A 72,089-nucleotide genomic window follows, 5' to 3' on the forward strand; every position below is an offset into this window, starting at 1 on the left:
TAGGTCAATGATGAGTTCAGGCAGGGAGGCATTCTTGGTAGGATTACTAATAACAGTGTTTTTTTAATGCATACTCTGATGGCTGTGTGTACACACTTAATTCTCCCAGCAACTGTACAGGGTGGTCAACACTAGTGCCCTCATTGCACGGCCCGGGAAAGTAAGGCTCAGAGAGGCTCAGGGAATTGCTCAACATCACACAGCTAGCAAATGGCAAGGACTCAAATCTACGGAGTGGGTCTGTAGCCCTGGGCCGCGACCATTCCTCCTGGAGTACAGCGCAGGCAAGCCAGGGTCCACCACCACGGTGAAGGCGGAGCTGCCGGCGCCTGCCGGGTCTCCGGCCCTGCCCAGGCGGCACGCCTCCGCCGCGCACGCGCTCTCGGGCTCCGGGTCGGGGCGCGCGGCGGGCGCGAGGACGGCGGCGGGGAGCGTGCGCGCGGTGACGTGCCGGGCGCCATGTTGGAGGGCTGGTGGTAGCGGCTCGGGGAGGTGCTCGCTCTCTCGGTCTCGCTCTCTCGCTCGCTTCCCCCGGCTCCCTTCGGTGCCCCCCCCGGTCGCCTGCGTGCCGGAGTGTGTGCGAGGGAGGGGGAGGGCGTCGGGGGGGTGGGGGGAGGCGTTCCGGTCCCCGGGAGACCCGCGGAGGGAGGCGGAGGCTGCGAGGGACTCCGGGAAGCCATGGACGTCGAGAGGCTGCAGGAGGCGCTGAAAGGTGGGGGTAGCTTGCCCCCTCTCCCCTCCTCCTCACCCTCCGTTGCCCCCTCTCCTCTCTTTCTGGGCAGGGGGCTCCGAGGGGCCGGGCCGGGCTGGAGCGGGGGGGGGGGGCGCTTCCCCGGCTCCCATCCCCCTCCCACCTCCCCAGGGGCGGGGAGCCCTGTGGGCAGCTCCCTCCCGCCCCGCTCTGGGCTTTGTGTCGGCCGCCGGCGTCTGGGCTGGGGGAGGGGAGCCGGGGAAGCTCTGGTAGTGGCCCCAGTCTCTCGCCCACCCCTCCGGGGAGAGGTCGTGGGCCATCAGCACACTTACGGGTAGGCTCCGTTTTCCGTCAGGCCCCCGCACGCCAGGCTTCGGGGTGAGAGAAAAAGTAGGTTTGGGGGGGCGGGGGCGGGGGCGAAGACGGCGGCAGAGCAACTTTAAAGTGTCTCAGGAAGTCTTACAGAGCTTCTGAAGTCATTCCTCCACGCGCCCTAATTCTCAGGTGGTCGCTTTCCACGCAACAGGCTTGAGAACGGTGGTTCTCAAACTTAGAATAGCGTGTGATTTCAGCGTTTTCACAATTGTTCATTGACATCCAAAATCATTTGGAAACGGCTACGTGAGGTAGCTGCAGCTTCCTAAGACGCACGTTTATGAACTTTACCTAGATAAACAATTTATGGGGGTTGGGGCCTGGGATTTGTATTTTAACTGGTGTCTCAGATAAAGCTGATGTTGGTGTTCCCCCGGACCACACTTTGAGAAACACTGCATGGATGCTTTGTGGAGAAGTTGAGTGCCCCCTTTAGGAGGATTCTTGTTACAACGTGAAGAAACCAATGTTGGAAGTAGAACTTTTGAGTCGGAGGTGGATATTTGGTTGAGAGGCTGATTTCTTTTTTTTTTAAACTGCTTCTTAATATTTGAGGAAGGACTGGGAGAAAAGTTTGTTTTTACAGTGCACTGGAAATGGTTGATGGACTTTGAAAATACTGATAATTTTTCTTTCTTCCTTTATTTAGATTTTGAGAAGAGGGGAAAAAAGGAAGTTTGTCCTGTCCTGGATCAGTTTCTTTGTCATGTAGCCAAGACTGGAGAGACCATGTGAGTTGAAAACATGTATTCGTTGTTAGGATCCATTCAGAATTGCGTAGGAGAGGGAAGAAAGTGTATTTCAGAAGAATTCAGTAATCTTTGTACAGCTGTACAAGCTCCTTTTATTTAAAGTATTTACTAAGCGCGTATGTTTTATTTCCCTTAACGCATACCCTGTAATGAGTTTTAAAATTCTGTTAAAATTTTCTTTATATCTATGCTTTTGTAGATTTAGAATTTACTAGTCTGAAGAGCTAGAGAAAAGAATGCCTATCCTGTCACGACCCTTTTTGGCCCTAACAAACAGGCTTATTTCCAGAACTTTGTGGCTTTGATTCTGTTTTTTTGTTGGTGGTGGTGGTGGTATTTTCTCATATTGTCCTGTATCCAACCTTTTGTTGTCATATTTATACATGTGGGTGTTTGAAGTGTCACTTCTGTTTATTCTTTTGAGGACTTAGGGTGATTATCTGACAAATTCCAGATGCTGCAGTTTTGACTGTCCTGTAAACTTTCTAGGATAGCTAACTTGTTACATATGCTCAGCATTTTATTAGGCTTGTTTCCAAATGTTTTGAATCTGAAACTTATACTGTGAAGTTAGGACTGTTTTCATAACTACGATTCTAGTTCATTGTGTGTGTAGGTTGTGTTGCAGGAGTGTTTTTGCCATCACTAAGTTAATTTGTAGAAAGCAGTGCAGATTTGGTGGCTTCCTTGTACTCTTTTTTTTTGTAGGGGGTGGAAAGTAGGAAGGAGAAAGGTTTCTTTGGGCGCAGCGTTACTAAATGAGCTTTCTTTTGGCTCCCCTGGGTCTTGTCTATTTTTGAAATTCTTTTTGAGGCCTACTATGAGTGTAAGCTTCAGCAAGTGATGTATACTTTCTTGGGCTTTATTGGCAGATGTTCATTTCTTACAAGATTCGCTTGTGGTTGTAATATATGTAGCCTTCTAATAACTAGCCTAATTTTAGAAAGGAAAAAAGATCCTCTGATATAGTAGTCATGTAGATAAGCTGAGTCTCCATAGTGCTTTATTAAAATTACCACTCAACTTAAGAATGTGTCTGTGAAGTGGTCAATCTTATATTTTTATTCCACTTAAAAAGTGGAACCCTTTAGGAAAAAAAATTATACTTGCCTCTGAATTATTGTCTCTCTTAGAACATCTTGATTTTAAAAATTGATGCAACATAACGTATTTATGTAGATAAGCTTAAAAATGACTAGTTGCCAGCTTTCAAAAATAAATTAATCCCTAACTCAGAAATTCTTAGGTTGCCTCTATTTCTTTCAAATAGTTAGTTGGTCCAGACTTATCCCCCCTACAATATCAAGAGGAGAAGCTTTTAGTTTCAGAGTTTTGATACACAAGATTATATCAAACTATTTGGAGATAAATACTTAAAAACCTCTTCTCCTTATCAGGTCTGTACAAACTGTCTTTTGATAAGCTACATTGGCTGTAAATAGTTGAAAACTTCTGAAAGGAAACTTAATATCCTGTCAGACTGGATCACCATGTGGCTAGGGAATTTTATTTTATTTATTTATTTATTTATTTATTTTTAAAGATTTTTTTATTTATTTGAGAGAGAGAGAATGAGATAGAGAGAGCATGAGAGCGGGGAGGGTCCGAGGGAGAAGCAGACTCACTGCTGAGCAGGGAGCCTGATGCAGATCCCGGGACTCCAGGATCATGACCTGAGCCACCCAGGCGGCTGTAGCTAGGGAATTTTAACCTGATTTTTGTGGACGATTATTTTGTGTTGATAGAGGACTTAAACAAGGTCCACCCCCTTACTCGCCCCCCCGTTTTTTCTTTTTTTTTTAACATTTACTAATATTTTGTATTAAAATGGTGGTGGTAGATACAGAGTTTGGAAAGTATTTTTAAATTTATCATTAAAGCAGCTGGTGTTTACACATTTAGCTTTAATCTTTTTTTTTTTAATCAACAGCATGCCTCTTCATTCTGAAATTTGCAAGTTTCTGTCATCCATTTTATGATTAAACTGAGCTTTGTCTAACTTAAAAGATTTTAACAAGAAAAATGTAAAGAACAGCAGATCAGATCTCTTTGGTGTTTTAGGATGGATAGGTTGCTAGAGATAAGAATTCCATAGTTTTTATTTTCATTGGTACATTATAGCAAGAAATCATTAACAGAAGAGATATGTGGACTTTATGGATAAAAATCAGTGACAGCCTAAGCTATTTATTTTTCATTAAAAAAGCCCAGTTTGACACTTGTGTTTTTAGCTCTAGAGAGATTTTAAAATTATAGTGTAGGTTTTTACTGAGCAGGAGGTTGTAGGAAAATTTAAAGAGTACTAGAGCAGTTTTCCTGTTTGGTCTTTTAAAAAATTACCTTTACACATCTAATGTAGGAAGTTGGGAAAGATGCCAAAACGTGGCATACTAAACTGTAATGAAGGCAGAGATTATCTATCTAAAACAATCCCCAAATTTGTTGGTTTTGGCTACTTCAAAAAATTAATTTTATGTTGAAAAGGTTACTTTGTCCTAAAATGGGACATTTCCTTAAAGGACACTTTACCGAAGGTAACAGTTTGTAACTTAATGCCAAGTATATATTATGTGCTGAATAAACAGAAGGGTATGTGGTGGGTTTCAGTTGTAGATTTAAACATTTGATAAGTTTTAGTTGCAATTACTCTTTTTGATGGTCATATTGTCCAGTGTTTGGCCTGTGGGAGCCTCCTTCGTTTGATTCCAGAGTCCTTTTGACTTGACTCTTGGTAGTCTTTAATAGCATCCATAGTCTGGTATTAGAATATGGCCTAAGCTCATTCCTGCCCAGACCTAGAATCAGACATTTCTCAAGCCGTGTCTTTTAGTGGGAAGTGGTGTTTATAGACTACAACCTGGAGACTAGAGATGCTTATTATAACTAAGTTGGTCATGGTTTCTAGCCTCTTCAGTGGACAGAACTAATAAAATACTAAGTGATTCATACTGATGCTTCCATTTCAAAATCAGGACTACAGTGTTTTACCTCTTCTACCCCAGCAATTCTGGTTCTTAAGGACACGGGAAAAGTCAAATAATAATACCAACATCACCAGTGTAATTACTAAGAACATCAAAATTGTTCATACACTCTCCCAATTTGTAACCCCCATTTAAGAAAAGTAGTTGTGTCTACGTCATCTGAGCATATAGCTATTACATAAGTTTCTTTTAACCATCATTTATTCTTTCTTTTATAGTAGCTCTGTATCAAATGCTCACCGCCAGTCCTTAGGTCAATATCGCTAGTCAGTCGGTTGTCTGAACTTCATTTTCTAGTAGAAGCTCTGAGCTTCGGCAGAGCTCATGGGAACACTTACTGAGTTTTATATATTATTATATATATATATTTATATATTGTTAACAGTGTCCTTTATTCTTGGAGGTCATTTTGGAAATAAAATCTTTGGTTCTCAGTTTTTGTCCTCGAGTAGCTTAACTATGTTAATTCCATTGTTTCCCCCAACTCAAGAGTTCCTGTCAAAAATCAGACGATAATCTAATTTTCTTTATTTAAAAGCTGTGTACTCTTTTTGCCTAGATTCCCAAGGAATTTTTTTCAGTTAAGTGCAGTAATTTTTCTGGACTTTGTTTCAGTGTTGGGCATTTTGGGTCAGTATACTCAGGTACGTGGTGTACTCTTTTAACATGTATGAAAATTTTGAAAAAGATAAGTTTTTCATGCCTTTTTTTAATTTCAGGAAATAAAATTTTTTCCTTTGGTTTTCTTTTTCAGAGATTCCTTGTATTCCTGTGTCAATCATCTTTGCATGTCTTCAGTATTTGTTATTTTGTCCTGAATTCTTTTTCCTTATTCTTGTTTTGTTAAAAAACATCTTTCTTTGTTGAGGTATAGTAAACTTCATTTATTGAAAATACATAGTTTGCTAAATTTTGGCATCTGTACTCAAACTTCGACCACACTCAAGATTGTGAACATATCCATTCGTTATTCCCAGAAGTTTCCTCATGCTCTTTTGTAATCTTCCTTCCCTGGGTGTGCTCCTCTCCCCTCAGGCAACTAAAGATCTACTCTTCGTCACTTTAGTTTGCTTGTTCTAGAATTTTATATAAATGGAATCATAGAGTTTGTATTCTTTGGCTTCTTTTATTCAACATAATTGAGGTCCATGTTCGGATATCAGCAGTTCATTCCTTTTTATTTGTGAGTAGTAGTCATTATATGGATATCCTACAGGTTTTTTGTACATTCACTGTTGATGGACACTTGGATTATTTTCAGTTTTTTCTGTCATCAAGAAGTGGCTATGAACATTTGTGTACAAATCTTTGTGTGGACATATGCATTCTTTTTTCTTGGATAAAAACCTAGGAGTGGAATGGCTGGATCATATGGTAGGTGTATGTTTAACTTGAGAAACTGCCAAACTGTTTTCTAGAGTCATTGCACCAGTTTGCATTCCCACCAGTATTAATGGGAGTTGAGTTAAGGTTCTTCATGTCCTTTTCAACATTTAGTATGGTTCTTTTTTGCTGTAGTCATTCTGTTAGGCACATATTGCAAAGTGGTTTTAATTTGTATTTCCCTAATGACTAATCATGTTGAGTATGTTTCCATGTGTTTATTTGCTATTCCTGTATCATCTTTGGTAAACTGGTTCTTCAAGTCTTTGTCCATTTAAAAATTGAGTTGTTTTCTTACTGGGTGTTTTTTTTTTAGATTTTTTATTTATTTATTTATTTATTTGACAGAGAGAGACACAGTGAGAGAGGGGACACAAGCAGGAGGAGTGGGAGAGGGAGAAGCAGGCTTTCCACCGAGCAGGGAACCCCATGTGGGGCTCGATCCCAGGATCCTGGGATCATGACCTGAGCTGAAGGCAGACGCTTAACCGACTGAGCCACCCAGGCGCCCCTTAATAGTTTTTGAGAGTTCTTTATATGTTACAGATGCAAGACCTTTATCTGACATAGGATTTATAAGTACTTGCTACAACTTCGTGGCTTTTCTTTTTATTCTCTTGATAGTGTCTTCAAGGTGAAATTTTAAATTGTTTTGATTTTAAAAAATTTTTTCCTTTGAAGAACTCTTAACTGTGATATTTGTTATGTTCTTTCATTCTCATGTACTAGTCTATTTCCTGAAGTAATTTTTTAAATTTCTAATCATTTGCCGAATTCTATTCTAAAACTCATTTTCTGACATGTATCATTTTTCTCAATGTCTTTAGCTCATTTTGAAGTAGTATCATACAGTTTTGATCTGTTTTTGGACAAGTCTTTCTAGGTTCCTTTCATTGTCTGTAGAGATGTTTGTTCTCCTTATTCTCTTTTTTTCTTATATTTACTTTGTACTGGGTTTGACCTTCATATTTTTCTCTTGTACATTTTACATGAAATTAGTTTTCCTGACCTTTGAGGAGGAAATATGGTTCAGAGTAGCTTTCCTAACTTCACAGAGCTTTCTCATTGTTTTGTAAAGTGTTTAAGAACATGGAGTTTGCTTTCTGAAATTTCCAGGTTCTCTTTTCCATTCCTACTCTTATTTGGACCCTGTCTTTCCTTCATCTTTATTGTCCTCTTCTCCACATACTGGGTCAGCTCTGGATGGGAGCCCTGGTGGGTTACCTTCAGGATCACATTGGAGCAAGACTGCTGCTCTCCTTCAGCTTTCACTGTGGGTCCCTTTTGTTCACTCACTAGTAGAGTGGGCAAAACCCATTCAGTTCCAGCTGCTGGTCTCAGATTGACCTGTCATGATTTCTAGTGAATGCTGGTTGACAGTTTTGTGGTTCTGCTATTCCTAGGCCCTTCAGGTACACCAGGACTTCTCTTTTTCTCTAGTTCAGAACCTGATAAGGTACAGGTCATGTGACTGTCACTTTTTCTTAACCTTTTATTCTTTGGGGTTTGTGAGGTTTGCTGCCTTCTCAGCTAGTTTTGTGTTGTTTTGTTTTTTCAGGTAGTTTTATTGTAAATGTTTTTGTTAATTGGTTTTTGGTTTTGCTGTCTAGTTATGTCTGATAAAGGGTTTTGGAGAGAGAGAAGACTACAGTACCACTGTCAGCCTCTCATAATTACACTTATGAAAACTTACTGGTTTCCTCACCTATAAAATAGAAATAATAGTATCTCATAGCATAAGTACTTAAAACATGGAAAACTTAGCACATTGCTTGGTAAACAAAGTAAATGCTCAATAAATAGTAGTTATTGTGTTGACTGTGCTTATATTGAGTCTGCTTTGTCCCCACCCTCCTACCTGCCCCCTGCAGTTTCAAGTTCTTTGTGTTGAGCAATTTTGACATAACGGCAATTTATAAGAAAATAAAATTTAGGTTACTTAAAAGTAATTATCAACAGCTGAGACCTCATTATTGTAAATAAAATCTCCTTAAGTGAATGAGGCTGTTAAATCCTTCAGTGGGTTTCTTGAGGGAATTTTGTTTTGTCAACATAGTATTTACTGAACATTGTTTCTAAAATGTCAGTCTCCCAGGACACGTGGGTGGCGCAGTCGGTTGAGCAGCCAACTCCCTAGTTTCTGCTCAGGTCACGATCTGAGTTGGGGCTCTGCTTGGGATTCTCTAAAAAAAAAAAATGTCTCCTATACTGTCTTCGTAGTATTTGCCACATCCTTGTAACATCTATATAATTATTTAATACTCTTTTCTAGTTTGGCTTACTTTTTTCAGATTTTTTTCAAAATAGGAAAATATTATAGAAGTTAAGCCTTTGTTTTACTCCTTCACAGAAATATAATGACTATGTTAATTTTTTTCCCCTTGTGAGAAAGAAGATCTGAAACCACTGGTTTGTTGCATTAGACCTTAAAATCTATAAATACTAAAATATGTACTTAATATGAATTTTCCATGTGTCACCTAAAATCCTGTCATGTACCACCATCACAGTGGTACACAGAGAAAGCACAGTAGATTTTCATTAAATATTAGTTAAGTGGATGCCATTTTGTTTCAAATATTCCAATAACTGCAGTGATTAAGGTATGAACATGAAGAAAATTGTCGTTTTCATTTGTTTTGTCACATCATGCTACAAACCTAATGTGTCATGTATACTGCAGAAAATCTGTTGGTGTATTGGAAGACATGCCAACTTTGTTTTCTGAGTAGAGTTAACTTCAAATTTTAAATGTCTTTGGTGTGCAGGTGAGCACATATTTTCCATGTTCAGTCCAGATTTTTACTAGTAGTTGGCTAGTCCCATAATTTCATGAGAATTAGCATGTGGTAATATTCTTGGGAGGAGCATGGCTTGAATTCTGAATTTAGCTTGGTGACTTCTCTGTGTGAATTTGGGCACATTATTTATGAGCTCGTTTCCTCACTTGAAAAATGGGATTTCTACCATATAGTTGCCTCACTTCTTGTGAGGATGTAGCTGTAAATATTAAAATTTGGAGTAAAAATTAGAATTGTCTATATATTGGGCCTAAACAGTGAATTTGGTTTAAGAAACAAGTGTGAGGTATACTTTATCTTTTGGAAAGAGCTCTGGTTTGAGTCAAGAGAACGTAAGACCTGGGTTTGAATTCCTACTTCTACCACTTACTCTGTGACCAAGGCTGAGGGCTCTGTGCTTTAATTTCCTCATTATACATCTAAAGTGCTTAATACAGTGACTGGGACACACTGACAACCCCGTCTCATCCTCCCCCCCCCCCCATGGAAGCTGCTATAACTAATTATTTTATTTCCCATTATTTAAAATCACTTAAATTACTCTGGGCCACAGTTTGCTCAGATACTAAATGAGGGGCTTGTAATAAATGATCTCCAAGGTTCCTCCCAGCTTGAAAAACTTATATAGGAGTCTGTGTTGTGGCAGTAGTTACCTGGGGGTGGTATTGCAGCAATAGGGATTAAGAGTGGAGAATGGGGCACAGTGATGGTGGTTGATGTTAAAATGTCTGCAGATGGTGAAAGATGTTAATTGTTGGGAGTATGTTGCAGAGGCGAATGGTTTGGAGACCAAAAAAGAAAGAAAAAATGGAGAATCAGTTGTGTATACTTGGATGAGAAAGACCAGTCCCTATTACCACTTAATTTATCAGAGTCACAGAGTTTCACAGAATGCCATTCTTAGTGTCACCTCTGTGCACACCTGTGGTTTTTATCCACATCCAGAGATCCTCTTTGTGCCTGCTGATCAGTTCATAATGCTTATGGACTATTACTGGAAGTCTGTCAGAAACTTCATGTTGCTTCAAAACATCTTATTACTAAGAAGTTAAGGATTTTATGATCCAGAATTTACTGTGCTTTCCCTCTGTTTTGTAGACTGTTGGTCTTTTACTTTAATGATATGGGAGTTTGTGAGTGAAAGTGTGTGTGTCTGTCTGTGTGTCTGCATCCTTCTGCCTGTATCTGTATTTCTGTACCAAAATCAAGTTTCAGTATCAATAGCAAACAAAACAAAACACAAAACCCTTAAATGTATTCAGCGACTAAAACAGTATAGCCAGTTGAAGAGAATGTTGGCTGTTATTTCATTTAATACATATGTCTGTGAAAGCATTTTACTTTAAAAATACCCAATGAGTCTGAGAAATATATTTTAGATCTTCATTTTTGCTAGGCCTTTAGATGTGTTTAGTTGCTCGTCTTTGCTTTCTCTGGTTTCACCCACAGCAATCCTGTTTGTATTATCAGGCTGCCTGGGTTTGGCACTGCTTGTGTGGAATCTACCTTGTGTAATAGGCACTTCTGTAACCCAAGCTCAAAGTCCATGCCTACCAAATACATTGAATATTACTGAGAGATTACACCATTGACTGTAAAGTGAAAAATAGTTAAGCATCAAATTAGTAATGATGTAAAATAATAGTACTAGTGCTCCCAGTGCTTTTTCAAAATGTGCCATATATGTGATAGTGTAAGTAGGGCTTTTTTGTTACCCACTTACCAGTGTGACTTTGGGTTGGGGGTGGGGAGAAAAGCTTTATTCAGAGGCTCTGTGGTACAGTGAAGATGCTCTTGGAGGTGAATTTGTCAGGGTATCTCTCTTCTCTCTGTGTTTATAATCTGCTTGACCCTAGCTTAGAAGACAGTCTTGGTGAAAATTCTAATTTCTTTCTTTCTTTCTTTCTTTTTTTAAGATTTTAATTATTTGACAGACACAGTGAGAGAGGGAACACAAGCAGGGGTAGTGGGAGAGGGAGAAGCAGGCTTCCCGCTGAGCAGGGAGCCTGATGTGGGGCTCAATCCCAGGACCCTGGGATCACGACCTGAGCCGAAGACAGACGCTTAATGACTGAGCCACCCAGGCGCCCCGAAAGTTGTAGTTTCATATAATCTATGTGAATGACTGTTATGGAACAGTTTAGTTACTTAAGCCTTCTTTTCTTCAGCTCCCCAGCTGAAAATGTGAACACTTCACAGTTTTTTGAAATAGCAGGTATTCAGTAAATCTTAGGTTCCTTATTTTGTTCGTACACTGATATGAAAATAAAAATCAGTAGCACTAAAAATAACATTTAATACCAATTTTGATACTTAAAAGGTTTGCAGCTTACTGAAGTCCTAAGAATGAAAACATATTGACCAGTTACAGTGATCTCTGTTCAGGCCCAAGACTTTCCTAAATCTCATCAAGCTTCTATACTTGTGACTGAGCTAATTATTCATTTTGCTTTCCAAAACTTTGCTTTAGCTATTTTATTTTCCTTTTTTGCTATAACTAGATCTGACTTAGACTTTTTCAGACATACAGTACTTTGTACTTTCTTTTCCTGTCTCCCTGTGATTTGTTTAGGCTCCTTGCGTGTTCTGCGTATCTCTTGAGTATTTTTGACCCTTCTAAAATTTTATTCTCCTAATGTTACTTCTTGTTGAATGTGGTGCTTCTCAATAGTCCTTTGTAGAGTTTTAGACTGATTTTTAAAACTGTGAACCTGAAATTGGGATTTGTCTTTAAGGGACTAGAATTTTCACATAGGACTTGTGTTTTGGGTTAAAGTGTTTTTTTCTTCCTAGAAGGCAAACTTAGTAGACATTTATTTTGTGCCAGACACTGTCAAATGTTTCATATGTGTATCTTAATTTGATCTTTACAACTACTTTCTGAAGTAGGTATCTCTGCTTTTTAAAAGTGCATACTGAGACTTACAGAACTTAAAAAGTCTTAAGATAGTGCATCTGGTGAGTGACAGAATTGGAATTTAAACTCAGGCATTCTGACTTTACATCCTCTGATAACCTGTACTTTTATACCCTTTGTCCCTTGTTGTCTTCTCACATCTTTCCTCTTTACTGAAGCACTCTGAGAATTCTTTTAAAACCTTTAGAATTTGAAATTATGCTTTTGACCAGGAATGTGTTACTAGTTATTTCTGAGATTTTCTTGCTGTTTATCTAATCCTGACCTCATGTACCTGTCCAGCTTTCCTTTCCTTGTGGCATACCATGATACGACCTAAGCACTGACACGTCACATAGTTTCCTGGGGATTGTCGCAAGTATGGGGAGGTTGAGTGTGGTAATTTGTGATTTAAGAAAAAATGTGTCAGGAGATACTTCACTGGAAGAGTCAGTAAGGTAAATCACTTGATACACCCTTAACGTTTGTGATTTAGACTATTTTCCAGGACCCTCAGAGGCTGAAAATTTTAGTAATTATAATTTTGCAGAGTTGTAAATTTGAAGCATATAGGTGATAAAATTGATGTATAGTTTAGTTGGAAGTATGAGCCTAGCTTTCTTTTTTAATATATGTGTTTTGGATTTGTTAATCAATCAAAAATCTTAACCTTAATATTGGGAGGTAGCTGGTAATGTTCCCATTTACAGGTGATGAAACTGGAGAAATATATGCTATAGAAGGATTTGAAATTTGAGAGGTATAAGCTATTATGAGTACATTTGTAATTTTTGCACTGTTGTATATCTCTAAGAGAGAGGGTGAGATAGCTTGTTAGCTGACAAAATATTTCTATTCAGAACTGTTTGTGTGTACTAAAGTGAATATGATATTTTTCCAGATTGTTTTATTCTGGTGTTATTTTAGGGATATTGTCCATGGTGACTGCAGGGTGATTTATGAGGTTATGGCTATTTTGTCTTAAAGTAGTTCTCTATCTGGAGACAGGTCCACCTTTTCTAGGGACTTTGCACAGCAGAGTATTTCTGCAGTGAGTAATCTTGAATGTAGGTAGAATGTGGCCTAGTTTTTTCCTCAGTAAGTACTGTTAGTAAATTCAGGGTTTTCCTGTTCATAAGCTCTCTTGTAAGACAAGTAGTCTTTCTCTCCTTCCTGTATGGATATTGATAGCTCTCTAGTCTTGCCCTGTTTATTTTAGAAGGTTCCTGGGGATACTTGTCACTTAATCCAGTTTTCTTGTAAATATTGTCTGACATTTGATTTTGCTATCTTAGTTGCTGTAGGATATGACAAATCAATACCATAGTCAGGATGTGGTCACTTTAAAAATTATTTTCTGACAAAAGACTTGAGTGAACAGGTGGTAAATTTTAAATACTTGTCTTAAAACTTTCAGTCTTAAATACTTCAAGTATCTTGAATATGGAGACTACCATATACATATTTTCTGTTTACATCCCTATTTTGGTTAAGGAGAAATTTGGTGAGAATAACTGCATATTGAGTTTAATGGATCACATGAATTAAATAAATATTGTGCCCATACTGTGAAAAAACTCATGTACAAAGATTATGGAAATCAGTACTGCTTAGATAAGCTGTCTCATTAAAAATTTTTTTATTATGTTAGTACTAACAAAAAATCAAACTATGCTTTTAACCTATTTCTATAAATGTAAATGTGTTAATTCTTTTTTAAAAACATATAGTATCAAAATTCTGCAGTTTGCCTTTTGTTCCCTGCTGTATTTGGATATCTTATCAAAACAAAAGTTTGCCTCATTGTTTTTATGGGTTGCATAGTATTCCACTGTTAGGGGTATATTGTAACTTACTTAACCTGTCCTTTGATGGTTCTTTAGGTTGTTTACAGTTAAAAAACAGTTCAGAAAGTGCTTAAGTGAGCATATTTACATTGACACAGATGCAAGAATGGGATCTGTAGGTTGACTTTATGTGCATTATTATTTTGTCAGGTATTGCCAGCTGGCCTTCTAAAAAGTTTTTCAACATATGCCTATACCAGCACTGTGTGAAAGTTATTTCTCTACCACTGTCAGCACCGAGCATTATTAAGCTTTTAAATCTGAAAATCTGATAGATGAAAAATGGTATCTCATTTTAATTTGCGCCTGCATCTTTCCATTTGTTTATTACCAATTGTACTTTCTGTCTTCCTCATTTATGAAGTTATGATTTGTTTTTCAGGGTTTTTGCTAGATTTTTATTAATAAAAATAATAAAGTAGCCTAATGAAGTTACTTATAAATAATTATACTTCTGTATGTTAGGAATAATTTGAGTTTAAGACAGTCTCAAGCAGCAAGTTGTTTAAGAAAGACGGTCATGACTATATAGCAAGGAATAATCTTTGTAATGACTGGATTGAATTGTTATTTCTGGCATATATCTTTCTTTTTAGTCACATTCCATAGACAAGTAGTCATATCAGTAAAAGGGACTTCAGATACAGAGTATGAGCTGTGTCTTTAATTTTGATGACGGTATTTGAAATTTTGTCCTTGTAAAGTTTTTCTTCGCAATCTGTTTCTGGCCTCTTTCTTTGTAAATAGGCCAAAAAAAAGCAAGTTGTTTTGAGGGGAAAAAACTGCATTTTGCTCTTTGGTTGGCTGAAACCTGAGAGCACTCTGAGATTGTAGAAATGTCCTAGAGTCCTGATACTCAATCAGGAAGAATAAAAATACCACCCACAAAAATGGACTTAACCTTAAGATTGTTCCTATTGTTTTAAATTTAGTTTTGAATAAATACACTCTTTTATTTAAATCTAAGTAAAATATTTAATCTTAGCTATGGTGTTTATGTAAACTTGTAGGACTTTGCAATAATTAACAGTAAAACTAATTGAAGATGTTTGAGATTTTGAGATGTGGGCTTTTTCTGCAAGTTTGCATTTAATTCTGTAATACTTGTTTTGACTTTCCTTTTCAAAAATTTACAGCAGTGGTTCTCAACCAGGGATGACAATGACTAGAGACATTTTTGGTAGTTACTAGTGGGGGAATGCTACTGAGAATGGGTAGTGGCCAGGGATGCTGTGCATGGCACAGGATAACTCCCAACAACAAAGTATTATCAGACCCAGAATGTCAGTGGTGCCAAGATTGAAAGATTCTGCTTCATAGGAAAAAGGATGCATCAAGCTTTAAAATGTGTCTCATAGGGGCGCCTGGGTGGCTCAGTCGTTAGGCGTCAGCCTCTGGCTCAGGTCATGATCCCAGGGTCCTGGGATCAAGCCCCACATCGGGCCTCCCTGCTTGGCGGGAAGCCTGCTTCTCCCTCTCCCACACCCCCCTGCTTGTGTTCCTGCTCTTGCTATCAAATAAATAAATAAAATCTTAAAAAAAAATAAAATAATGTGTCTCATAGTTCTTTCACCTGTGAAATAAAAACAGTGATGGGTATGATCAAGATCTTTAACCAGGTCTTCTAGTTTTACCTTTTGGAATTCTATTTGAGCAACTTGGTAAAGTTTTGAGAAATATATACTACTTGTCAAAGATTCATAGTCTAATTATAAGTGTTATTCTTGATTTTCAGTAAAGGTGAAAGTCTCAGATGTTTGCCTCTTATCTAATCAAATATTGCCTGGAAAATTCTGTTTTCTCCTTTACTCTCATGCTCAGAACACTTCCGACACTAAATGTTTGGGCTTTCAGGTAATACTGTGACACCAGCTGAATGTCCTACAATTCAATTCACTTCTGACACTGTCTGCCTGGGGTTAATATTAGATCTCATAATTTAAGGGCTTAATCTTACAAGACTGTCTATCTCCCTGTTCAGATGCTGGTCACACATCCGGGTTGTTACCTGTAGTTTGGATCAGCAGGCTAAAAAATCAGAGGTTTCCATGACTTGCTTCTTGGGTTCCATTAATTTGTTAGAGTGGCTCATAGCACTCAGGAAAACTGTTTACTTAACTAGATTACTGGTTTATTACACTAGATATTGAAGGATACAAAATAAATAGCTAGACGAAGAGATAACATAGGGCGAAGCCTGGCAGGATCCTGAGCATAGACGCTCTTGTCCATGTGGAGTTTGGGGTGCACCACCCTCCCAGCATGTGGATGCATTCTTGTTCATGATTCTGGAAGCTCTCTGAATCCTATAGTTTATAGATTTTTATGGAGGCTTCATCATGTAGGCATGATTGATTATTCACTCTATTTCTAGCCCCTCTCCTCTCTCAGTGCTGAAAGTTCCAAACTACTAATCCTCACTTGGTGTTGGTGGTTACCAGCCCCCATCCAGGAGCCCAAGAGTCGCCTCATTAGAACAAAAGCTGTTTCTATCACTCTGGAAATTCCACAGGTTTTAAGAGCTCTTTGTCAGGAATGGGCCAAAGACTAAATAGGAGAACAAAAGTTTGTCCTAGCACTCCTTTTTTCAAGGCTTTTCCTAAAGTAGGAGCTGGATTAAATATGTAAATGGAGAAAAAGCAACATCTTGTCTTCATCTGTTAAAGAAGTATTCTTTCTAACTTTAGGAAATAATAGAAACTACTGTATCCAAATCTTGAGATGTGTATGTGAGAGAGGAAGGGAGGAAGTTATTGTGTTAGGAACCAGGGACAGATACATATAAAATTATTATTCACAAATATATCCATTAGCTAGTTTCATGTGGACGAGTGTTAATATACATAGGGGAGAGAGAAGCTTTAATTTTTCATTTCAGTAAAAGAGTACTGGCTTTGTGTGTTAATATTAGCTACTCTGCATATACTTAGCCTGTAATTTCCCATGACTTCTGCTCATTGGTATCTTGGCAACTCTGTATTTTGGGGGCAAAATCACAGGCCATAACTTGGCTGATACGTCAGTGGGACATTAGTGATGGCAGTGTTGACCACTTCTTCCACTTCCAGAGGAGCTACCTGCCCTATCCTCTGGAGAGGTCCCCTGCATATTAACCCTTGAAAGGGAAGGGTTAGATACATTGAGTCTGGAAAGGGTGAGAGAGAGAAAATTAGTTATTTCTGTCCTCTTTCAGATTTAACTGCGCATTAAAGTGAGGACTTCCTTCATTATCCATGCATTTCATAAACAAGCTGACAAGATCATGGCAGAAGTTGGAAGTACAAAGTGGAGAGGTCTACCAAACTTGCATATTTTAATGCAGTTACTAATAACACTTCATTAAATATGGGACAAGTGGTAAACTGGGTGGAACATCAGCTGAACAGGTGTAGACCAGGACTGTTCTAATTAGGATGTATGATCACTCTTTGTTCCCATTGAAGTCTCCCTTGTTATTGTTACTAGTTAATATCATTCCTTCTTACACTTTTATTCTTCTGATGAGGCAAATATTGTCTTACTCATTAAAATTCTTTCTTGATTTGGGTTCTTCTTACCTTTCCAATCTTGTCTTTTGCCACCATTTGTAATTTACCCAAATTATTTGCATTTCATTGAATATACAGTGCTCTATTTTGCTAGTATTAAATTCTAATAGCACCTTTCTGTTGCTTGCCTCTGATGTTCTTCCTCCTGGCATAACCTCCACTTGCCTTTTAAGATTGTTCAGATAGCTCTATTCAAATACATAGTAATCTGCTGACAAGTGTCTCAGATCCCCTTAATAGAAACCGCCATATTTCCGACATGCATTGGTCACGTTTTTTTTTTTTTTGCAGCTGTTTGCTTACTAATCTGTTTCTGCTTGTGGTTTTCCAAGTGTTGAGGGGGCTGAAATTGCCTTGCTGAGAACGTGACATAAAGTAGGAGCTGGATTAAATATGTAAATGGAGAAAAAGCAAAACCTTGTCTTCATCTGTTAAAGAAGTATTCTTTCTAACTTTAGGAAATAATAGAAACTATTGTTATCCAAATCTTGAGATGTGTATGTGAGAGAGGGAGGAAGGGAGGGCGAGAGAGAGGAGCTTGATTTCTCTTCCCTTTCAGTTTCCCTGTGTCTAGATTCTATTTAGGCAAAGGTAACTTTGACTTCCCTATATTTCAAACAATATAGTAATTTTGCCTTCATAAATTTTCCATTTATCGTTTTCTGCTCTATGTTATGGGTATTTTAATACAAGTGTGATTTTTCTACCAAGCTAGGCTCTTTAGAGGTCATAATTTATGTTTTGATCTTTATAGCCTTCTGTAGTATATGTCACTGTTTGTTCAATAGTTGACTTGCTGTATTAGCTTAGGTTACAATAACAAAATACCGTACATTGGATGGCTTAACAACAGAAATTATTTTGTCACAGTTACTGAGGCTGGATGTCTGAAATCAGGGTGCCAGCATGTTTGGGCTTTGGTGAGGACTCTCTTCCTGGTTTGCAGGCCACCTTTCTTGCTCTGTCCTCACATGGCAAGGGGAAAGGAGAGAAGGAAGGGGGCTGGGTATGAGAGAGGTGAAACAAACAGCAAGCATCCTCTTTCTCTGGTGTCTCATAATAAGGACATTAATTCCATCATTAGGGCCCCACCCCCGTGATCTCATCTGTACCTAATTGCCTCTCAAGAGCTCATCTCCAAATACTATAATTTTATGTGTTAGGGCTTCAACATAAAATTTTTGGAAGAACACATTCAGTCCATCGTCACATTTGCAACTGATTTGTGCAATTAGTACATCTTTCTTTTTATATCTACTGATTATATTCAGGTATGGATTCAGGTATGCAGATATTATATTCTTGAAATGTTTGAATTTCATTGAGTTTTGTGAAGTAAATATTTTAGGTGGACCCTGTTCAAAGGAAAACGGGAAGGAAAAGGGGCTGGGATTTACTGAAAGCTTACTACATGATAATGCATATTATATGGTATTCTATATAAGATATGCTGGTGTGAAATTTTCTGAATGTCGAGGTTCCTTTCGTTATCTTCTTCTCCCACTTAGTTTTTGTGTAATTTTTGATTGTGTGGCGTTTATGTTCCTTCATTCCTTCACATCTCTTGAGATGTTACTTAAAAGTCAGTAGATATTTATTGAGCATATATTCTGTGCCAAGTACTGGGCTAGTTGCTAGGACTGCGGTGGTGAGCAAACAGCCATAGTTGCTTATGGTATTTATTATTTTAGCATTACAGTATTATATTTTATATGATATTTTGCTTGCTGCTTTTATCAGCATTCACCTGTATCACATATGTTACCTTCATTTTTAAAATTAGGGTGGGGGAAAACTTTAAGTGTAGTTCCTTTAGAGAGTAATTTTTTTTCAGTTGACCCTTAAATTAGCATATGCCATGAGCCTCAGACTAATCGGGTATAGAAGGGGTAAACCAATAATAATAATTTTTGTCACAGATTTCTGATTTTAGATTTTGGGTAGGGAGAGGAAAGCTTTAATTTCAAGAGATCATAGCCTCATAATGTATGAAGTGCTATAGAGCTTGGTTAGATTAGATGGAAATAAAATTGAAACTGCTTTAAGTTTCTGCTTTTCAAATTTTTTCTGCTCTGTGTATATATAAATTCCAGATATTTTTCAAAATTTTGACATAATCACAAATTTTATTAAAATTAAGGTTTGGAGCGCCTGGATGGTTCAGTCAGTTGAGTGTCTGACTCTTGATGTCAGCTCAGGTCATGATCCCAGGGGTCCTGAGGTGGAGCCCTGCATCTGGAGCTGCACTTCAGGCTCAGCACTCAACAGTCTGTTTAGGATTTGCTTCCTCTCCCTTTGCCCCGCCCCCTGTTTGCATGCTCACGTGCGCTTCCTCTCCCTCTCTCTTTCTCTGAAGTAACTAAATAAAATCTTAAAAAAAAAAAAGGTTTAACCCCAGAGTTTCTTCGTTACCCAAAAAAGACATTTTTAAGTTAAAATTAAGATAAATTTTCTTCATTGGCATATGTTTTTCCTATGTTTTAATAGCTCTGAAATTGAATGTCTTTCAAATACCAGTAGTGGTCTAGAATTCTTATTTTAACGATTTTATTTATTTGACAGAGAGAGCTTGCACAAGCAGGGGGAGTGGCAGGCAGAGGCACAGGGAGAAGCAGGCTCCCCGCAGAGCAGGGGGAGTGTAATGTGGAACTGGATCCCAGGACTCCGGGATCATGATCTGAGCCACCCAGGCACCCTAGAATTCTTAAAATATTGGAGAGTCTTACAGTTGATCCTGATTGAGATTTGATGAATATTGTGCTTTTAGCTCTTTGACGTTTTAGGAAAAGCACATATTTAAATATTGGATGGTTAGTAGTTTGGAAGTATCATTCATTCTTGAAAGAAAGGCTTCTGAGTATTCAGTGTAAGATTGACTTGTTTCAAGTCAAAAGTTTTAAGAAACATGTATTGGCATGTTTCAAGTCAAAAGTTTTAAGAAACATAAGTATATTGCTTTTATATTTAGTTGGTAGTCTTCAAAAGTTGTTCAGATCATTATAAGGATTTGGTGGATAAAATTATACCCTTATTTGTGATTCTTAGAGATTTTCCTTTTTAAAAATTTATGGTTGAACAATAGAACCATGTTAATGGGATGAAGTTTTCTAAATGTGCTAATTTTTAAAAATTACTGAATTTCTTACTGATAAGAAATGTGGCTAGGTATTTAAAATGTATTTTTTATTATAATACCTATAGGTATTATAATAGGATAGGCTACCTATGTAAAACAATTTTGAACAATGCAGTTTTTCATAAAAGAAAGAAGTTGACAGTTTCTCCTTTTGTGTGCCCCAGAATTTGCTGAATTTTTCTATTCATTCAGTAAAATACAAAATGAAAGTGAGAATTGAGTTAGTAGCTTAAAAAAAAAGCCACCAGGAAAAACTAAAACATACTTGAGCAAACCTTTGTGTTCTAAGGAATTAAATTCATATTTTTCAGGAGTAGTTGGAAAAAAAATGCCAGTAGCCTTTTAAAAATACTATTTGGATCAGCTTTGCTTTCTAGTATTCAGTTTGAATATTTTTATTTCTCTATTAGAAAATTTCACCATCAGTAACTTAATTTTTCTTAATTTATAATTTCTCTGACTTTTAAGCAATTACCTTTTTAAATACTTTCTATTTTTTATACTCCCATTAAAAAGAATTTCACAGATATGATTGGCTGAAGTGTACAACCTTCTTCAGACTTATAAATTCATAAATATTTATAAATTTAGATCTAATTTGTGATCTAGGAAAATCAAGGTTTTTGAAGACCTTGGATATTTATATTGGAAAAACATAAAATTCAAACTATAATCAAGGGAAAAGGTGCTAATAAAGAATAGCAGTAAATAGTGATCTGTCATAAAGAGATTGTCAGCGTATATAACAACATATAGGGTCTTTGACATTCTGGAGAATTACATGCAGAGAACAAAACTAAAACCCAGAATCTCTGAATACCATGGTTAGTCTGCTAGACTGAATGTTCAGATGGCTCATTTGGGAATGTCCACTTAGACTTGAATTAATTTATTAGTGTCACAGCATTTTAAATATTAAAATATAAGAAGTGAACTTTTATGTTGTAATTTGAAAATTCAGAAGAGGGTTTTTTCTCAGCTCAGATTTCTGCTTAAAGATAGAGCACTAAATATGTAGTCCTCAAAGAATATATGACTTTTTGAAAGCATCAAATTAAAGCTTTTTTGCTTGCAAGCAGAACGACTGATTTTGGTTCTCTTAAGCCCAAAAAATGAGAGAAGAGACAGATTTATTGGAAGGATATTGAGGTAGAACTTAGAATCACAGGTTGGGTTAAACTACCAAGCCAAGGATATGAGAATGGGGTACTCAGGGGCTGGACCAGTAGTTGCTGGATGTTTCCTTTAGGTTCCTGCCAAAGGGGTGATTTAGTCCAGTAACTTCGTCTGTGTTCTCTCCATATTTCACATTTCTGGGGTGAAATGTCCAGTTGGCTGACCCTAGGATTAATCCACTTTTTGCAGGGGGGAGGGGGCAAGTAATGGACAGGGAAAGTATTGATTCCTGGAGGACCATCTTTGTTATTATATCCCTTTCTAAGAAAGTGGGAACCGTGAGCTGGGGAGCCAACCTCATTGGTATATGCTCTAACCAGCATATGTGCATGCATATACAGTGTCCCCAATTCATACAGGTAAAGTATTAAAATTGTTATCTTAAAACTGTTATGAGGTTATAACTATGACTTGCAAGAAAGAACCCCTGTTCTTTCATTGTGAGAAATTCATTGTTTTTAACCTCTCTGAATTGTTGAAATGCTTACAATTTGAAGCATAGCTTTTGTTTAAGTTCCTGTCAGAGTGTTTCCATAACAAAAGACAGTTCCCTCCTGAAAAAAAAATTCTGTTGCATGATGCTTAGCTTCATGGAACCTCACAAGGGGGAAAAAAAGTCTAGAACTTAGTGATTATGGTCTGGGCAGAATATAATAGTTGCTTTAAGGGAGTAATAAAGTGCTTCGGGAGCATTAGAGTAAGAAGTTGATTTCTGAGGATTAGGGAAAGCTTCCTGAGACAGGAGGCAGTTTAGCTCAATCCAGCTAGAGGGAACAATGAGCAGTCAGGAAAAACTATCTGGGATAAATCAGAGTGTCTTGCTGATACATAGAATTTTACATTTAGAAAGATTTTATAAGTTTTGAAGGTTTTTTTTGTTTGTTCTTAGAAGAGAGATAAAGCAGAGCTCTGCCTTGGGGAACTTGGTGTCTAATTTAGGTGAGCTAGGGAAATCTCTTGGGAGGCTATTATGGGAGTTTAGGATAGAGGAAATGGGAACTTGAAATAGGGCAATATTAGTGGAAATGGACATGAAGATTCTAAACATTGGGGTTACCATTCTGTAGACATTACCAATCATTCTCATCTTGCCCAGATTTCTTTGTAGGCTTTTCTAAATTGTTTCCTAAACTGCAGTTTATTTTTTCTGTTTAGTCTCTAATCTGTGCTATCAGCAGTAGTCCTGCTACAGTGTAAATATCCTTTTATTCCCATGAGTAAAATTTTTATGCACCCTCCTCCTTGCTTGTTAAAATTTAAAATCTTTATCATGATGTTTTAAGATGTGTATGATTGTGTCTCTGCTTAACTTGCTATTCCCCCAGTTTGCTCCCCTTGTTTTTTTCTGCTTTCCTAAACTACTCAGAGTTCTATGGTGGATCATGCTCTTATGTCAGTGACTTTGCACATACTGTACCCCTCTGCCTGGAACAGGGACCCCTCTTTTCCTTTGTGCTCATCTTTTTAAGATACATACAAAAGTCTGCATGTAGGCAAGTCTTAGCCCAGTGAGTACTTTATGATTGCTTCCATCATTGTATGTATAGATTTTGTTATGCTGTCTTTTTGTTTAGATTGTGAATTCCCCAAAGGCAGGTAGACTCTTGTATCTTTTCCTATTACAGAGTAGCTTAGAGATGCATATTTGCCCTTCCTTCCCTGCCCCCGCCCGCCCCTCCCGCGCACCGCCCCCCCTCGTAACTAGATGATGTGACTTTTTAAGAGTGTGGATTCTGAAGCCAAAATGCTTAGGTTAAAATCCTGGCTCTGCCACTTACTAGTTGTGCAACCATGGGCAGGTTATTTAACCTCTTTGTTTCTTAGTTGCTTACTGATGATAAGATGAGTGAAAGATGAGTGAAATAATGCTGCCTAACTCAGGGTGGTTGTGAGGAGTGCTGAGAGCAGTGTCTGATATTAGTGGTTATCTGTTTGCTCTTGTTGCTGTTATGCATTATAGTTTTTTTTTTTTTAAGATTTTATTTATTTACTTACTAGAGAGAGCATGAGAGGGGGGAGGGTCAGGGGGAGAAGCAGACTCCCCGCTGAGCAGGGAGCCCGATGCGGGACTCCAGGATCATGACCCGAGCCGAAGGCAGTCGCTCAACCAACTGAGCCACCCAGGCGCCCATGCATTATAGTTTAAATATGAATCTGTACTACTACTGCAAAAACAGTTGCACATACAGTACTTCCTAAATCTGTTTGTAAAGTGGTATGTTACTGATTTTTTTTTTTTGTACTGTAGGTGGGTTGTGTATTATTCCCACCAAAGCAGGCCTCAGGATAGTCACAAAATATTTATTGAGCACTTCCTATTTATCAGACATATTCTTGGTAGTTGTGATATGTATCTATCTATCTATATATATATAGGTGAACAAATATGTGAGCAGATAGTAAATGTAATAAATTATATATTATGTTACTTGATTGTAAGGGCAATGGAAAAATATGAAGGGTAGGGGAAATGAGTGTTAAGGTATTGGAGAGGAACTTGTAATTTTAAAGAGGGTGGTCAGACTAAGCCTTATATATAGAAGAGCATTCCAGGCAGAGAAATCTTCCCACACAGAAGTGCTTAAGAGTGTGTCCTGCCTTTTCACAGACTAACAAGGAGGCCACTGTGGCTGGAGTAGACTGACCAGGGAGAGCAGGTCGGAGAGGTAAAGGGGATTGGAGTTAGCTTTTATAAGACATTGTGGACCATTGTAAGGACTTTGGGCTTTACTCTGAATGGAGTTCGGAGCCAGTGCGGAGTTTTGAGTAGAGAAGTGACATTATCTGACTTACGTGTTAAGAGGATTGTTTTACAAATGACTGTGCTGAAAATGTGCTTTACGTAAAATAAGCTAGAAGCAGGGGTTGTTGAAGATGAAGGTAATGATATTATTGAAGAACGGTAGTGGTTCAGGTAACTGGAGGTGGTGAGGATTAGTCATATTCTTTTTATATTTTGAAGGTACAACTGACAGGATTTCCTGTAGATAGATTGTGGTGTACGAGAGAAAGAATGGAATCAAGAATGACTAGGCTATGGTGTACGAGAGAAAGAACGGAGTCAAAAATGACTCAGGGGTTTTGCCTAAGCAGCTAGAAGATGGAATTTCATCACACAGCAGTGGGAAAGGCTGTGGCAGGGGCATTTTATGGGAAAGATCAGGAGTCCAGTTTTGGACACGCTGAATTTTATATTGATGTGGAGCAGGTGGTCGGATGGATGATGAATGTGGAGATCAGGAGATAAAATGGGCATATAGATGGTATTTAAAATCTCCAGACTGGATAAGATCCCCAAGTGTGGGCAGAGAAGAGAGATTCTGAGCTTTGGATTGCTCTAGAGTTAAGAAGTTTGGGAAACCTATGAAGGGAAATGAGCAACAAAGGCCAGTGATTTAAAAGAAAATAAGGAAGAATGGTCATCAGTGTGAAATACTCTTTCTAGGCTAATTAAAGATGAAGTGTGAGAATTGACCTTTGGACTTAACAATGTGGAGGTCATTGATGACTTTGTTAAGAGCAGATTAATTTTAGTGGTGGAACTGAAAGCTTGTTTGGAGTGGGTTTGAAAGATAACAGGAAGGAGACAACCCTTTTAAGGAATTTTCCTGCCCAGGACAGCAAATAAATAATGTAGGGGATAGGAGGGTAAGTGGAAATTTTTGAGATGGGAGAAATACATATTTGCATGGTAATGGAAATGATTCATTAGAGATTAAAAAGTAGATATAGATGTAGTTGATAGGAGAAAGAGAATTACACAAGTGATGCTCCTGAGTAGGTGCACAAAAGGAGAGAATCTCGTATGTTAACAGATGAGAGAATGAATAGTTCATCTGATTACAGGTGGGAATTCAGGGAATACAAGATCCTGCTAGCAGGTGGATAAATGTGGTGGAACTCTGGAAATTCTTCACTGCTTCAGTTTTATAAGTGAAGCAAGAAGCAAAGTCCTTGAGTGTGATGTTAAGGAAAAACTCAGTGGGGGTTTGAGGAGGATGATATAAAATAGTTACCTACAGGAGCCTGAGAGTGAATAAACTGGGGAAATTTATTACCTGTCAGCATTAATAGTGTACTTGAGTCCAACGAGCATGGTGTGGTGCATTTTTCTCTTTTTTTCTCTTTTACATTTAACCAATGTAGTTGATTTTGTGAGTACAATGAAGGCAAAGGAGGACTAGAGAGTCAACTGTATGCAAGGTGGTGATTATAATGATTATTTTAACTTAAGCTGGATATTGAAGAGAGTGGATATCAAAGGGGATGAAGGACAGTAAAAAGGTAGAAGGATCAGTGCATTGGAGATCCTGGTGGAGTCCAAGAATTTTTTGGAGCAAGGGCAATAATATATTTTCTAGTTCATCAAGAACTGTAAAAAAATATAAGGTTTGACAAAACTAGGTGATAAATAGGTGTTTTTTCCTATTCTCCTTATCTGTTAGCTGCAATACTTCATGTATTTTTTTTGAACGAAATAGTTTTGTTAATGGTGGAAGGAGGAGTATTGGATAAAAGATTTTCTCCTCTTTAACGAAGGGAATAGTTAAAGAAGTATTCTTAGGCCAGAGAGATTGCCTGAAATTCTTACAGTCTGTTGTGTAACAACAGTACATAAGATAAGCCCAACCATTTTATTGTGGTCTACCAGAGATCTTGCTCACTGTTCTAATTCTTTTCCTGGTAATGCCACCTGGAAAGCTGTCTGCCATAGTTCTCCTGTAATATTCTCAGATGTTCTCCCTGTCCTGAGTTTCTTGAGGAAAAACAACCATTGAGTGCTTATTAAGTGTAAGTTACTTTGCTAACACGCACTCTGCTTACACTAATGTTAATCCTCACAGTTCTGTGAAGTAGGTACAGTTATTTCCATTTTTTAAAAAGATTTATTTATTTGACAGAGAGAGAGAGGTAACGAGAGCAGGAGCACAAGCAGTGGAAGTGGGAGGAGAAGCAGGCCTCCTGCCTAACAGAGAGCCCCATGCAGGGCTCGATTCCAGGACCCTGGGATCACGACCCAAGCCGAAGGCAGATGCATAGCGACTGAGCCACCCAGGCGCCCCCCAGTTATTTCCATTTTATAGATGGGGAAACAAAGGAGGGATTATCTTAGATAATCTTACATGTGAAATGAAAAAGTGGCTGAGGTGAAATTTGAACTCAGCCAAGCTTCCAGTTTATTTTCTTGTTTTCATCACATATAGGTGGACATTCTTGGGAAGGTTATCTATTTAATTGTTCATGTGTTTTCCATATGTTCAGACAATTCTTGGACCAGAGTATAAATTGTCCTTGTAGTAGATGCTGTGCTTTTAATGATTGTTTTTCTTCCTTTTGAGAGTGTAGATACAGAAAAATCCTTCCTAAGTAATTATGTCTTTAATTAATAAATTTAGATTAACACAAAACTCTGGGGCATACTTCAAAATATGAATAAAAATAATCTGTATATGACATAGCAGAAAATAGGCACATATTAATCTACTAAAAGCCATTATTACAAATACTGTTAGACTCTTTGAGCCTCATCTTCAAACTCAAGATTCTCCAGGATGAACCCTGTATACTGAAATGTACAATAATCTCCCACCACCTGTGAATGTGTAAACTCATATTTCAATAACAGAAACTGTAAAGCCTTCATCATTTATATATTTCGGTCTCCTTAAAAAGAAAACCCGGGGTGCCTGGGTGCCTCAGTCGATTAAGCATCAGACTTTTTTTTTTTTTTAACTCAAAATTCCTTTTTTTGTATTTTTTTAATTATGTTAATCACCATACATTACATCATTAGTTTTTGATGTAGTGTTCCATGATTCATTGTTTGTATATAACACCCAGTGCTCCATTTAGTACGTGCCCTCTTTAATACCCATCACCAGGCTAACCCATCCCCCCACCCCCCTCCCCTCTAGAACCCTCAGTTTGTTTCTCAGAGTCCATAGTCTTTCATGGTTCGTCTTAAGCATCAGACTCTTGATCTCAGCTCAGGTCTTGATTTCCAGGTCATGAGTTCAAGTCCCACATTGGACTCCCAAGCTGGGCATGGAGCCTACTTAGAAAAGAAAAGAAAAAAAAACCCAACAATTACTGATTTCTTTGCTTTGCACCACATGAGTTTGTCTCTGGGTCAGTGTGGAAAGATTTTTGTCGTTGTTTTTTACTTCTGCCTTTCTCAGTATACAAGATTACACCTGAGAAAAAAATTTAAAGTCACATCTCCACAGCACATTTTCCTGTACGGTTGAAAGTGATTCATGAGATAGACTTTAATGTTAATGAGCGTTTTATTTATTTTTTAAATGAATCATCTGCATTTTAGAATTCCTTTCTGCCATTAAAAAATATATATGCATATTATTCTTCAAATATTGTGAGACTTTAATCTGGCAGTTCTCATTTTCCCAACCTTATTAATTTTCAGGAACCAGTGTAATCCTCAACAAAAGGAATTGTGTATTGCAGTGGTCCTTGTTGTGTGTGGGGGGCAGCAGTTTTCCCCCCAGGGTTCATTTGGCATTTTCTGGAGATATTTTTGGTTGTCACCACTTTGGGTGAGAGTGCTACTGGCAGCAAGTTGTAGAGGCCAGGGATTTTGCTAAACACCCTACAGTGTACAGGACGTTTCACCATAACATAGAACTCTGTAGCCAAAAATGGTCAGTAATGGTTGGGAAATTTGTCCCTTTTAAGCTTCTACTTTTAGGTCCTGTACTTTTCCACATTGTATTCGTTCTTCTTGCATTCCTACTTTGTCCTGAAGCCTTCCCTAGATAGATCTAAGCCTACATTTTATATTTCCTTTCTCTAGGTTCTGTCGTACCATCACTAAATCTCCACAACTAGTTGTTTATGATGTCTTATTTGTTTATTGTCTTTGTATCTTTTCTAAACTAATTTTTCTAAACTGATTTTATTAGTGGAGGATCAGTGTTTTATTTCTTCTGAATTTTCTAACTGCTGTTGACCCTGATGGTATAGTGTGAGTTGGTAGAATGCAAAAAGGGCCCAGGGCCTACCTAGGCTCTGGGAAACTTGAGGGTGAAGGAATGGACCAATGCCTGTTAATGGGAATTTGGAATTGGTATCATACGGATTGTGGGGAAAGTGGTAAGAAGAGCTACTCTCTTCAAGTAGGGGACAGAATAGATCCACCTCAGCCATTGAGCTAGTGCTATTAAAAACCTCTGGTATCCTCTGAGTTCTGAATTGGTTGTCTCTTCAACCTGAGCCTTGCTGTTAGAGGAGATGTATCTTTGGTTCAGCTGTTTATGGGCGACAGAAGGGTTCATGTTGGTATATTAATAAATTTTAGAAAGATTTTCAGTAAGGGGCCAAAGGTTAGCTAAGACTTGAGCATAAATCAGGCTAACCGGAACACACTGTTTCTTCAACTTTTTGCTTTAATTGGTAGGGAGAGATGGATGAGTAGAGAAAAGTAACTTGACTCTTTAGACATGTTAGAATCCTTATCATGAATATATAAGTTGCCAAAGAAGAAACCCAAGTTCATGCTGAGGTATTATCTGAACATTTGTGTTACCTCTTGAAGCTTTTCTTTTCCATTGGATTGGATCCTTGATGTGTACAACTATCAGGAGATATTTTAGTACTCTTTTTTTTTTTTTAAGATTTTTTTTTTTTAATGTTTTATTTATTTATTCATGGAAGTCAGAGAGAGAGAGAGAGAGAGAGGCAGAGGGAGCTGGAGAAGCAGGCTCCCCGCCTAGCAGGGAGCCCGATGCGGGACTCGATCCCAGGACCCTGGGATCACGACCTGAGCCGAAGGCAGACGCTTAACCATCTGAGCCACCCAGGTGCCCTATTTTAGTACTCTTAATTTGAAAAACTCACTTCAGTATTTTGTGTTAGAGCTTTTTTGCTTTGAAGCAGGTAAATACCATGCCATCTTCACATACGAGTTTCTGAGCAAGAAAATGTGTTAATATTTCAAGGGTTATTTCAAAATTGGAACAATTAGACAAAGATTTTAGTGTAACTTCAACATTTATGTAAAAACAATTGCTGTTTTTTTAAGCAGTCAGTACAAAATGGGAATACAAAAGTTCATATTCATGTCACACAGTAATTTGCTTTTTCCATGATACCATAAGAGTAGGAAAAAGACAATTTTAAAGGGTAGGGGGATGGGGCAGTGGTTCTTAATTGGGGACAATTTTTGTCTTCTGTGTAACATTTGGCAATGTTTGTAGATGTTTATGGTTGTCACAAATTCTGAGAGAGTGGGGATTGGGCACTTATGACTTCAAGCATGTAGTGGCCAGGGACGCTGCTCAGCATCCTACACTACACAGGACATTCCCCTATTACAAAGAATTACCAGGCTCACAATGTCAGTGGTGCCAAAGTTGAGGAACCCCAGGGTGAGAGGACTGTGGAGGACCTATTCAGACACACAAGGAATGTGAGCAGTGAACATAGGCTAAAGTACTCAGGCTTACTAGCCGTAAAGGAAATGCAAATTAAAGTGTTTTCCTGCTATTAAATTGTGACAGGAGTTTTGAAAAAATTTAATACTTGAATGAAATAGGTGTTTCTATACTGATGACACTCTGAAGTGGTACAGCATTTCTGAGAGGCTTTTGAAAGGATGTATCAGAAGTTGATATTTATATTTTAGACTCAGTAATTCCTTAAGGAATCTGTCCTAAAGTAATAAACAGATACCTCTGAAGTTTATTATTAGGATATTAACTACAATTATTTTTAATTGTAATCAGCTGGAAGAAAACCTAACTCTTTTAAAGTGATGGTTATTAAATAATGGTGCAATTATATGTGATACAAATTAAAAATCCTATCAGATTACTGAGCATGTGACAATACCCATAGTGAATAAGGAGGGAAAGAAAAGGGATAGCAAAATAGAATGCCATATTTTAATGAATGAGTAGAATAGAATAAAGTTCAGTGAAAAATACACTAAAATGTATTTTAATGATAATTACTGGGCAGTTCATGGGCAGTTTTAATTTAATGTAATTAAAATACAGTTTCTATCTGTATTTTCTAATTTTTTATGACTATTAATCAGAAAAAAATATTTTTTACACTTTGGTAAAATTTTGTAGTGTACTCCTACCATTTCTTAGGGTATTTCCTGAGTAATTGGTCCTTTCCCGTATACCAAGTTTCCTTTTGTGTTGGGTCTATTTCTGGGCTCTCTGTTCTATGATATATTTTATTTGTTCATTTAATTGATAAAATATGGTATAATCATGATGAAAAAGTATTCTCTTGATTGGGGCCCTGCCTACAGAAGGATTGAAAAGTAGTTAATGGAAAGATGGGGGTTAAACTATGGGGTGCTTCAAAGACTATGATATTAACTTGTCTGATAGGAATTAAATCCCATAAACTAAAACGAATTTTGTACACACTGTATTTTAAGTTTCAAAGGTATCAAAAGCAGTTACTCTAATTAGATCCAGGAGATGCAATTCAGAGGTCACTACACCATACATAGATGAAAAACCACTTCTACAAAAACTTCTGTGTGTGTGGAAATACTAATTTGTAAAACAAATTATTACTTAGTGGCTTTATTAAACAACAAAAAGAATTTTTAATTTAAGAAATTAAAAGCTGGGGGGCACCTGGGTGGCTCATTCAACTGGGCATTGGACTCTTGATTTTGGCTCAGGTTATGATCTCAAGGTCATGAGATTGAGCCCCGTGTAGGGCTCCATGCTTGGCATGGAGCCTGCTTGAGATTCTCTCTCCCTCCTACCTTCTCAGTTGTCTGTCCCTGCCTCCCCCGCCGCCACTCATGTGTGCATGCGTGTGCTCTCTCTCAAAAAAAATTAATTAAAAAAATGATAAGCTTAAGACTTCTCTTTCAGTAATTTTCCTTGGTGTGTTTCAGTTGAATGCCTGTGGGGAGTCCAGTGAAATTTAGAGATAAATTTTAGTAACCACTGGCAATTGTATGTTAACCAGAAATTAATACTAGGCATGTCAGAAATTATAATTTGCTGCCTCTGCTCACAGAACCTTCCCAGAACAGGGAATGGAAGGAAGAGGTGATCATGTGAATAGCTTTTGATATCTTCCTTTCCAAATTTTTTTAATATTAATAAAATTTATATATCATCTAATTTATTCATTTAATAGAATGGAATTGTCACGTCACATGTTAACTCTGTGTTTAACTTTGAGGTACTGCCAGACTATTTTCCCACAGTGGCTGCACCATTTTGCATTCCCACCAACAATGTATAAGATTTCCAATTTCCCTGCATTCTCCCCAACACTAGTTATTGTCCCATCTTTTTGATTATAGACACCTCAGTGGATGTGAAATGGTATCTTGTGAAATGTGGTTTTGATTTGTGTTTCCCTAATGGATAATAATGTTAAGCATCTTTTAATGTGCTTGTTGGCCATTTATCTTCTTTGGAGAAATGCCTTTTCGAATCTTTTGTCCCATTTTCAACACTTTTCTATTGGGGTAAAATATACATAACAAATTTTGCCATTTTAAGTGTATAACTTGGTGGCATTAAATATATTCACAGTCTTTTGCCACCATCATCTCTGTCCATCTTCCAGGCCTTTTTTATCTTCCCAAACTGAAACTCTGTACCCATTAAACAATAACACCTCACACTTCCCTTCCCCCAGCCCCTGGCTAATATCTTTCTGCTCCTTGCCTCTGATTCAATTTTAAATAACTCATGTAAGTGAAATCATAAAATTTGTTCTTTTGTCTGGCTTATTTCACTTAACATATTGTGTTCAAGATTATTCAGAGTTGTAGCATGTGCCAGAATTTCCACTTTAAGCCCTAGTAATATCCCATTGCATGCACATTATTTATCCATTCATCTGTTGATTGATGGTATTTTCCACCTTTTGGCTATTGTGAATAATACTGCTTTGTGAATTGGTGTACATGTATCTGGGTTTGGGGTACTTACCCAGAAATGGAATGGCTGGATCATCTGGTAATTCTTTATTTTTGTTTTTGAGGAGCACACCACACTTTGCCGCAGTGGTGGCATCATTTTGCATGCCCACCAGCCAGTATAGGGTTCCAGTTTCTCTACATCTTTGGTAGCCAATGCTTGTTATTTCCTGTTTTTTTTTTTTTTTTTTTTTGGAGAGCAGCCAACCTAATGGATGTGAAGTTCTGTCACATTGTGGCTTTGATGTACATTATTCTAATGATTAGTGATGTTGAGCATCTTTTCATGTGCTTATTGGTCATTTGTATATCTTTGGAGAAATGTCTGTTTAACTACTTTGCCCATTTTTTCATTAGGTTGTGTCCTGTACCCCTCTCCCCCTCCACCGCTTGCTTGTAGTTCTTCTTATCTCCTGGTTATTAACACCTTATCAGATAGGTGATTTGCAAGTATTTCTTCCATTCTGTGGGTTGCCTTTTCACTTGTTGATAGTGACCTTTGAGACAAAAACATTTATTTTGATACAGTTCAGTCTTTTTTTTTTTTTTTTGGTGTCACACAATACTGTTTATGTCGACAATAATTCTGAAATGTCTTGGGAATGTATCAGGAGTCTTTTAGGCTTATACTGAAAACATTTTCTAGAAGTTTCATTTTCAAATTTTATCGTTGGCCACAAATATTTTAGTTATTTCTCTTGAAGCCATTCGTGAGAAAATGTCTACCAAATTCTCTTGGTTTGAAAAGCCTTATTGGGGGCACCTGGGTGGCTCAGTCGTTAAGCGTCTGCCTTCGGCTCAGGTCATGATCCCAGGGTCCTGGGATGGAGCCCCGCATCGGGCTCCCTGCTCCACGGGAAGCCTGCTTCTCCTTCTCCCACTCTCCCTGCTTGTGTTCCTGCTCTCGCTATCTCTCTCTCTCTCTGTCAAATAAATAAATAAAATATATATATAAAAAAAAGCCTTATTGGTTTGACAGTCCTTTCAAGTAAAAATGGCCTTCTAAGATAGCAGCTAGTTCAGCTGGCAGCAATATTCAACTCTTGTTCCTTGAGATATGTATAGTATTTTGATACGTTTTTCATGTATTCGTCTCATTTTGTTACACAGAATATTAAGAAGATGCATATTCAGAGGTTGAGAATAAAATTAGTAATTTTTTAAATTAAACTTGAGATGAAAATGGTTTTTTGTTTTACTATGAATTTGTGGTGGGTGAAGAAGGTGATGACTGCTGCTAGTAGATAGGAGTTTGGAACTGTTGCCTTGATTTCTGCTAAGTGTTTTTATTTTCCCTGTTGCTGTTCCTGTACCATCAGGGCAATATTATAGTAAAAATGTCAACTCTTATTCTCATGAAAATGGCTTTGGCCTCTTAATACTACACTTGGAAAACTGCTTCCCTAGTTTGTAGGATTGTGGGTGGGAGAGGAGTGCAGATTAGTTCTTCCTTTATTTTGCTTAAGCAGTCACCTGTGTAAGATTTATCTGCTGCCATAAATGGTTGTACTTTCTATTTGGCTTTGAAGTGGTTGGCATTCCTGATTCTTGGATCTCCTGGAATTTAGGCTATTCAGGCAGGTATCATCACAAAATTTTTTTATATTAGTGGTAAAATGTTAAGAGGACAGGGGGATAAAAGATGGTCCTATTAACTTAGTAAATGAATAGATATTAAAAGCACATAAATTATATATTTTTACTTTGCAGATACATGTTGGATATGTACCTTTTAAGAGACAAAAGATCCTGAACATATTAGCTGAAAGAAAAAGGAGAAATTGAAGTTTATTTTGCTATTTAACATAGATACAAGACAAGAAACCGTTATTAGTCTATATAAGCATTATAGCTTGGATGCCCAAGAGCTTTGGATCTGGAGTCATTCTGACTTGTCTATTTAAAATGTGAACTTGGGCCAATTTCTAATGACCTATTTAAGATGGGACAGTAACACCTCCCTGGCTGGTTTGTTAGGAGTGATAGAGTCAAAATAATGTTTTAAAAATGCTAATAATGAGATGAGACGTAGTACATAATAGGCTTTCAGCCAGAGGTGGTTCATTTTAAGATTTTTATCAGAGATTGGGGTTTCGTTTGGGTCAGGAGTGGGGAGAATTGGATGTAACCAGTTTGGAGATTGTGAGTCAGTTTCATCAGGTCTGGTATATGCTACTGAACAAAGATATTCTCACAGCCCCTTACTCAGATCTTAATTTTATTAGTATCAGTGTTACAGTGTATTCTGTATTTTTGCTTTGTGTTCAAGAATTGTAAAGCTACATGTTACTTTTTGTTTGTTTGTTTTGCTTATAGGATTCAGTGGTCCCAATTTAAAGGCTATTTTATTTTCAAACTGGAGAAAGTGATGGATGATTTCAGAACTTCAGCTCCTGAACCGAGAGGTCCTCCCAACCCTAATGTCGAATATATTCCCTTTGATGAAATGAAGGAAAGAATACTGAAAATTGTCACTGGATTTAATGGGTATGCACTTAATATTATTTTAAAGGTTTAATTTTTAGCAGAACATTACGGATTTTTATTTAAGCTTTGATCATTGATTATCCATTAAATAAGTTCTGTGTCTCTGGTGACATTTAATAGTGATTTTTAGCTTACAAGTATTTAAAATAATTACAATGTATTTATTTAATTTATTTAACTTGAACCACCTTTATGGGTATCAGTGGCATTTGGACTTCAAATGGTTTTGACAGTGGAAACATTCAGGAAATATGTTAGTTTTTTCTTCCCATTTTATATGTGGTATTTTAAATCTTTATACTTTGCCTAGGACCTGCATATCATTGAGATGAGTAACATTTTTTTTTTAATGAAAAATAACAATTTATGAATGCACCTACTTAGGACTTTCTATTTAAAATTTTTTTTGGAGTTCCCTAACAAGTAATCATTTTTAGCCCTTTGTAAAACATTGCATTAAAGGATACACTGCATTAAAATAAACTATTTTAAAAAATGTTGCTGCATGTCATATTCTGTGTCATTTTAAATATTTTTCTTTTTAGGACTTTGTATTTATAGGGTTTTCTTTATTGAAGGGAAGAAGTATTTGTGAAGTTGAATTGTTCAGTATTTAGATTGACGTTAGCAATTTGGAGTGTGAGGTGACAATACCAAATTTAATGAATTGTGGATATGTTAACCATGAATTCATATTTGGGATAGGTTTTATTTGAAGAGGTTTCATTTAAGGATTTTTATTTAGGTAGCATAAACAGTTTCATTCTTTTCACATATTTAAACACATGGGATTTGCAACAAGGTAGTGTAATTCAGTTAATCCTTCGTTATGTATCATGTTTTTAAGTTTTGAGTTTTGCTTAAAATAGCCAATTCTTAGGCTTTTGGTTTTAGGTATCTTACTAAAATACTTTTTGGGAATAGAATTTACAGCTTTATCTTTGAGCTGCCTTTAGGGGTTTGGGGTGGGAGGGAGACTTATTTTGACTTTGTACCCTATTGTACTTTTGTACACTGTATACTGAAAATTATTTATCTGTATGCACATATTGCTTTGTTAATAATAGTATTTTTTACAGGCACATACCCAGACAAAGCCACATGCTTTATATTAGAAATATGTTGCATAAGATTTACTCTTGAACTGGATTATTCTTATAAGAATACTTCTTCAGGATATTTATAAATAGTACATAGTACTTAGATGTTATAACTCATCTTTTCAATAAGTTAGGGCTACCATTTACAAATTAAGAGTTAAGGTAAAACAGGTCATATTATGCTACTGCTTTGTGAATGTTAAGCTAATATACTTGTGATTCTGAATTAGTAATATTACTTTCAGTTCTTTCAAAATTAAGATGGACCAGACAGATATGTAGAATAAATAAAATCTATTTATAATGTCTTAGTCTGTAAAACAGGTAATTGACCTACTTCTGAAAATGATTTGAATGGTCGTTAAATGCATACCTAAGACAGGTAATTGCTTTTAAAATATTTTTCATCTTTGAACCATACATATTTTGAACTTACGTTGTTTTTAATTTGATTTTTCAGAATAGCAGTTTATGAATCCTTTTCCCTAATCAGGCAGGATCAAGGCCTTAATCAGTGATAAATATTTTTCAGTTCTTAATTGATTTTTTGTCTGTATTATATGTTGGTATATTGAAACATGTTTATGATTTTTTCAATTTTATTTTTATGTTTGTATATAAATTAATTTGTGTTTTAAAAATTTTGCTAAGAGTGGTGGCTATAAGTAGCATTTTGGTCTTTTTCAGCCAGATTGAGGATTTGTCCTTTTAGTATACCTTTCCCACTGTTTATAATAGGTCACCTTTTAAGTTACAGAAATATTTGTTCATAGTTTTAAAAAGATCCTTAGATGTCATAGGAGTAGTACATAAAAGAAAGTGGGATCATGTCATATGCTAGTTGTATTTTCCTTTTCGAAGAGCTTTGAAATCTCTGTATCAGTGCATTTATAGTGGTATCTTCTGTTTGTCTATGTATTTCAAATGACCGCATTATTTTTTATTATATGAACAAGTTTGCCTTGTTTCCATTGGTGGTGGGTGTTTATTTTTTGGCTATTACAAGTAGTGCTTGTAGTGCACATCCTTGTACATACCTTCTTGTGTTGATGAATGTCACACATTGAACGTATGTGTAGATTGTTGCTTTTAATTTGTAGAAATGAAATTGTTACATCACAGTGTACGCATACTTAAAAGTTCTATTGAACTGCCAAGTTGACATTGCAAAATGTGTATCATTTCATGTGTATATAAATGCAGATATTGTATTCTTTAATATTTTGTCTGTGTGTGGGTGTGCAGAGATTTGTGTGTCTTTGCAAATGAAACTGAACATCTTATCAGGTGCTTATTGGCTCTTATAAATTGTGGTTTCATATCCCTTTTCTTATTTTGGGGTGATTTTCTTATCGGTAAGTTTATTGTTTTGTGTTTTGTTTTTGCTTTTAATTAGTAAAAGCTCTGTTATTAAATGCTTCATAGTATTTAGTCCTGAAAAAGATTATCCATCTTCTAAAATTATTTTAGTATATTGTCAGCATTTAAATTTCCCTCTTTGAAGTGGAAATTGTCCATTACCTTGTTGGCTTGATTTCTTGAGCTGTAAGAGTCCGGAAAACAGGGTTAACCATCTTTTCCAAACAAGGCCTTCAAGAACAGTGAATGCCTAAACAGTAGGTTTTCAAACAAGTACACAGTAAATCAATGAAAGGAATAAAAGCATGTTTCTAGTACTTCATTTATTTCTAGTACTTCATTCCTACTAGTAAACACAGAGGGATTTCAAAGGGTAGAATGTAATTTACATTTCTAGTAGTTTTTTAAAAGATAGTTAAATGTCCTCTAAATTACTGACATCGAAGAATAATGAATATAAATTAACTGTGTGTCTTTGCTTCTCCTTTGTCAGTGTTGTTAGACCTAAGACCTTTCTAAAATAAGCAGTAAATTTAAGGTTCTGTGGGTAGTTGACTAAAGTAGTATGGCTATGTATTTATGAGCAGGTCTGGAAAAAGTACATAACCATTTGATACCTAAAGATCTTTTAATTGTCACATCATCTTTCTAAGGCAGGTACAGTTGGTTACAACTGAAGAGCGCTTTTCATCTTTGGCATGATAGTCTTTCTGAATATTGAATTTCTTCTCTAATGTTACTTTAACGTACATGAATGACCAGATTTTTCTTAGTCCTAAAAACTTTTATATTGTTTTATAGTGTATTGCACACACAGAGATATCTCTTGTAAATTTCTGCACCCGAGAGTGTGCCTTTTTGTACTTTTTTAAAAAGGTCATATGTGAGGGTGCCTGGGTGGCTCAGTTGGTTAAGCGACTGCCTTCGGCTCAGGTCATGATCCTGGAGTCCCGGGATCGAGTCCCATGTCGGGCTCCCTGCTCAGCAGGGAGTCTGCTTCTCCCTCTGACCCTCTTCCCTCTTGTGCTCTCTATCTCTCATTCTCTCTCTCTCAAATAAATAAAATCTTTAAAAAAAATAAAAAAAAAATAAAAAGGTCATATGTGAGATTTTTATACTCTTAAATCTGGATCATAGATTTAAAGCATAATCCTTTTTTGATTTTGTATTGTTTGCTTTATAGTTAGCTTGAGATTATTCAGGGATGAGAGAATAGGTTCTAACTATTTGTTATTTTGTTCTCTTCCTTCCTTTGACCTATTTTATTGCTGCTGCTTGAATTCTCTTCAGTTGGTTGGGAAAAATAGAGTTTTTGTGTCAGTATTTGTTGAGCATATTAAATCTTTTTTATTTTTTATTTTTTAAAAGATTTTATTTATTATTTGACAGACAGAGAGGGAACACAAGCACGGGGAGTGGGAGAGGGAGAAGCAGGCTTCCTGTGGAGCAGGGAGCCCGATGCGGGGCTTGAACCCAGGACCCTGAGATCATGACCTGAGCCGAAGGCAGTCGCTTAACCAACTGAGCCACCCAGGCACCCCGAACGTATTAAATCTTTTAGCTAAATGTGTTTATTTCCATTTTCTTCTCTCTCTTTCACTTAGCATAACTAGTTGAGAATTGGAATTATTTAGTAGCCTTCTCTCCTCTTTCTACTCCTGCCTTGTCTTGTCCTTTGATCATATGGTTTGATTTGATGTTGTAATAAAATGTTTTAAATTGACAGATAGGGTATAGCAGAAGTCTAATTTTTTCTTGACATTTTCGATTTGATGCCAGGACAGTGACAATTCAGACTACTATAGGCACTATAAAAGATGATTAATTTGATTGAAAGTGTTGACAGTTGCTACACATTTATTTTGGGGTGGGAATGGCACAGATACTAGTTTACAATTACTTAGCATTATTTAAAGAGGCTGATTCTTCATTTTCTTAGTTGTTTGTACTTGTCATTTTACATGGGTGTTTTCAGTAAATTTCAGAATTTCTGACATTTGATTTAAGGTAGAAAATATATACATAAGAATATTTAAGTATGTGTATATTTATACAAATGTAAAGCCTGAGTACAGATAGAGCATGTTGCATAGATAATAAGGTTAAAGATAATATCACATGATTCCAGTGATATTTCTGACTTCTGTAGGACTTAAGAGTAAACAAAACTGAACCTGTTCAGCCTTGGATAACTGAGATAGATACAGAGATACAGATTTTTTATTTTCTTTTCTTGGCGGTAACAGAGATACATTTAAGCTGGTTTTTACCTGAATAGTTCAAGTCATATTTAAGTAATTCTTTAAGGCATAGTATAAATGTAGCCATTCATAGAAAATAAAGACATAGTAAAAATGACATCTTTATAAAACTAAAGTGAGCTGGCTATTTTAACATTTTTCATAACAGGATGTCTGATTTTATGGTTCTCTCTTAGTTTTTATACACAGGTCGCCTCTGTTATATTTTATATTCCTTTATCTTTTTCATGAAGAAAGTTGATTGCATTATAAAGGAGTAAGGTAATCAGTTATCTGATTTTTATCTTCAATTCTGAATTAAATGTGCATTTTCATTTTCTGAATGACTTCTTTCCAACTGAATACCTTGTATGCATTCAGAATAATTGTACATCTTAAGAAACATTTTAAATAGACTAAGATAAATTTTAGTCAAACTGTAATTTCAGCTTAAAATATAAGATAGGAAATGCTTCCTTTAGGTGTTGGCCTTACTGTTCACAATTTCTTTCTATTAAAAATAGCATTAAATTACTAATTCATGCTTAGATGTCTTTCTCTGATGTTCAGCCTCTTTCCTGATATTTGAATTCTCATAGCTTTCAGGTATGTAAGACTTAATGGGTATAAAGGGGTTGGGCGTGCAGAGGGAGAAGGGGAGAGAAGGGAGGGAGAATCTCAAGCTGTATCTCAGGACCCTGAGATCATGACCTCAGCTGAAATCAAGAGTCGATGCTTAACTCACTGAGCCACCCAGGTGCCCTGATACTTTTTTTTTGATGCAATGAATGGTACAGATTGCAGTAAATTCAGATACAGTCTGTAACTAATGTAAAACATGTTAGTTGCTCTCCTTGGAGTTAAAAGGAATATTTTATTTTTATTTTTTTTTTAAAGATTTTATTTATTTATTTGACAAAGAGAGAGAGAAGATCAGGAGGGGAGGGAAAAACAGGCTCTCCGCAGAGCAGAGAGCCCGATGCGGGACTTGATCCCAGGACCCTGAAATCATGACCTGAGCTGAAGGCAGATGCTTAACTGACTGAGCCACCCAGGCGCCCCTAAAAGGATATTTTAAAAGACAGAGATGAACTTTTGGTTTTGTTCCTCTGTAGTTGGTCTTTGGAGTGTTTGTGTTTTCTACAGCTTCCGTTAATTAGTGGGTGACATCAGGATGATGATAAGAACTAAGGTATAATGAATGCCTTATAAAATATTTCAGGCACTGTTAAGTGGTTTATATACAATATATTTAGTCTTCATGATAATCAGTAATGAGAGGTATACTTTCAGAATCCCTGTTTTCTAGATATGGTCATGAAGCTTTAAGAGAGAGAAATTTAACTTGGACACGGTCTCTCAGTGAGCTAGCGAGTGTGCTTTTTTAATCACACTACCTTATAATTTGTACATCAAAAGTAGACTGGACGTCAGTGTTTGGTAGTATTTCCGAGTAATACCATTTGAAAGGACCTGTCACTTTTGGATCCTTTACTTAATGTGGGGTTCCCCCTACCAAGTTTTGGATTTTGTAGACAGACCTTTTTTTTTAAAGTTGAAAATGCTAGCTAGTCATGTTCCTTTTAAAAGCTCTTCCCCTCCCACTCCCCAGTTCCTTATGTAATCTTAGTTTTTATCTTAGGATGGCAGGCAAATAGGTAGTATATTGCAGAGTAAACTGAATGTATTCTCTTTGAAATAACCCCAGATATTTTTCTATTACGTAATTTGTTTTATAGTATATTGTTCCAGTGAACATCCTTACCCCATTTCCCCAAATTTAGGGACTCTGGTTCAGATTTTTCATTGTGTGCATTTTTGCTTTTTTCTTCTTAGCACATGGGGTCTTAATTTAGTGATATTTATTTAATATTTTCAGGAGTTGGAATAAACTGTTTTGTATGCTATATCTAAAGAGTAACAGAGTAGACCTTGCATGTAGTTTTTGTACCAGCCATTCATTTGAATTTATCTGGTTTATTCTTATACCTCCTTTTAAAGATCTAACTTAGAAAGTGTTCCCAGGTTCAGGCTTGCTTCCTTGGCATACTGTTTATTCTGTCTTGATAACATTGCATACAAAATTACATTAACATTTATTGTTATTTACATGCTCTAATTTCTAGCTTGTGGTAAGCTTTCATATTTATCTAAACGGTTAAAAAGTAAAGAGACGTTCAGTGCAGTTGTCAAGATTATATTAATGTTTCCAAAGAATACTTTTATATACAAGTAATATTTGTCTTTTAGCCTGCTTATGCAAGGGGTGGGTATTATGTGACATTTTAGTGCCATCTATTGGACACTTCGTAAAAAGCTCCTGAAAGTGTCTAAGGAGTAAACACATTTTTTTTTAAAGATTTTATTTATTTATTTGAGAGAGAGAGAATGAGAGAGAGTAAACACATTTTATCATAGGCTTTTATTGCTAACAGTCCTGTGCAAACATAATACATTCCCCCCCAAAAGCAGTATTATTTATCAACACATGTATTGTTAATAATTGGCTACACTTTTACTTACCTTCCTGAAGAAAATTAGCCAAAGCATACAGCATAAACATTATTAAACAAAGTTTAAAGATACTTATGTTTTCTTTTTTATTTTAAAGATGTTATTTATTTGACCGAGAAAGACACAGCGAGAGAAAGGGAACGCAAGCAGGGGGAGTGGGAGAGGGAGAAGCAGGCTTCCCGCCGAGCAGGGAGCCCGGTGCGGGGCTCGATCCCAGGACCCTGGGATCATGACCTGAGCCGAAGGCAGACGCTTAACCGACTGAGCCACCCAGGCGCCCCAAAGCTATTTATACCTTAAGAGAAAATACTGGTTTTGGTGTTTGAAAGAAATTTAGTTGGAGGAAAAGACATAGATAATACCTGTTGAAGTATTTGTCATTTGAGATTATTTGAATATTCTTAACACTGGGTGCTGTTTTGCTTATTTTTGAATAATGTATACACTGTTAAGTGTAATATCACCGTGAGTTATTAATGAGGGAATAGCATAGGTGGATTTTGTGTGTTTTAAGAGTTGGAAAGTAATGAACGTGAAGAAGGGGCTGAGGTGCACATATACCATTAATACTCAGAAATCCATGGTGGTACTGCATTTCAGGATAGGTGTACAAATAACTTGTATATTGAACCTAATATAAAGGTGGAGATCCTGCCCTTAAGCTTTCAATCAAATCTGAGGAAAGTTTGTAAACTCATGTTGTTTATTATGTATGCAGCTTGGGAAAATGTTTCCCTTAATTTTTTAATGCAGTTAACAGTTTTGTGTATTAGCTATGGATTTTCACTTATGTGGTGTCTTTATAGGAATGAATAAAACAGACCAGTAATAAGCTGTTTCTTTATTAGTAACATTGTTGGTGTGATTTGATTTTTCCATTTTCCATAGTTTTGACTGTGTGTGTACTCCCCTCTGACCATATTTTCAAAAGGAAGAAACCATATTCTTTTTTAGAAACCCAGAGGAATTTCCTTTAGCAGTCATGGTGAACAGAGTTCTGTAACTTCTAGTTGCTTCTGAGTATTTGTGATATCAGACACACATTCTTTCAGTTAGCATATAGTCTTTTGTTGACAGAATGATAGCTTTCTGATTTTTAGGTTTTGATGCTACTTGAGAAAAGGTCGATTCTTGGCCTCATGAGTAAAATGTTTTCATATGAATACACTTTATACCTTTTCAAAATTTGTTGTAAGCTTTATACTTTTTATAAGAACATAATAATATTGATGCTAAGAATATGAGAACTAAATATAGTCTGTCCCATTAGAAAATAAACAAGATTTTAAGTATGTTTGGAATAATGGAGGGGAGGACAGGGGATTTGAAGTTAGAGACACTGGGTTTGAGTCTTGGCACTGTTATGCACTAGCTGCTTTCCTTTGTGGGAGAACATTGTGTCAAAATGCCTATATGTAATAAAGAACTTTGTAAATATTAACTCTTAATTTGAGGTTTTGTAATTCTCTTTATAAGGTCAATAAATATATGAATGGCATATAATGAAATCTGAAGTTTATGTTTGTACTTTTTAGCTGTGTTTGTCTTATCTAATGCTCTTATGTTTGCTGTTCAGACTGTAATTCTGAGGAATGCTAATAGTGTGTGAGATAAATTTTTTAAATATTTATAAAAGATTTTGTTCCAACTTATATCAGTTTTGTATTTGGTATGATCAAGTGAAAATTTGATTATGGTAAGGCGCTTATCAAAATATCGATTGTATTTGTATTTTACATGTGATGAAACATAGATTGTAAAACTATGGAGCAGAACCCTATTTATAATACTTTTTCATTGGAATCATTTGCCTTGTTCTATATGATAACAAAGCATCTAGTTTTATTTGAAGACACTGTAAAGAAATCTTTGTGTGCAAAGGAGTGCTTGAGGAAAAGTTCCTGTATTTAATAAACTGTAACTTGATTATTATTTGTGTTGCCTCTCTTGTAAACTTTAAAATAATCATATTGAGAATGTTAAAATATATTTCTTCATTAGTTTTGAAACTTTTAAGATTTTGTGTGTTCTTTTTTTAATTGCTTTTTAAGGCAAAGAATTTTCTTGTTTAAAAAGACAGGTGTGTTTATTGTCTTGCCTATTTTTTAAGTCACTCATCTATTCATCTCCCTATTGTAGCATTTTCTTTTGTCGTTTAATACATGGGTGACTAGATAAATCTTTAAATAGCAAGAGTGATAATGTTCCTAATTCTCTTGATAATTAATGACCTCAAAGTATAAAATTATATTCTTTTGCAGTATCCCTTTTACTATTCAGCGACTATGTGAATTGCTAACAGATCCAAGGAGAAACTATACAGGAACAGACAAATTTCTCAGAGGAGTAGAGAAGGTATTTATTTTATCATTGGGATTATATTAAACTTTAATCTATTTTAGAAGAGAGCACTGAGTAAGTTCTGTTTTAGGCACCTTTTCTTCAAATAGGTTTCCTGAAACCTACCTGAAGTTTTTCTCAAATTGTTTTCCTAATCTGGGAAAAACTAGGTTTTGGAGTGAGATTTAATAGGTGGGGCACAGAGGGAGGACTTGTGATCAGTTAAGTATGAGGAAGGCAGCTTATTGTCTCTTCAAAATTCCTAGTATACATTAACATTAAAGGCTCTGCAAAGTTTTGGCATTATTTCAATTGTAGTTGTGTTTTGCACACTTGTTTACCCATGGAATTCATTTCTTCATTTCTGGATTTGGTGCACAACTTTGGAAAATCTGATGCAGAAATTTAACTTAGATATTGAGAAAGATGTAGATCAGACTTAAGAATGAAGAAAGCATTGGTGTTTTTTGTGGGTAGGGGATGTTGTAAGAGAACGGCATTTTGGATCAAGGAAACAATGGGATGAACAAAGACATCAAGGTGTTTGAGGGAATGAAAAGTAGGAAATTGACTTGTTTGAAGAACCAATGAAGGAGCCCTGTGGGGACCAAGATTGGACCAGTAGGTTGCTAATTCCCTCTTTGATCCTAAAACATAGTCCAATGTTCATTTTATGGTTCTAATTCAAATTCAGTTTAGTCTACCTTTGGAGCAGGAATCTAAAACCATTACTTAATGTTTACAATAGATCTTAGGGCTTTACTGGTTTAATTTGTTTTGTTGAGCTTCCATGCCTTTGATTTAATAAGATTCCTGAAGGGCAGGAAACTGAGATGATTCGTCAGTACTTATTTTCAGCTTATTGGACTTTCAATAATTTAGATTTTGGCAATCTTTGAAGAGGCAGTCAAAGTAGTCATATCAGGAGTGTCCCTGTCACCAAATCAGGACTGCTGTGTTTCATATTTGGGTGACTGTGGACCAGTTACATAACCTAAGTCTCAGTTTCTGATCTGTGAAGTATGGGAAATAAGAGGGCTGTGGAGGGGATCAAATGAAAAGCACTTAACTCTGGCTCATACCACACTTTTAATGAATATTGACTATTAGTAAAGTCAGTATTACTGGGGAGATTATATTATTAAGAAGGTCTGAAGCTTTTTGGGGGGGTATGATGCTACTACACATCAAACTTTCGATTGGGTACTGCTTTTTAAGGAAATTCATTATATGTGGCCTAAATACTTCAGTATCTAAGTATCTTGGCATGATTTCGATCTAAAACTATTCCACTGTATTACATTTGATATATAATGTCAGGGCTCCATAGTAGCTAGAGTAGAATTAAAATAATACTGGCAGAAGGAGCAAAAGGTTTAGTAGGTTATTAGATTTAGTCTGGTACTGTTTTAGTTTCTGTTGTTTGATTAAAAGTTTTTTTTTTTAAGATTTTATTTATTTATTTGACAGAGACACAGCAAGAGAGTGAACACAAGCAGGGGGAGTGGGAGAGGGAGAAGTGGGGCTCGATCCCAGGATCCCGGGATCATGATCCGAGCCAAAGGCAGATGCTAAACGACTGAGCCACCCAGGCGCCCCATGATTAAAGTTTTTACTTTTAACCATTTATTTTCTTTATTAGTAAAATGGGAGAAGATAGGAACTTAAATCTGTCAGGGTGATTCTGAGAGCTTAAAACAAATGATTAAACCTTATGTTGTAGTGCTTTTCCTCATATTAAAGTATCAATTTTTGTTATTGCAGAATGTGATGGTTGTTAGCTGTGTTTATCCTTCTTCAGAGTAAGTATAAAGATTTTTGTATTTCTGTATATACTGATTATATCATTTCTGATACATTAGTCTTTAAATTAGGTTACATTTATTTTGTATGGAATGAGGCAGGATAACATTTATAAATACTTGTGAACCTACCACCCTGTCCCTCAAGTAGAATATTACCAGTGATATTATCTGTAAGTTTTTCTAGTAAAGAGGTTTGGATTAAAGTGATTGATGATTTACTGTAATCTTAAGATTTGTGGATTTATGTACTGTCATGGTACTCAGGGCCCTGAGATCCCATCCTAGATACCTTACCGTGGCATCTCTGGGGCATAACTCCAGGTTTGGAATAGATTCTTGATGACTTTCTTCCTCATGATGGAAAAGTATTTCCAGTTGTCAAGATTTATATAGCAAATTAAGGTGTTGGTTTAAGAAACAGTCTTTGGCACTATTGATGTTTTGTTATGAATGGTTGTCCTGGGAATTAAAGCAGATTTAGCACTGTCCTTGGCTTCTACCTACTGGATGCCAGTCTCTCTTTCCCTGAAAAATGTCTTCAGACATTGCCAAAAGTCCCCTGGGACTGTGGGCTCCGTGAAGGGGAATTGAGAACATTGTCTCCTGTTGAGAAACACTGGATTTATAAAATGTGATTTCGTAGACAATAACAGTTTGTTTTTAGAACTCTCACAAGAATATACCTGTGTTAAATGAGATACTAAGATAATCCCATAATTTAATGCTGTTTCTCTCAAAAGTCTGTTTGGTTCTGTGACTGTGAGATCGTACAAAAGATCTTTTAGGCCTATTGCTCATACCAAAATTAAAGAACTAAACGATCTATAATAGTGTTTTTTCTTTTCTCATAGGAAAAACAATTCCAATAGTTTAAATCGAATGAATGGTGTTATGTTTCCTGGAAATTCACCAAGTTATACTGAACGGTGAGATTATTGATTTTAATATCGCAGAGAAATTGTATTTTCCTAATTTTGAGAAGCAGGTTCAATAAAGTTGGGCATTTTATGGAAGATATATACTAAACAATTAATTTGGTAACCCTTAAATCTGAAAGTCAGAGTTAGAGTAAATACTTTTGTGATGTCTTCACATAAGCAAACCTTGGGAGGGTGACTTCTTAACCAAAATGGGAAAACGATGTTCATTTATCTTATCCTAGGTCTAATATAAATGGGCCTGGAACACCCAGGCCACTTAATCGACCAAAGGTTTCTTTGTCAGTCCCGATGACAACAAATGGCTTGCCTGAGAGCACAGACAGCAAAGAGTCAAACTTACAGCAAAATGAGGACAAAAATCACAGGTTTGTATGTGATGTATATTTAAAAACAAAAAATGTTTTCAAAATAAGTTGACATTTATCCATTGTTTTCAGCACTCATTATTTACTATATACTCTTGTTTTGAGGAACACAGCAAGGTTTTAATGTGGTCTATGGCTTCTGGACATTTTCAGCATTAGCACATGATGAAGATGGTCAGAGAGAAGGCTTAAAACTGCTAATTTGGGGAGATCCGATTTATAATAGGATCTTAAGGAAGTAAAGCGGTTATGGTGTTTTCTATTTCTTGTTTTTGAAAGTAACCTGAAAAGATTTATAAATGAGTTGAAAATTTTGTGTTATTTCTCATTGGAGATCATTAAAGGAAACCTTTTATTTATATCCCATCTCAGATTTTCTGCATCACGTTAAGGGAAAGCAGACTAAACGAGTGAGAGGTCTTCATGAGTATGTCCATCTGGAAGACTTATAGTTCCCTTATGGGAAGACATTTAACTTACTGGAGAATTGAACAGAAATGCCATATAACTTGACTCATTCTAGTGGGAAATATTCTTGACACAGTTTAGGTTCCCTTGAAATTATTCTCTTGTGTTTTTCTTTACCCAGATGTTATAATTTAACTTTGACACAGAAATACAGTTTTAAAAATGATTAGACCTTAAAAATGAGAATGTGGAAGATGAAAGCAGTCTTATTAATGACACTTTCAAAAAACCTTTACAGTGACTCTGCAACATCTGAATCAGAAGGTTCCTCAGTGAGCCCTGTAAAAAATAAACATCCAGATGAAGAGGCTGTGGAAGCCGAGGGGCATGAGGTAAAAAGACTCAGGTTTGACAAAGAAAGTGAAGTCAGAGAGACAGCCAGTCAAACATCTTCCAGTGAGATTGCTTCGGTTGTGGTAGAAGAGACAGAAGCATCGTCGTCACCTCAGGATAAAGACAAGGAAAGTAGTTGTACCAGGCAGCACTGTACAGAAGAGGATGAGGACGAGGATGAAGAGGAAGAAGAAGGTATTTAGAGACCATCTGTAAAAGGGTGGAGTAAGGAGATCCTCAAATTCTTGTACTTCATTTTGCGTGTGAAAGAATTTAACATAATGGAACTCCTTATAATGCTGATGTTGGGCTTTTCTCCTACCTGTATGTAGTTGCTGCTGAGTTTCAGGGGATATGATTTGAACTGTAGAATATCAGAATTCATGAAACTTAACTGTGGAGGTATTTTGAAAATAAAATTTAACTACAACAACATTTGCTTATTTTTAGAGTCTTTTATGACATCAAGAGAAATGATCCCAGAAAGAAAAAATCAAGAAAAAGAATCTGATGATGCCTTAACTGTGAATGAAGAGACTTCTGAGGAAAATAATCAGATGGAGGAATCTGATCTGACTCAAGCTGAGAAAGATTTACATTCTGAAGGTAGTGAAAATACAGGCCCTGTAAGTAGTGGTTCTGATTGCCACGAGACAGAAGAATTAGTAGGATCCAACTCCAGTAAAACTGGAGAGATTCTCTCAGAGTCATGCATGGAAAATGACGACGAAACCACAGAAGTCACAGATGAACCAATGGAACAAGACTAATTATTTAGAAAATGTAGATGCAGTATTTTACATACAGTTCTGGTTTTACACTGTATAAAACTTTTATGTAATAAAGTGGACCTTTAGTTTTACAAGAGAAGCAGGTTGTAAAATAAAGTACTTTATGGGATAAATCCTGAAAGAGTTGTACATGTAAGAACTGTGAATATCAGCTCCTCTGGGTCCTGCTTACCGCTGACTTTTTTTTTCGGTCTGGTCAAATCAGTGGTTTGTGTATAGATTTTTTTTTTTTTTTTTTTAAGAATTAAAGTTTTTAAACTGGAAGGTAATAATTATAATTTTGAAAATCTTTTGGAGATTATCACATTTAGTTTATACATGTGCAAGAAATCTTTTCTCTCTTTCTGACAACTCTAGCAGTTTTCATATTTTGGTCATAGTTTCAACATTTTAACATGTGAATTATAGGGTTTCATGCTGGTTTCCAGATTTTATTGTTTGACTGTACAGTGGAACTTTAAGTCATATATACATATATATATATAATTCTAAGGGGGAAATGTTATATTTTTCTGTTTCTATAAGAGATGAATACAGTGGATACTTTTTCTATTGGTAATGATTGAGTTCACCTCTTTCAGAAGACAGTTTCAGTTTCTCTTCTGAGTAATTCAAATAAAATCTGGCCCTTGTGAATGAAACCCTGGAAATAAGTCTGTTGATATACCAGGTTAAACACATTCCAAGAGATCTGTTCAAACTAAAATTCTTTTGTATACTTCTGAGGTGCCTGAGAAAAAGACTTCATTATTTATGAGAAAAATATGCTTTATCTTGGAAACTGTGTTCAAACATTAGCTTACTATTTTGTAGAATGAATGCTGACATGAGACCATCTCAGAAGAACCCGGCAGGTTCCTTGACCTTTTGCTTGCTTTTCTCAACATTGTGAATATTACACATTTCTTTCTAAATTATTCTAGAGTATGCAAATGTCAAAGGTATGAAACCCCACTGTACTGGAAAAATTAATATATTACTATAGTAATGTACTGGAGCTAAATGACTGAAGCTTTAGGGGTGCATAGAAACCACCATAATTTGTATGACATTTTGAGGTGAATTAAATATTTTTGAACATGCTTCTTCGACAGCCAGTGTTATATTTTTCAGATTAACACAAAGCACAATGATTACTCTAAACTCAATATTTTCAAATTCACATATTTAAAAGTCATGCAAGCTGCAACTTCCCTGTCAAAATTACTGGCTGCCAAATTTATACCTGTTTCTTCAGCTGTACCTTTTGATATTTAGAATTTTTAAATTTCTGTAAAGTAGATTTTGTAGAATGTGATGTGTTCACTGCCTTTGTGAAGCGGTATATAATTGTATAATTTCTGTGTGTAAACTGAATGCTTGGGCTTTCAATACAGTATTCATATAAAGCAATAAATATTAATGTTATGAAATATTCGAGTACATTTTTATCAAAATACAAAAGAATCCCTTTTTTAGTTTCAGATACTAAAGTACACAGATGAACTTATAAAACTGATGCAAACAATTTCTGACACTGTATCATAATCTTTGGGGTGATGTGGGTGGCGACCACAACTTTTGCATTTTGACTACTTCAATTGCTATGACTAAAATTACCAAAATGATTTGGCTCCGTTTATGTTTATAGGGTAAATATACTACTGACTGACTGGACTGTCAGGTTCACAGCAGCTTGACGATATATTTAAGAATATGTCTAGTAGTTGACATAAAAACTGAATATTTACTGTACCCAGGAGGGGAGAAAAATCACACATTGTAAATTTTTAAAAATTTTTTTTGCAAAAATGTTGAAGCCAATTTTAAATGTGACATTCATTTGTATCGGCCTGTTGACCTGTTATTTTGTTGAGGAATATTTTGCCAATGAGAACAGATTTTAAACATTTTAAGTTCAGAAATTTTGAAATTTTCTTTAGAATATTTATGAAATTATTGTCAATAAACGTATTCTTTAAGATCCTGTGACCTTTTGATATTTTTTGTTTTAATTGTGCCATGGACCATTTGTAAACAAATCAATTTACTTTTGTTGGTTATAAGTTGAAAATTAGCGTCATGACTTTGAGGTCTGTGGTTTTATTTGTAAACTTGCAATTGCTATTTTTGCAAGGGCAAATGTATTTCTTTATTAAATAAAGTACAATAATGGTGAATGTACCAAAATGCCATCACTTAACTCTATGAGAGATCTGCATTTTAATCTATAGTTTAATAGTTTTAATATTTATTAGATATTCATATGTTGATCGTAGATCAAACTTGTTGCTGTTTATACAGATAATTGTAGAATGCTAATGGAATATCTCCTTTAGGATAGGTGGAATACTTTTGTAGTTAAAGTGGGAAACCTTGTTCAGCTGGTTTAAGATACTGATGCCCATTTGGAAGTAGATTTCCGCAAGTATGCATAGGTGCACTTACACAGACTTTGCTTACTGAATACATCAGTTCTAATAGTAACTGATTCAGATGTGAATTTTTTAAAGGCTAATTTTAGGCACATTTTCTTAACACACATCAGCAAAGTCATATTAAAAGACCTAAATGAAGAAGCAAGACCTCAGTGATTAAAAATGTTATTTTCTTTTTTCTTTTTCTCTTTTTTTTTTTTTTTTTTGGCCTTGAGCAGATTGTTTACCTGTTAGAATCTAGACTCTGAACCCAACATGTAAAAAGAACTTGAAATGCTGATGAGGATACAGAATATACATGTGATATGTTTTTAGCACTTTCCCCTTTTAAAAAAGTGAAAACATTATCCTAGTACATTTTAAAAAATACCATCTTTTCAGTTCTGAAAATGTAGCAGAACAGAAATGAGTAGTGGAAAATGTCATATTTTAATTGTTGATTACCAGTTAGGGTTTATTGTAACTACACCTTTCAACAGTGTGGACAGAGCAGTGAATTCCCCATCAGAGAGCTATAACCCTTTGGCTTAGAAAGGCATCCCAGAAATCCTGCACCTGAAGGTGTAGCCTGTTAAAGCATGGAGGTTCAGAGTACTTTGTTTTGCTGGTGTAGATAGGCATGTATTTATGCATTTTTGCATTTGTAAAATCAGTAATTTTTCAAATAATGTAAATGTAATATACTAGTTTACTTATAAAGGTACTGGGCAGAATCTATAGCTGCTACAATGTTTGATTATGAGAAATGTAACGTGATAAGGATGAAAATGCAACTTGTAGAACCAAAGGAAATAAAAATTTTGGATAGTGTTAAATTGTCTTTTGAACAGGAGTTTCTTAATTACATTGGTTTTGATCAAATGAAGCTCAGTTCTCAAGATTTGTGCTAATCATAAAATGGATGAATGCAAAAACACCTTGTAATTTTATGTGGAATTATTATAATTAGGTTTATTGGATTTTTGGCCTAATAAGAATGCTAGTATGTATTGGTTAGGATACATCTAATATTTCACATTTAAAAAATAATCAGTACACTTTCTTCAGAATTTCCTTTTATTTCAATTTGGAGCCTAGCTTACTTTGCCAAATGTATTATTTTCATAATGCAATAAAATATAAATTAGAAGAATATCTTTATGTGTGGAATTACTTTATTTGCCATAGTAGTTCACACCTCTCTCCCAGCTCTTCCTCCCCAGTCACTTCAGATGGTTTAGGATCCGTAAGCATTTCCTGGTCTGTAAGGGAAAAAGCTTAATGCAGGATTTTATTGCAGCTCTGTTTCTTAAGTGGTAATGGTATTTCCAACATGGAGGGTGCAGCTGACTTGAATGGACAACTCAAACCTGGTATCTGACAAAGTCCTGATTTACCTTATAAAACAGTTCTCTTTTGGCATAATTTGGCACTAATTGGCACGCATGGATCCACAGCATTTGTATTGGAATCATTTTAGAAAGGTCTCCTTCAGATAACTACATGATTAGAAGTGTAGAATTGCCCTAAATGGAGAGAATGGATTCCGTTTTCTGAAAATTCTGGGTTCTTTCTTTAATGTATTGCATAGTAGATGATAGTAAATAGTTAACACTTGGGGCTTTGGATTCAGAAGATAGTACCAATTAGCCTGTGCCTGAATTTAAATATTTTTGAATTTCAGATTCTTCTTATTTGATCTCTAACTTAATCCGCAAGCAACTTTATTTTGTAAACGGAATTGGTAGTACAGAGTTTGGGGTAATGAGAAGACTGTTGCACTAAATAGCATGACGATGCACCATCCTTGGCCACTCGCTTTTCTAGAATACTATTTACTGTTGAATTCTAACAGTTTTAGAGCAACAGACTTTTTTTCTTCTCCAAAATTCAGCAGTAGAGTTTGTAGTTTAGGTTTATGCTTCCAGGCTTTCTTCCCAAAAGCAATGGGTTTTTTAACTAAAAATAATGACACAAATGCCAGCAATCCCGTTTCCCAGTCTGCACACTCCGCTGTTATACTAATTTTTATACTTGCACAAGCTAGCCTTGTGCTTGGCAAGTGGTTAACAGCTGAAATCAGGTGGGCTTTGTGGATACTGTCAGCACAGTCCATTTTGGGATTCCTAAATTTACTAATCCTACAATTTCTGCCCACCCTTGAAGGGTTCTAAGTTCATCCCTGAAGCCTTTCTTTGCTGCTAGGTTTATGGAGTTCAGAGCAGTACACACAGTTGGATGCCCTTGACAGGAAATCCATGGGCAGTTAGACTGAATCACCAAGAAATAAGTGTCCCAGTAACAGAAGAGAGAGGTCTGTAAGACCAGCCTCCCCAGGCATATAGAAAGGCACAGCACATCTTCACCTGATGGTGGACAGGTGTTTCTCTGAGTTGGACATACAGTCAAACCAGTCAAGTCTGCTTTAATGTATGATTGGACTTGATATTTGTTTACTAATTCTTGTGTCAAGAAATGCTTGTGGTTGAGTAGGCTTGCGAGTGTTAATGCATATATTTGCTGAGAATTTGAGGGTTAAATATGTGGTCGGTATTGGGCTATCTTCATTTCGGATATTTTTCTTTGCATTTCTTGTAATGCTGCAGCATGGAAGGGTAAGCTTAGTTGATGACGACTAACAATTGTCATGGGCATTTAGGAATGCACAGTCTCCCACTTTGCAGCTTGACTGGGTACCTAAAATTAAGTTGGGCAACTTGATGAGTTGTGTATTTGGGGGGCTCAAAGAGTAGACTCAGTCCATTTCCTACCTTTGAGGAATTCAGTCACCTTTGGAGAACGATAAACAGTCTAAGTTTTGAACTAAGGGTGGTCTGTGACTTGGAAGATGCACTGGAAAGAGCAGTTTAGTGCAATTGTTGCTGTCTGGGAAGGCTTCTCAGATTTGGCCTTGAGAGATGTAGCAGGGTGTAATGGGCAGAATAGAAGGGCATAGGAGGTGCAATGATATGGGTTAAGTCTGGTTTGCCTTCCCCAGCTGGGGCACCTTGGGCAAGTTACAGTATTTCTTTGAGCCTTAGTGTCCTCATTTTTGAAGTGGGGAAATAATAGTATCTACCTGGCAGGACTCTTTGGGCATTCAGTGTCATTATGGGACTAAAGCTAGATCTAGTTCAGGATCTTAATTTTTTTTTAAATTTTGTTTATTTGAGAGAGAGCATGAGTTGGGGAAGGGGCAGAGGGAGAGAGAATTAAGCAGACTCCCTGCTGAGTGCAGACCCCCCCCGACAGGGGTCTTGATCCCAGGGCCCTGAGATCATGACTCAAGCCAAAATCGAGAGTCAGATGTTTAACCAACGGAGCTACCCAGGTGTCCCTAAGATCTGACATTTCTTTTAAGGAGAAACATGGACAGGAAAGTATTGTTTCTGGGGAAAACAGTTGTTAACAGAATCAAAGTTGAGGTTTCAATCCTGGCAATAACAGGATACTAATAGTAAGCACTAATTGAGCACACACTTTATGCCCCTCCTTATCCTTAGCACACATTCCCTCTTTTAACCTTCCCATCAGCCCTATGAGATGTGTAATATCCCCATTTTACAGACATTTGAGGTCAAGGAAGACAACTTGCCCTGGGACCCTTTGAAAGGGGAGGGTCAGAATGAGAATCCTGGGCTCTTGACTCCAAAACTTGATGTTTTTTACCCTCTTTATGCTCAGATCCTGTCTTATCTTGGAAGGCCTGTCAAATGAGAATGAGGCCAGCAGAGAGGAAGCCATTCCAGGTATCCGAAGGTTCTCAGAGCCACTCAGACTGCCCAAGTTCAGGTACATCAAAGGGCTCAGCCAGTCACAAACCCGAGCACTTGTTTTCACACCCCATTTACTTCACTGTCTAAGCTTCACCTTATTTTTTCTATTACCCATGGTTTTCCAACAAGACGTGCTTAGTACATAATCTTTTTAAAATTTATCTTAAAAATTAGTAATGCACACCTGGCAAAAATTCAGTATAATAGTATACACTGGATTGTTTTTGTCCTACTACTCTTGCTTCCATAACCTCCCCCGAAACCCTGAGGGAAATGCCCTCACTAGCAGGGCATAGTGTTGAGAGCAAAGGTCCTGGAACCAGATTGCCAGGATTTAAATCCCAGCTCTGCCATTTGCTGGCTGTGTGATCACTAGCATATCTCTAAGATGAGGATGAGGTGCCAACCTCAAGGCTTGACCATTGGAAGAGAGCCTGACTTGCTAGTGGTCTCCCCTGACTTTCTTTCCATAGAGAATGTGCACATTTCAGTGAGAGGCATCTTAACTCTCCTGCCCTGTTTATTTTTGTAATAATGTCTGCATCAGTACCTACAGTCACCCCAGTCATTTTAACAGCTGCATAGCATTTCAGTGTATAGATGAACCATACTTGTTTTAACCAGCTTCCCTTTGAGAGACCTCATGCAGTTTGGATTTGTGGCCACTGTTCACTCGGTTCGAGCAGTTTGACATGGGGACATATGAAATCAGCCTCTCCTCCCTTCCCTCCAGCCTGGGAAGAAATAAACAAGCCATTGAACTTTATTCCTTAAAAAAAATTAGTAAATAATGTGGGAAATAGATGCCCTTGCCCCTAGGATGTAGTGGAGGAGAGGATGGGGAATTTTCCGTTAGGCAAACCACATGCTGTATTTGCCACTTTCTAAAATAGTAAGAGACACTGTAACTTTATGTGAAAGAGGGAAAGAAAGCCACCCGTTGAAATCCGACACACGCTTCCTGATATTCATCCAGGGCAGTCACAGCGGTCTCTCCCGGCTTGCCATTTTCATCTTTTTGGATGAACATTGTAATTTCTCCATTGTTTGCCCTGCTTGGCTTCTGCTGGGCAGCCTGCAATGAAACAAAGTAGCTTCACCTCTTTGTGGGTGTTTTCATTTCTTAGGCTCTTGGTTGTTGCTTGGCAAGCAAGTATGGAATTAGTCATTCCCACAAAGACAAGTACTTGCTTTACTGATTGTTCTAATTTACTAATTACCTGCTGTTCTATTGTGACTTTCCTGATATAACTTTTTTTTTTTGAAGGGACATGGTAACTTTTTGTCTCAATGCAGAATCACAATGTAAAGTCTTTTAAGGACATTTCCAGTGGCAATTAATTTCAACCCATATCGTTGTACCAGCAATGCATATAGCTCGATTGGAGTGACAACAGTAGGAACGGCGATGGCCACTTTGCATATATTTTCTCAATGGCCACTGCCACAACCACCAGTGGCCCACGGCTCTTGAGAGATGCATCCAGAGCTCTAAGAAGATAAGAGCATGCTGGGGGTGCCTGGGTGGCTCAGTCGTTAAGCGTCTGCCTTCGGCTCAGATCATGATCCCAGCGTCCTGGGATCGAGCCCCGCGTCGAGCCCCGCGTCGGGCTCCCCGCTCTGCGGGAAGCCTGCTTCTCCCTCTCCCACTCCCCCTGCTTGTGTTCCCTCTCTCGCTGTGTCTCTCTCTGTCAAATAAATAAAATCTTAAAAAAAAAAAAAAAAAGAGCATGCTGGAATCAACCATCTCAGAAGCAGCCATCAGTCAACCCAGGCAGTGACCTCCTCCTTGATTCATCCATACGTGTTTATTAAGGCACCGCCTATGAGCCTGGGCCTGGGGGCAGAGCAATTAAGACAGAGAAAGAAGGTAAGTAGAAATATTAGTAAGACTAATATTATTAGCCATATCATATGAACTTTAGAATTAGCTTGTGTGATTCCAGAAAAATGATCTGTTGGTACTTTAATTTGATCTAACACATTTTAAAATTAACTGTGGAATGATGGGCATCTTTATGATGTTGAATCTTTCCAATTAAGAACATGCTGTAGGGAGAGCCTTGGGTGGCTCCCAGTAGGTTAGGCGTCCGCCTTTGGCTCAGGTCACGAATTCCCAGGGTCCTGATATCGAGTCCTGCATTGGGCTCCTTGTTCAGCAGAGAGTCTGCTTCTACCTCTGCCTGCCACTCCCCCTGCTTGTGCTCGCTCGCTCTCTCTGACAAATAAAATCTTAAAAAAAAACCCATGGTGTTAGGGGTGCCTGGGTGGCTCATTCCGTTAAGCATCTGCCTTCGGCAAGGGTCATGATCCCAGGGTCCTGGGATAGAGCCCCATGACAGGCTCCCTGCTCCGTGGGGGGGGGGGGGGGCTGCTTCTCCCTCTCCCACTCCCCCTGCTTGTGTTCCCTCTCTCGCTGTGTCTCTCTCTGTCAAATAAATAAAATCTTAAAAAAAGAACATGGTGTAGAGCTGGTAAATGAATTCAGTAAAGTCACAGGATATAAAATCATTGTACAGAAGAAGTCTGTTGCATTCCTATACACTAATCAACAACAAAGAGTGAAATTAAGAAAATCCCATTTACAATTGCACTACAAACAATGAAATATCTAGGAATTAAGTTAACCAAAGAGGTGAAAGACCTGTATTCTGAAAACGATAAAACACTGATGAAAGAAATTAAAGATGATGCAAAGAAATGGAAAGACATTCCATGCTCATGGTTTGGAAGAACAAATATTGTTAAAATGTCTATACTACCCAAAGCAATCTACACATTTAATGCAATCCCTATTAAAATACCAACAGCATTTTTCACAGAACTAGAACAAACAATTCTAAAATTTGTATGGAACCACAAAAGACTTCGAATAGCCAAAGCAACCTTGAAAAAGAAAAAACTGGAGGCATCACAATCTCAGATTCCAAGTTATATTACAGAGAGGTAGTAATTAAAACAGTATGGTACCGGCATAAAAACAGACACATAGATCAGTAGAATAGAACAGAAAACCCTGGGGTGCCTGGGTGGCTCAGTTGGTTAAGCGGCTGCCTTCGGCTCAGGTCGTGATCCCAGTGTCCTGGGATCGAGCCCCGCGTCAGGCTCCCTTCTCAGCAGGGAGCCTGCTTCTCCCTCTCCCTCTGCCTGCCTCTCTGCCTACTTGTGCTCTCTCTCTCTCTCTCTAATAAATGAATAAATAAATCTTTAAAAAAAAAAGAACAGAAAACCCAGAAATAAACTCACAAGTATATGGTCAAAAGTCTTCAACAAAGGAGAATGAATATCCAATGGGAAAAAGTCTCTTCAACAAATGGTATTGGGAAAACTGGACAGCCCTATGCAAAAGAATGAAACTGGACCACTTTCTTTTACCATATGCAAAAATAAACTCAAAATGGATTAAAGACCTAAATGTGAGACCTGAAACCATTAAAATCCTTGAAAAGAGCACAGTCAGTAATTTCTCTGACATGAGCCGTAGCAACATTTTTCTAGATATGTCTCCTGAGGCAAGGTAAATAAAAGCAAAAATGAACTATTGGGACTACATCAAAACTAAAATCTTCTGCACAGCAAAGGAAATAATCAACAAAGCTAAAAGGCAACCTACAGAATGGGAGAAGATATTTGCAAATGACATCCGATAAAGGGTTAATATCCAAGATATATAATGAACTGATTAACTCAATACCCCAAAACCAAATAATCCAGTTAAAATGGGCAGAAGATACGAACAGACATTTTTCCAAAGAAGACATCCAGATGGCCAACAGACAACTGAAAAGATGCTCAACATCACTCATCATTAGGGAAATACAAATCAAAACTACAATGAGAGATCACTTGACATCTGTCAGAATGGCTAAATAAAAAACACAAGAAGCAACAAATGTTGGTGAGGATGTGGAGATAAATGAGCCCTCCTACACTGTTGGTGGGAATGCAAACTGGTGCAGCCGCTGTGGAAAACAGTATGGAGGTTCCTCAAAAAATGAAAAGTAAAACTCCCCTACGATCCCGGAATTGCACTACTGTATATTTACTCCCAAAATACAAAAACACTAATCCAAAGGGATAAATACACCCCCATGTTTCTGGCAGCATTGTAATAGCCAAACTGTGGGGCAGCCCAAATGTCCATCAATAGATGAATGGATAAAGAAGATGTGGCATATATATATATATACAATGGAATATTATTCAGCCATAAAAAAGAATGGAATCTTGCCATTTGCAATGACATGGATGGAGCTAGAGAGTATAGTGCTAAGCAAAATCAGTCACAGAAAGACAAATACCATATGATTCACTCCTATGTAGCATTTAAGAAACAAATGAGCAAATTAAAAAAAAAGAGAGAGACAAAGCAAGAAACAGACTCTTAACTATAGACAACAAACTGATGGTTACCAGAGGGAATGTGGGGCTGGGGATGGGGGAAATAGGTGGTGGGGATCAAAGAGTACACTTATCGTGATGAAAAAGAGAATAAAATGATAAAAATAAAGAACATGGTGTATCTTTCTGTTTAAGTTTACTCTTATGACTTGAAAAAATTTTTTAATTCCTTCATGTAGCTTTGCGTGTTTTTCTTGTTAAGTTTGCTCCTGAGTGCATTATCTATTTTATTTTTCTAACTCAAGGGTGGGCCAGCTACAAGCTCACTGCCTGTTTTCGTGTGGCCCATGAAGTAAAAATAGTTTTTATGTTTTTAATAGTTGAAACATTTAAAAAGAAATGTAATATTTTGTAAAACCATGAAAAATTATTTGAAATGCAGGTTTCAGTGTCTGTAATCCACTTTTATTGGAATGCAGCTGCACCCATTCGTGTTATGTATTGTCGACAGCTCCTTTCTTACCACGAAGGCAGAGGGGAGTAGTTGCGACAAAGACCGTCTGGCCCACAGAGTCTGAAGTATTTATGTTTTGACCCATTGCAGAAATTCTGCCAAGTTCTGTCTTAAGGGTCATTGTTTTATTTTTTTAAAGATTTGTTTTAGAGAGAGCGAGCGAGCGGGGGTGGGGGAGGGGCAGAGGGAGGGAAAGAGAGAGAGAGAGAGAGAGGGTCCCCAGCAGGCTCTGCTCTGATCGCTGAGCCTGACTTGGGGCTTGACCACCTGGCCCTGAGATCTTGACCTGAGCTGAAATCATGGGTCGGAGGCTCAACCGACTGAGCCCCCCAGGCGCCCCCCAGTGGTCGTTGTTTTAATGCATACTTAAGTCCTCCGAGTGTGTAATCCCTTGCCTAGCCTGGTCCTACATTCAAGCCCATTGAGAACTTCACCGAGGTTGAGGGAAAATTAGCAGGAAGAGTGCCATTAAGCGCTGCTACCAATAACTGAAACACCTAGAATTGACCCAGTGGAGAAATAACCTATAATACCATTGAAAAAAAGATTTAAAGTGTCTTTCCTCTTCCAGGTGATGTGTGCTTTTTTCCATTAAATGGGATTATTTCTTTTGAAAGGAAGAGAATCTTTGGGGAAAGACAGGAAAGAGACCATCCAGCCAAATGATCTCCTTTTCAGAAGACAAATGACAACCATCCCCTTGGAGCTACCACTCTGCCATGTTTCTCCTGGTCAGCTGTGGCCCTGTGGAGGTAGAGCCAGCAGCCAGATGCTTCACGTCAGGGGTGTCCGAGCAGTGAGGACTGTGTCTTTGCTTTCTGTCAAGACTCCACCCAATCTGCTCTTCTCTTGTGGAGGCTTTCAGATGACTGACAGCCGGCTGCTTGTGTGTCCTTCCCAAAATCATCTCCCCTCATCCCACTTCAGCTCCTACTTCTCATTCAGGAGTTGGACCCAGGTCCCAACCTGGTTTCTATTAATAGAATATTAATCACGATCCGGAGCAGAAGCAGGTGCTAGTTCGGCCTAATGATATACACCTGCATTGATGACACCTTGTAAAAGTTTGTCAAAAGACTTAAGTCCACTAGAATGTGTTCCTTGGTCATGTATAGGAATGGGTCAGAAAAAAAAAATGATTTGTGTTGAGGCTCTAAAAGCCATAGGTAGGCTCATCTCACTGCAGCCGTGTGGGGCAGCCATTCCTCACACGTTCCCAGGACTGGGTTTTGCAGAAATGGACAATGTGGAGAATTTTTCATATAACTCAATGGATGCAACGAATAGAACACATCATTATGCTGAGATTGTTCTTCCTTCTTCTGCAGTGTTAACCTCTTTTATGAAATGCTGGTGGAAGTGAGAGTTGGTGGTATGTTTGTGTCTATTTGGTAATACACTGAAAACTCTTGGTTGGGCTCCTGAGCAGATGATTGATCAATATCCCAAAGCTATGATCGTTTACTTTCCTCTCGCGTGCCTGTCCCATAAAGGCTGGAAAGGTGACTACCTGCCCCCAGCCACCAAGGAGCAGCTGTGTCGTGCAGCTCAGGCCAGTGAGATACAGGCAGAAGTCCATAGGTAGTGTTTCCTTGCTAGGAGAAAGTGCCTTGTTCTTCGCCTCTGTACCCTTTGTCCTCCCTTTGCCCCTTCGCTTCCTTCCCTGACCTCCTGTTCTTCAGTAACTGAGACCCAAGTCGTGAAGCCACCTTCCTTCTAGGAGGAGACTAGCATGAGAGTGGAAAGCAACATGGGAGGCTTGGCAGAGCAGAAATCAGAAAGGTGTTAGTAAATGAAATCCACAAGTTGGGAAATCACACCTTGGTGTATTAGTGACTGAAGTTGCCAAGGAGCGTCTTACAAACCTTGGCCACAAAATCTCGTGATTGCTAGAAACCTGAAATGAAATTTCTCTGATGGGATCTTTCATTGAATTTTTGAGTATCTGTTGTTGAAAATCCTGTCTTCTTTACAGAGAGAGAGAGAGAGAGAGAGTCCTTCAGAGCAGGTGGTGGTTTTTTGCAAACTCTTCTTCACCTTCCACCCCTCCACAACATCTAAAAGTAGATCTTTGAATACGTCTTGATCCACTGTGGCAGGAATGTCTGAAGCAAATGGCAATTATCAAAGGGTTGTAATTTTCACGAATTTGAGTTAAAAACTACTGAAATCTTTCTGGCATTTCCTGACACTTGAGGAATTTGAAAAAGGACCAAATAATTAATAGCAACATAGAGATATTTCTTTTCAAACTGACACCCAGAAGTGGCATTTCCCAAGTCACACCACCTGTCCAGCACGGGCATGCGAAACAAATGGTCATTAGTGTGGCCATCTTGGCATCTGTTATGCATCAAGTGATTTAGATGTACTTTTCCTGATACAACCCAGACGTAGGTTATTCTTGCTCTTAAAGAGATTAAAAAACAATTTCTCAGGTAAATTAGTATCTTTAATGACATACGGAGAGTTAAGTTCTGAAAGGGGTTCAGAGCCTTAGATTTTCTCTGTCTCAACCCTGGGTAAAGGCAACTCTTAACATACACCTGCATGTTTAAAACATTTTCTTATTTCTCCCTGCCCGCCCCCACCTCTTCCAAACCCTTCAACCATCCCATTTACAGGATTACACAAGGTCAAAAGTTTCCTCTGGGGTTCCCACTCTCTAAAACGGTGATGGAGTCTGAATGACCCCCTTTACGTAAGTGTTCTTCATTGTTTTCAACTACTCTGTTTTGTCTGGAGATTCTGTTACAGAGGAAGTCGTTGGTGAAGGCTGTCATTTACGGGAGTCTCAGATTTCTTCTGTTTATGCTTATCGTCGTTGATCTATATACTTCCAACACTGATAACAAGAACTTCGAAGCATATTTGGGTAAATATAGTACTTGAAACTTTCTATTAACTAGAAGTTCTGCAGCTTGTTATGGTTACTGTTACCAACGTTGTACCAGTATTTAGTTTTCCAAGCCTGCTCCCGAAGGGCAACGGGCAGCGGGCAGAGGGTGTGTTACCAGTGGGGGATGCAGATCTTAAAGAAAGAAGATCGAGGATATCCAGCGTTTTCCACCGCTTCCCTCCTCAGGGTCTGAATTTCTGTCCGGGCTACATGGAGCAGAAGTGCGGCCTCATGGTGCCCTCTTGTGGTCATGTGTTTAGTTGCAAGATGGTGGAGGAGTTCTTTGCAAATATGAATAAAGAAAAAGAGAAGGAAAAAAGGTCCTGCATATGTTTTTAGTCAGCAGCAAGTTTTGAGATGTGACAGTCCTGTCAAAACAAAACAATTCAACAAACTTCAAAGGAACCACAACAGAAGAGATGTAGACACATTTTGGAGCCCATGACAGAGCCCCGCTGAAGAACGTGCCAAAACCATTTCGAAGGACACACAATAAGATCTGAAAGGGAAGTGGGGTCCGTTACACTCAGGTGTGTGGCAGTTCGCACGGGGACTCAAGAGCCAACCAGCTAAGACGCAAAGGGAGAGCATTAATGTCAAGGCAGAACAGAGTTTCACTTTTTCCATATTCTGCTGCGGGAAGCTGAGTGTGCTGCCCATTTTTAAAAAAACGTGGGAAGTTCTGTGCTCAGCGCAGGAGTCAGCTTGTGTCTCTCCCTCTTCAATCAATCAATCAATCAATCAATCAATCAAATCTTAAGAACGCTGGAAGTTCTGCGGTTCCTTCACATACTAACCATCCAGGCACGACAAGACAGTGTCCTGTCTTCATGGAGCGGACGTTTTAGGGGCAGAGGCAGAACATAAACAGGCAAGGGAACAAGAAAACTTTAAGAGGTGAAAGTCCCCTGGAGAAGATAAAACAGCAGGAGGAGATGGAGACAGAAATGGAGGAGAAATGGGAGGGGGAAAGGGGGAGAGGTCGGGAGGGAAGAAGTGGTTACATTCTGGACACAAGGCGGAGGTGAACTTGATCTGTTGACAGATTGGGTGTGGACTGTGACGGAGAAAGGAGCCAGGGTGGCGTCAAGAGTTTGGAGATGGGGAGCCTGCCGAGGGGGCCACCTTTGCGGTCAGGTCTTGCGGGCGATGAGCAGGCAGCACCCCCCAGACACCTGATTGGGGGGCGCATGGACATGGGCTACCCAGGGCTGACGGGGGAGGGGGGCGGTTCCCGCCCGCTCCATTGACCTGCTGACTTGCTCCCCGTGTGCACTGGGCTGGGTGTGCCCCGGGCGGGAGGAGCCAAGGGGGCAGGGTTCCAGGAGAGGAGATGGAAACTCCCAGAACAGGGCACACTTCGCTCTGAAGGCAGCTGTGTCAAGAGAGAGGAGGGGGCCTGTCAGCCTGGATGGGGGACCTGAATCTGGGTGCCCCTTGGTCAGTCCCCACAAGAGAGCAGGGGGTCCAGGGGAACCTTGGGAATGACTGGGTTTTAAAACCCAAAGAGAGGGAGAAAGCCCTAGGAATCATGGAGAAAATCAGCCTGCAATGAGGTTAAGCTGTCTTCTCTCAGGCGGGACAGGGTTGTAGGATCAGGTTATGATTTCCACTCCAAAAGTTAAAAAAGAAAAAGAATTGACCCACGGAGTCATAAACCTGTGCCATTCTTCAGCTTTCAAACTTTGTAGGGCCCTGAGAGGGGAGTCCCCCTCCTGCTTCACCAGAGTCCTGGCCCTGCTGGGAGTCCTGGGGTGCAGAGTACATATGGCAGTTACCCCCCCAAAGGGGCACCTGGGGTGTTTATCCACCAACAGTGGTGAAGAGCTGCTCCCAAGGGCCTCTGGCCTGCCTGTGGGTGGCTGAGGAGGCTGGAGGTGCCCTGAAGTGGTGGTGGGGGGCGGAGGATTGGGCACCGGTGACATCTCTCACCCACTGGTGCTGCCTTGTCCCCGGGAGCTCACTTCGGTCCCGGCCAACTGCAGTCACCGTCCTTCTGGTGAAACCCCACATCTTCCTTCCTGGGGCTCGTCACTGTCCCTATGAGCCTGGGACCCCCTCCTACAGCCCAGCACACATTTGAGGGTGGCATTCACACCCACTGTGCCCCAGTTTTCTGGGGATCAGTTGCTGCAGTTTCTTAAACTCTCTTCCCATCCCACACAAAACTGGGGTAGCTGAGAGTGTTTCTCCACCTGGCGCCCGGGGCTACACTCAGCTTTCCGAGCAGAGGGAAGTCCCTGCGGAAGAGGGGAGCGGTGACCACTTGCCCCACGGGGAGCAGGGCTGACAAATGACAGCCTGGGAGCTAAGAACAGGTTTGCATTTTTAAATAATCAAAAAAAATCAAAATGAAATTGTTTCATAGTGTGTGGAAGTTCTATGAAATGGATGTCCGCAAACAGAGTTTTTTTTGGAACACAGCCACACTCGCAGTGTCACCCTTACAGGGTGCTTTCGCCCTTCAAAGACAGGCTGAGGGCTTGTGACAGAGGCCACAGCCTAGCAGAGTCCGAAATATTCACTTTCTTGGTCCTTTGTGAATTTTCCCAGCCTCCTGCCACAGAGTGATCCTGAATTTCATTTGCCTTTATGATTCTATTTTTATTTATTCATTTTTTAAGAGTTTATGTATGTATGTATGTATGTATGTATGTTTGAGAGAGAGCGCGAGCTGGGGGGGAGGGGCAGGGGCAGAGGGAGAGAGAAAATCCCAAGCAGGCTCCACACCCAGCGCAGAGCCTGAGGCAGGGCTGGATCTCACAACTTTGAGATCATGACCGGAGCGGAAATCAAGAGTTGGACGCCCAGCTGTCTGAGCCACCCAGGCACCCCTGCCCTCAATTTTAAAAATTTATCCTAATCTTCATATTGAAAGGCTAATGCAATCAATCACATGATTTAAGATTTTCAAGACACAAAAATAATCCCATCCCTGAGCCATTCTGTAAAGACTACCAGTGACTTCTGGGTATGCAAATATAATCAAGTACAGGAACAGAGCTCCTAGCTTTCTACGTCATTCTTGCACATACAAATAGAAGCATTTGATAGAATTGTTGTGGACTGAACCACGAGAGATGATGGACTCTGAAAAGCAAACTGAGGGTTCCAGAGGGGAGGAGGGTGGGGGGATGGGTTAGCCTGGTGATGGGTATTAAAGAGGGCACGTTCTGCGTGGAGCACTGGGTGTTATGCACAGACAATGAATCATGGGACACTACATCAAGAATAAAAAAAAAAAAGAATTGTTGTGGACTGTGATTTTTTTTTTTTTTATTACACCCAGTAGTGTATCTTGATTTTCCCACAACAGTTGCTAAAGAGCTTCTTCATTCTTTTTACGGCTGCTAAGTATTCCATCATATGAGTTTACCTATCATATTATGAATTTAAGTCATAGTATATGTAATTCATCCTCTCTCAATGGACTTTTAGGCTCTTAACATTTTTTTGCTTTTTGTTTTTGCTAGTACAGACAGCCCTTCAATGAATAATCTTGCATATGTACCATTTCACAAGTAGGCAACTATATTTGTTAGGTAATATCCTAGAAGTAGGAATTCTGGCCCCCGGTGTATGTGCTATTTGCTTTTGAAATAACCTAAACTCTTTCCTTTTTCTCCTCCACCCCTCCCGCTCCCCCCACCTTCATCTATCTCTCCCTCTCTCTCTTTCTCTCCCTTTTCCTCTCTTTCTCCTTCCTTCCTCCTTCCTGGAAGTGGGAGCTGGGATCTTGTGCTGGAACGTTTGGGGAAGGTGCATACGGAATATGGAGAATATTTAAGATTTGGGTTCTTTGTCAAATCAGGATGGAAACTGTGGCCGACTTCCATCTGTTTTTGGAGAAGACAAGGTGAAGATGCTGAATTCTAACTTGAAGATCTTGTAGGATCTTGAAAGCTATTTTTTAAAAAAGTTTCTATCAGGAAACATTATTCACCCACGTTCTTTCTCCTGATGGCAAAACATGCATTCACAACATCCGATTTGGGGGACTCCATCTCTGAGTGACACATCCCAGGATATCATCATAAAACAAAAATCGCGTATGAAGATCCTCAGAGAAATAAAAATAGTACTACCGCACAATCCAGCAATTCCACCTCTGGGTACTTATCCAAAGGGAAGGAAAAGAATAATTCATGTTGGATTTCCCTGCCTGGCAAAAAACGACACCTTCACAACAGAGGGAAGTCCTTACTCTGGAACATGAGACTCTGCCATGACTGACAAGAGCCGTTTGCAGAGCTTAGTGGAAAGCACCACGTGGGTCGAGGCCAAGTCCCTTCAGGGCACAGAGCTTTGAGTCTGAAGGATACCTACACAGAAGCCAGCTTCCTGCCCCGGCTTGGCAGGAGGGACCCAGCTCTCTGGGTTGCTGGCTCTGGGGAGGGAACCGGTAGCGTGGGAGGGGCACCCTGGCGGGGAGCAAGGCTCCACCTCCACCGTTTCAAACTAACGTACCTGCTCTCACTCTGCTCTCCCCAGAGGGGCCCCAGGCCTGCTGGGGGGCTTGCTGTGTGGCTGACACAGAGGCCCCTCTGCACACCGTCTCTGAGGACACGCCCGAGGCAAGAGCACATTCTCTTGGAAGCCACCGTCACTGTTCACTGGCTACGTCCTGGTTCCCACTGGGCGCCCCCATCCCCAGGTGTGGATGGCAGCTACTATTGCTTTCCGGGACAGGTTTATCATTTCAGTCTTTGTCCCATTGTGTTCGAGTTCACTGCACTGAATTGGATTAATTGAAGACTGTGTGCTCGCCGCTGTGCGTGGTCCTGAGGAAAACTGGTGTGCGAAGCCCGGCCACGGCCTCAGGGAGTTTGCATTTTTTGGAGGCAGAGCCTCGAGGCAAAGGCCACCGTGCCCTTCAGGAGCTATGCAAACTAGAATAGGCTCCTGCCTTCTCCGCGCCTCAGCTTCCTGATCTCTAAGATGGGAAGAGAAGCAGGACTTACTGTTGACAGAATTAAATGAGCAGGCACTGGGCACCTGGCAGGGGACCCACTACATAATAGACGCCAATACGTGCTATTGTCAGCAAATCATCCCTAAATAGGAATAGCAGTAGCTCCTACCTCCCAGGGTTGATGTGATACTTCAATGGGTTGGTGTCTCTGCAGGACTAACACCAGTGGCTTAGTTACCGGTGGGCTTAGCTATCAGGGCCCTGGAGGCCGCAGCCAAATCAGGTGGCCTCTCAAAGTCTCTTTTTTCCCAGTCTGCGAAATGGGCATGATGGTAATTTTGCTTTTTGTCCTCATTGGAAAGATGAAACGTGTGTTATTGGGACAGTTCAGCCTGCTCCAAGATCTGGTGGCCTTTATGATTCCAACCTGGCAGTTTGTCGTTGCTGTTCATTTATTTCGAACAGCTCAGCCTCTGACGATGTCAAAGGACAAGCAGACAAAAGGCACTTTCAGAGAATCCTAGGGAGGCTGCTGGGTGCATGGCCCCATCCTTGAATCTCAGCTCCAAGCTCATTATTAACCTGCTTGGTCACTGCCTGCAGGTCCCTCGTTCCCCCTGGGTCTCGGTTTCCCAGCTCTATGCTGTGGGGTTAGATAGAGCAGAGGTTTTTACCCAGGGGCATGCATTGGACACACTTAGAGAGCTTTGAATATATGTGCCCAGTCCCCAACTGGGGGGGGGGGATCCTGGGAGTCTGAGTTATAAATGAGGGGTCCCAGGTATTCTGATGCCCCAAAATGCCAGAGCACCACTAGACCAGGGCATCTCTGGGGTGCCCCCTGCCTTTCCTATACAGCAATTGAGGGAACTCTTGGAAATGAACAATGCTCGGGCTCTGGGAGGAGCTTGGTGATGTGACCTCCCTCCCGCGCTTGGGGTGCCCACCACACGGGGATGGGGAGGGGTTGTTATTTCTGTTCCTCGGGTTGGGGAAGGGGAGAGAAGGGGAAAAGTAGGCACACCTGGCCTGTCTGGGATCTGAGTGCATGACCTCTAGGTAGTTTCCAGACCCAAAGCCTGGTGGGAGGTGTATCCTGCAGTTCCCCAGTGCAGCTGTCTGGGCTGAGCAGGCAGCAGAGGGGAGAGTTTTGTCCCACCCCCTGCCCCCCACGACAGTCCAGAAATAGGGGAGGAACCAAAGGGACCCTGGAAAGTTGATTGAATCTTGTTTAGTAGTTCATTTCTTTCTAATGACTTCATTGAACAAACAAACAAGCCCCAGCTTCTTCCATGGGAAATAAAACTGAAGAGTGTCCCTTTTTAAGGTCCCTCAAATACTAGTAGTGAATGAATGAATTATGGAGATTGTTTCCTGAATATGCAACATGATTTTGCATTTATCTACCTTAAGATTTTATTTATTTATTTATTTATTTATTTACTTATTTATTTGCGTGGGGGGAAGGGGCAGAGGCAAAGGGAGAGAATCTCAAGCAGAATCCCAGCTGAGCTTGGAGCCTGACTTGGGGCTTGATCTCGCGACCCTGAGATCATGACCTGAGCTGAAACCAAGAGTCAGATGCTTACCTGATTGAGGCACCCAGGTGTCCCTGGATTTATCTACCTTAAATTATTTTTAAAAGTCAGCTTGAGCGTAAAGGAACATCTATCTCCCTTTCCTGTGACTTAGAGTTGGGCAGACATAGTCCTCACCTTGCCATTAACTAGCCGAGTGACCCTGGACAGATGATTTCACCTCCCTGTGTCTTAGTTCTCCTCATAAAATTGAGAAAAATAAAATCTACTTCTGAGGGCTGCTGTGGCAAATTGTGTTTTCCAAACATCACAACAGCGTGACCTCCCACCCCACGTGCTCTTCATCTCATGTGAGTTCCACAGTATTCCTCGGCAAGAGGGGGCCCATGCCTGGTCTCCTTGCATGCGGCTGGGGCTGCAGTAGGCCAGGAGTGGATCCGTGGCACTTCTGAGGCTAGATTATAAAAACACCACCCTCCTCTTGGAACACAGCCACCATGCTGTGAGGAAGCCCAACCCAGCACAGGCAAAGGACCACACGAGGGGCCACATGTAGGTGGTCTCCGTGATATCCCCATGTCCACGGCAGCTTCAACCGCCAGACCTGTGAATAAAGATGCCTCCAGATGGTCCCAGTGCCCAGCCCCCAATCACCCCAAGCGTCAGCCCCACCTTGAATAGACACCCTGTCCGACACGAATAACTGACCCACAAAACCTATGAGCATAACACAATCGTCAGTTTTCTTTTGCCATTAATTTTGGGTGGCGATGTCCTCCATAGCCGTAATAGCTGGGATGAGAGTTAACTATGAGAGTTAAATAAGATATTGTATGCAATGGCTTAATTGTTTTAAGATTTTTTAAAAAATTTGTTTGACAGAGAGAGTGAGCGAGCACAAGCAGGGGGAACAGTAGAGGGAGAGGGAGAAGCAGGCTCCCCGCCAAGCAGGGAGCCCGATGCGGGGCTCCATCCCAGGACCCTGGGATCATGACCTGAGCCAACGGCAGACACTTAACCTACTGAGCCGCCCAGACGCCCCAAATTGTTACATCCACCATCATAGGGGGAAAGTCTGGCATGGACAAGCATGTAAAGGTGTAGTAGGTATGTAAGGGGTGTTTGTAAAATCCTGCTCTCAATTAGAGAAGACACAGGAAATAGCTATAAAAATGGACCATTACCATGTCATCAAATAAGTCTCAACACATCTAAAATTACTGCTATCCTAGCTCACTGCTGTTCAACACACATACTGAGTGTTGCTGCAGCCCAAGCGCCCAACATACAGCAGTGAACTGAGGGGAGCAGAGTCTCGCCGTCTTCGTTCCGGAGGGAGAGACGGACAATAAGCACAAATTGTGGAAAACACCTGGTATGTCCTGTGGTGATAACTTTTTTATGGAGGCAAAAACAGAGCAGAGCAGAGCAGACCGGGAAGTGCTGGGGGAGGCTGTCATTATATATGGGGCGGTCTGGACGGGCCTCTCAGAGGGGACACTGAGTAGACGTAGGCAGGAAGCAAAGCAGCGAGTCTTGCAGGTATGTGCGGAAGAGCATCCTCGGAGGAGGGGGTTCAGCCCATGCAAAGGCCCGGAGACAGGAGCGGCCAGATGTGGGAGCGCGAGGAGGCCAGTGTGGCCAGAGTGGAGGCCGACCAGCTCCTTGAGCAATTAATAATTAAAAAGAATGGAAATGCCCTCAAGTGTTTGGAAATGTCGAACTATTTCTTGAGTAACTTAGGGGTCAACAAATAAATCGTAATGGAAATTTAAGGTGCTTAGCGCAATGCTTAGCTTGATCCAGAGCAAATCAGCATATAAACTGAGGGGCCGAGTGGGTGGCGGCCGGTGGAGGCTAAGGGCCCCCCAGCAGCCCCATAAGAGACCGGCTCCAGGCCCCTGAGGCTTGAGGAGGCAGGCAAAACACAGGATGCCCAGTTCAACTTGAATTTCAGATACACAGTAAGTAACTTTTTATTTTTTATTTTTAGAAAAGATTTTATTTATTCATTTGTCAGAGAGAGAGAGAGAGAGAGCACAAGCAGGGGGAGTGGCAGGCAGAGGGAACAGCAGCCTCCCCGCTGAGCAGGGAGCCCAACGTGGGACTCGATCCCAGGACCCCAGGATCATGACCTGAGCTGAAGGCAGACGCTTAACGACTGAGCCACCCGGGCATCCCAGTAAGTAACTTTTTAGTATACATATGTCCCATGAATTTGTAGGGGCCAAGGGGAGGCCGCCCCAAAGTGTGCAGCTTTGGCAGACTGATGATAAACCTGGCGTCCACCTTGTCAGCATGAACGGTACAGGTCACCTCAACCGCGGGCGCGGCGGACCAGCTCAGGAACACATAGGTGCAGGCTCGAGGGGCAGGGATACTTTCTTATCTTCCCAAGGAGTCTGTAGGACACGTGGTTAACCAGCACCACCCTGGAGACAGAATCACCAGATG

General features: G+C 38.8%; 1 protein-coding gene across 2 annotated transcripts; it reads left to right on the forward strand.

Annotated features, from left to right (window-relative positions):
• Window positions 1-441: 441 nt before the first annotated feature.
• On the forward strand, window positions 442-51,446 carry PPP4R2 (protein phosphatase 4 regulatory subunit 2). Of its 2 annotated transcripts, XM_027584168.2 has the most exons (9): window positions 442-712; window positions 1,716-1,797; window positions 34,833-35,003; window positions 44,478-44,571; window positions 46,321-46,358; window positions 47,213-47,287; window positions 47,524-47,667; window positions 48,374-48,663; window positions 48,919-51,446. In XM_027584168.2, exons 1-9 carry the CDS (start codon window positions 679-681, stop codon window positions 49,236-49,238), a joined length of 1,248 nt encoding a protein of 415 aa, XP_027439969.1. In that variant the 5' UTR covers window positions 442-678; the 3' UTR covers window positions 49,239-51,446. The 2 variants fall into 2 exon arrangements, with proteins under 2 accessions (XP_027439969.1, XP_027439968.1); XM_027584167.2 differs by lacking the exon at window positions 442-712 and having other exon boundaries at window positions 1,655-1,797.
• Window positions 51,447-72,089: the final 20,643 nt, after the last annotated feature.

This window comes from Zalophus californianus, chromosome 1 (assembly GCF_009762305.2).
Source record: "Zalophus californianus isolate mZalCal1 chromosome 1, mZalCal1.pri.v2, whole genome shotgun sequence".
Classification (NCBI taxonomy): Eukaryota; Metazoa; Chordata; class Mammalia; order Carnivora; family Otariidae; genus Zalophus; species Zalophus californianus.

Excerpts from the sequence above, each read along its gene's own strand:
- PPP4R2 (XM_027584167.2), top strand. The coding sequence starts at position 1,670 with ATGGACTTTGAAAATACTGATAATTTTTCTTTCTTCCTTTATTTAGAT. Across the intron at positions 44,572-46,320 it reads TTCTCAGAGGAGTAGAGAAG|AATGTGATGGTTGTTAGCTG; the intron begins GTATTTATTTTA and ends TTGTTATTGCAG. Across the intron at positions 48,664-48,918 it reads GGATGAAGAGGAAGAAGAAG|AGTCTTTTATGACATCAAGA; the intron begins GTATTTAGAGAC and ends GCTTATTTTTAG.